This window comes from Oncorhynchus kisutch, linkage group LG15 (assembly GCF_002021735.2).
Source record: "Oncorhynchus kisutch isolate 150728-3 linkage group LG15, Okis_V2, whole genome shotgun sequence".
NCBI classification, from domain to species: Eukaryota; Metazoa; Chordata; class Actinopteri; order Salmoniformes; family Salmonidae; genus Oncorhynchus; species Oncorhynchus kisutch.
In genome coordinates, this window is record NC_034188.2 from 10,627,911 (window position 1) to 10,699,999 (window position 72,089).

A 72,089-nucleotide genomic window follows, 5' to 3' on the forward strand; every position below is an offset into this window, starting at 1 on the left:
TATTGTGGCTAACATTGAGACACTGAAAACTACCCATACTTATTGTGGCTAACACTGAGACACTATGCAAACTACCCATACTTATTGTGGCTAACATTGAGACACTGAAAAACTACCCATACTTATTGTGGCTAACACTGAGACACTGAAACTACCCATACTTATTGTGGCTAACACTGAGACACTGAAAACTACCCATACTTATTGTGGCTAACATTGAGACACTGAAAACTACCCATACTTATTGTGGCTAACACTGAGACACTGAAAACTACCCATACTTATTGTGGCTAACACTGAGACACTATGAAACTAACCCATACTTATTGTGGCTAACATGAGACACTGAAAACTACCCATACTTATTGTGGCTTAACACTTGAGACACTGAAAAACTACCCATACTTATTGTGGCTAACACTGAGACACTGAAAACTACCCATACTTATTTGCTACATGAGACATTATGAATAATACCCATACTTATTGTGGCTAAACATTGACACACTGAAAACTACCCCTACCTATTGTGGCTAACATTGCAGACACTGAAACTACCCATACTTATTGTGGCTAACACTGATACACTGAAAACTACCCATACTTATTGTGGCTAACACTGAGACACTGAAAACTACCCATACTTATTGTGGCTAACATTGAGACACTGAAAACTACCATACTTATTGTGGCTAACATTGAGACACTGAAAACAAAACTACCCATACTTATTGTGGCTAACATTTGAGACACTGAAAACTACCCATACTTATTGTGGCTAACATTGAGACACTGAAAACTACCCATAACTTATTGTGGCTAACACTGAGACACTGAAAACTACCCATACTTATTGTGGCTAACACTGAGACACTGAAAACTACCCATACTTATTGTGGCTAACATTGAGACACTGTAAAACTACCCCATACTTATTGTGGCTACATGAACACTGAAAACTACCATACTTATTGTGGCTAACACTGAGACACTGAAAACTACCCATACTTATTGTGGCTAACATTGAGACACTGAAAAATACCCCATACTTATTGTGGCTAACGCTGAGACACTGAAAAACTACCCATACTTATTGTGGCTAACACTGAGACACTTGAAAACTACCCATACTTATTGTGGCTAACACTGAGACACTATGAAAACTACCCATACTTATTGTGGGCTAACACTGAGACACTGAAAACTACCCATACTTATTGTGGCTAACACTGAGACACTGAAAACTACCCATACTTATTGTGGCTAACACTGAGACACTGAAAACTACCCATACTTATTGTGGCTAACATTGAGACACTGAAAACTACCCATACTTATTGTGGGCTAACACTGAGACACTTGAAAACTACCCATACTTATTGTGGCTAACACTGAGACACTTGAAAACACCCATACTTATTGTGGCTAACATTGAGACACTGAAAACTACCCATACTTATTGTGGCTAACACTGAGACACTATGAAAACTACCCATACTTATTGTGGCTAACACTGAGACACTATGCAAACTACCCATACTTATTGTGGCTAACATTGAGACACTGAAAACTACCCATACTTATTGTGGCTAACACTTGAGACACTGAAAACTACCCATACTTATTGTGGCTAACACTGAGACACTGAAAACTACCCATACTTATTGTGGCTAACATTGAGACACTGAAAATACCCATACTTATTGTGGCTAACACTGAGACACTGAAAACTACCCATACTTATTGTGGCTAACACTGAGACACTGAAAACTACCCATACTTATTGTGGCTAACACTGAGACATTGAAATACTACCCATACTTATTGTGGCTAACACTGAGACACTGAAAACTACCCATACTTATTTTGGCTAACATTGAGACACTGAAAACTACCCATACTTATTGTGGCTAACATTGAGACACTGAAAACTGCCCATACTTATTGTGGCTAACACTGAGACACTGAAACTACCCATACTTATTGTGGCTAACACTTGAGACACTGAAACTACCCATACTTATGTGGCTAACACTGAGACACTGAAAACTACCCATACTTATTGTGGCTAACACTGAGACACTGAAAACTACCCATACTTATTGTGGCTAACATTGAGACACTGAAAACTCCCATACTTATTGTGGCTAACACTGAGACACTGAAAACTACCCATACTTATTGTGGCTAACACTGAGACACTGAAAACTACCCATACTTATTGTGGCTTAACACTGAGACACTGAAAACTACCCATACTTATTGTGGCTAACACTGAGACACTGAAAACTACCCATACTTTATTGTGGCTAACATTGAGACACTTGAAAATACCCATACTTATTGTGGCTAACATGAGACACTGAAAACTACCCCATACTTATTTGTGGCTAACACTGAGACACTGAAAACTACCCATACTTATTGTGGCTAACACTGAGACACTATGAAAACTACCCATACTTATTGTGGCTAACACTGAGACACTGAAAACTACCCATACTTATTGTGGCTAACATGAGACACTGAAAACTACCCATACTTATTGTGGCTAACACTGAGACACTGAAAACTACCCATACTTATTGTGGCTAACACTGAGACACTGAAAACTACCCATACTTATTGTGGCTAACACTGAGACACTGAAAACTACCCATACTTATTGTGGCTAACACTGAGACACTGAAAACTACCCATACTTATTGTGGCTAACACTGAGACACTGAAAACTACCCATACTTATTGTGGCTAACACTGAGACACTGAAAACTACCCATACTTATTGTGGCTAACACTGAGACACTGAAAACTACCCATACTTATTGTGGCTAACACTGAGACACTGAAAACTACCCATACTTATTGTGGCTAACACTGAGACACTGAAAACTACCCATACTTATTGTGGCTAACACTGAGACACTGAAAACTACCCATACTTATTGTGGCTAACACTGAGACACTGAAAACTACCCATACTTATTGTGGCTAACACTGAGACACTGAAAACTACCCATACTTATTGTGGCTAACATTGAGACACTTGAAAACTACCCATACTTATTGTGGCTAACACTGAGACACTGAAAACTACCCATACTTATTGTGGCTAACACTGAGACACTGAAAACTACCCATACTTATTGTGGCTAACACTGAGACACTGAAAACTACCCATACTTATTGTGGCTAACACTGAGACACTGAAAACTACCCATACTTATTGTGGCTAACACTGAGACACTGAAACTACCCATACTTATTGTGGCTAACACTGAGACACTGAAAACTACCCATACTTATTGTGGCTAAACTGAGACACTGAAAACTACCCATACTTATTGTGGCTAACATTGAGACACTGAAAACTACCCATATTATTGTGGCTAACACTGAGACACTGAAAACTACCCATACTTATTGTGGCTAACACTGAGACACTGAAAACTACCCATACTTATTGTGGCTAACACTGAGACACTGAAAACTACCCATACTTATTGTGGCTAACATTGAGACACTGAAAACTACCCATACTTATTGTGGCTAACACTGAGACACTGAAAACTACCCATACTTATTGTGGCTAACACTGAGACATTATGAAACTACCCATACTTATTGTGGCTAACATTGAGACACTTGAAAACTACCCATACTTATTGTGGCTAACATTGAGACACTGAAAACTGACCCATACTTATTGTGGCTAACACTGAGACACTGAAACTACCCATACTTATTGTGGCTAACATTGAGACACTGAAAACTACCCATACTTATTGTGGCTAACACTGAGACACTGAAAACTACCCATACTTATTGTGGCTAACACTGAGACACTGAAACTACCCATACTTATTGTGGCTAACATTGAGACACTGAAAACTACCCATACTTATTGTGGCTAACATTGAGACACTGAAAACTACCCATACTTATTGTGGCTAACACTGAGACACTGAAAACTACCCATACTTATTGTGGCTAACACTGAGACACTGAAAACTACCCATACTTATTGTGGCTAACATGAGACACTGAAAACTACCCATACTTATTGTGGCTAACACTGAGACACTGAAAACTACCCATACTTATTGTGGCTAACACTGAGACACTGAAAACTACCCATACTTATTGTGGCTAACACTGAGACACTGAAAACTACCCATACTTATTGTGGCTAACACTGAGACACTGAAAACTACCCATACTTATTGTGGCTAACACTGAGACACTGAAAACTACCCATACTTATTGTGGCTAACACTGAGACACTGAAAACTACCCATACTTATTGTGGCTAACACTGAGACACTGAAAACTACCCATACTTATTGTGGCTAACACTGAGACACTGAAAACTACCCATACTTATTGTGGCTAACACTGAGACACTGAAAACTACCCATACTTATTGTGGCTAACACTGAGACACTGAAAACTACCCATACTTATTGTGGCTAACACTGAGACACTGAAAACTACCCATACTTATTGTGGCTAACACTGAGACACTGAAAACTACCCATACTTATTGTGGCTAACACTGAGACACTGAAAACTACCCATACTTATTGTGGCTAACACTGAGACACTATGAAAACTACCCATACTTATTGTGGCTAACACTGAGACACTATGAAACTACCCATACTTATTGTGGCTAACACTGAGACACTGAAAACTACCCATACTTATTTGTGGCTAACACTGAGACACTGAAAACTACCCATACTTATTGTGGCTAACACTGAGACACTGAAAACTACCCATACTTATTGTGGCCTAACACTGAGACACTGAAAACTACCCATACTTATTGTGGCTAACATTGAGACACTGAAAACTACCCATACTTATTGTGGCTAACATGAGACACTGAAAACTACCATACTTATTGTGGCTAACACTGAGACACTGAAAACTACCCATACTTATTGTGGCTAACACTGAGACACTGAAAACTACCCATACTTATTGTGGCTAACACTGAGACACTGAAAACTACCCATACTTATTGTGGCTAACATTGAGACACTGAAAACTACCCATACTTATTGTGGCTTAACATTGAGACACTGAAAACTACCCATACTTATTGTGGCTAACATTGAGACACTGAAAACTACCCATACTTATTGTGGCTAACACTGAGACACTGAAACTACCATACTTATTGTGGCTAACACTGAGACACTGAAAACTACCCATACTTATTGTGGCTAACATTGAGACACTGAAAACTACCCATACTTATTGTGGCTAACATTGAGACACTGAAAAACTACCCATACTTTATTGTGGCTAACATTGAGACACTTGAAAACTACCCATACTTATTGTGGCTAACATTGAGACACTGAAAAATACCCATACTTCTTGTGGCTAACACTGAGACACTGAAAACTACCCATACTTATTGTGGCTAACACTGAGACACTGAAAACTACCCATACTTATTGTGGCTAACTCTGAGACATTATGAAATACTACCCATACTTATTGTGGCTAAACATGAGACACTGAAAACTTACCCATACTTATTTGTGGCTAACATTGAGGCACTGAAAACTACCCATACTTATTGTGGTAACATGAGACACTGAAAACTACCCATACTTATTGTGGCTAACATTGAGACACTACCCATACTTATTGTGGCTAACACTGAGACACTGAAAACTACCCATACTTATTGTGGCTAACACTGAGACACTGAAAACTACCCATACTTATTGTGGCTAACACTGAGACACTGAAAACTACCCATACTTATTGTGGCTAACACTGAGACACTGAAAACTACCCATACTTATTGTGGCTAACACTGAGACACTGAAAACTACCCATACTTATTGTGGCTAACACTGAGACACTGAAAACTACCCATACTTATTGTGGCTAACACTGAGACACTGAAAACTACCCATACTTATTGTGGCTAACACTGAGACACTGAAAACTACCCATACTTATTGTGGCTAACACTGAGACACTGAAAACTACCCATACTTATTGTGGCTAACACTGAGACACTGAAAACTACCCATACTTATTGTGGCTAACACTGAGACACTGAAAACTACCCATACTTATTGTGGCTAACACTGAGACACTGAAAACTACCCATACTTATTGTGGCTAACACTGAGACCTGAAAACTACCCATTACTTATTGTGGCTAACACTGAGACACTGAAACTACCCATACTTATTGTGGCCTAACATGAGACACTGAAAACTACCCATACTTATTGTGGCTAACACTGAGACACTGAAAACTACCCATACTTATTGTGGCTAACACTGAGACACTGAAACTACCCATACTTATTGTGGCTAACATTGAGACACTGAAAACTACCCATACTTATTGTGGCTAACACTGAGACACTGAAAATACCCATACTTATTTGTGGCTAACACTGAGACACTGAAAACTACCCATACTTATTGTGGCTAACACTGAGACACTGAAAAACTACCCATTACTTATTGTGGCTAACATTGAGACCACTGAAACTACCATATTATTGTGGCTAACATTGAGACACTGAAAACTACCCATACTTATTGTGGCTAACATTGAGACACTGAAAACATACCCATACTTATTGTGGCTAACACTGAGACACTGAAAACTACCCATACTTATTGTGGCTAACACTGAGACACTGAAAACTACCCATACTTATTGTGGCTAACACTGAGACACTGAAAACTACCCATACTTATTGTGGCTAACACTGAGACACTGAAAACTACCCATACTTATTGTGGCTAACACTGAGACACTGAAAACTGACCCATACTTTATTGTGGCTAACACTGAGACACTTGGTACTGAAACTACCCATACTATTGTGGCTAACACTGAGACACTGAAAACTACCCATACTTATTTTGGCTAACATTGGAGCACTGAAAACTACCCATACTTTTTGTGGCTAACACTGAGACACTGATAAACTACCCATACTTATTGTGGCTAACACTGAGACACTTGAAAACTACCCATACTTATTGTGGGCTAACACTGAGACACTGGAAACTACCCATACTTATTGTGGCTAACACTGAGACACTGAAAACTACCCATACTTATTGTGGCTAACATTGAGACACTGAAAACTACCCATACTTATTGTGGCTAACATTGAGACACTGAAAACTACCCATACTTATTGTGGCTAACATTGAGACACTGAAAACTACCCATACTTATTGTGGGCTAACACTGAGACACTGAAAACTACCCATACTTATTGTGGCTTAACACTGGACACTATGCAAAACCTACCCATACTTATTGTGGCTAACATGAGACACTGAAAACTACCCATACTTATTGTGGCTAACACTGAGACACTGAAAACTACCCATACTTATTTGGCTAACACTGAGACACTGAAACTACCATACTTATTGTGGCTAACATTGAGACACTGGAAAACTACCCATACTTATGTGGCTAACACTGAGACACTGAAAACTACCATACTTATTGTGGCTAACACTGAGACACTGAAAAACTACCCATACTTATTGTGGCTAACACTGAGACACTTGAAACTACCCATACTTATTGTGGCTAACACTGAGACACTGAAAACTACCCATACTTATTTGTGGCTAACATTGAGGCACTGAAAACTACCCATACTTATTGTGGCTAACACTGAGACAACTGAAAACATCCCATACTTATTGTGGCTAACATTGAGACACTGAAAACTACCCATACTTATTGTGGCTAACACTGAGACACTTGAAAACTACCCATACTTATTGTGGCTAACACTGAGACACTGAAAACTACCCATACCTTATTGTGGCTAACATTGAGACACTGAAAACTACCCATACTTATTGTGGCTAACACTGAGACACTGAAAACTACCCATACTTATTGTGGCTAACATTGAGACACTTGCAAACTACCCATACTTATTGTGGCTAACACTGAGACACTGAAAACTACCCATACTTATTGTGGGTAACACTGAGACACTGAAAACTACCCATACTTATTGTGGCTAACACTGAGACACTGAAAACTACCCATACTTATTGTGGCTAACACTGAGACACTGAAAACTACCCATACTTATTGTGGCTAACACTGAGACACTGAAAACTACCCATACTTATTGTGGCTAACACTGAGACACTGAAAACTACCCATACTTATTGTGGCTAACACTGAGACACTGAAAACTACCCATACTTATTGTGGCTAACACTGAGACACTGAAAACTACCCATACTTATTGTGGCTAACACTGAGACACTGAAAACTACCCATACTTATTGTGGCTAACACTGAGACACTGAAAACTACCCATACTTATTGTGGCTAACACTGAGACACTGAAAACTACCCATACTTATTGTGGCTAACACTGAGACACTGAAAACTACCCATACTTATTGTGGCTAACACTGAGACACTGAAAACTACCCATACTTATTGTGGCTAACACTGAGACACTGAAAACTACCCATACTTATTGTGGCTAACACTGAGACACTGAAAACTACCCATACTTATTGTGGCTAACACTGAGACACTGAAAACTACCCATACTTATTGTGGCTAACACTGAGACACTGAAAACTACCCATACTTATTGTGGCTAACACTGAGACACTGAAAACTACCCATACTTATTGTGGCTAACACTGAGACACTGAAAACTACCCATACTTATTGTGGCTAACACTGAGACACTGAAAACTACCCATACTTATTGTGGCTAACACTGAGACACTGAAAACTACCCATACTTATTGTGGCTAACACTGAGACACTGAAAACTACCCATACTTATTGTGGCTAACACTGAGACACTGAAAACTACCCATACTTATTGTGGCTAACACTGAGACACTGAAAACTACCCATACTTATTGTGGCTAACACTGAGACACTGAAAACTACCCATACTTATTGTGGCTAACACTGAGACACTGAAAACTACCCATACTTATTGTGGCTAACACTGAGACACTGAAAACTACCCATACTTATTGTGGCTAACACTGAGACACTGAAAACTACCCATACTTATTGTGGCTAACACTGAGACACTGAAAACTACCCATACTTATTGTGGCTAACACTGAGACACTGAAAACTACCCATACTTATTGTGGCTAACACTGAGACACTGAAAACTACCCATACTTATTGTGGCTAACACTGAGACACTGAAAACTACCCATACTTATTGTGGCTAACACTGAGACACTGAAAACTACCCATACTTATTGTGGCTAACACTGAGACACTGAAAACTACCCATACTTATTGTGGCTAACACTGAGACACTGAAAACTACCCATACTTATTGTGGCTAACACTGAGACACTGAAAACTACCCATACTTATTGTGGCTAACACTGAGACACTGAAAACTACCCATACTTATTGTGGCTAACACTGAGACACTGAAAACTACCCATACTTATTGTGGCTAACACTGAGACACTGAAAACTACCCATACTTATTGTGGCTAACACTGAGACACTGAAAACTACCCATACTTATTGTGGCTAACACTGAGACACTGAAAACTACCCATACTTATTGTGGCTAACACTGAGACACTGAAAACTACCCATACTTATTGTGGCTAACACTGAGACACTGAAAACTACCCATACTTATTGTGGCTAACACTGAGACACTGAAAACTACCCATACTTATTGTGGCTAACACTGAGACACTGAAAACTACCCATACTTATTGTGGCTAACACTGAGACACTGAAAACTACCCATACTTATTGTGGCTAACACTGAGACACTGAAAACTACCCATACTTATTGTGGCTAACACTGAGACACTGAAAACTACCCATACTTATTGTGGCTAACACTGAGACACTGAAAACTACCCATACTTATTGTGGCTAACACTGAGACACTGAAAACTACCCATACTTATTGTGGCTAACACTGAGACACTGAAAACTACCCATACTTATTGTGGCTAACATTGAGACACTGAAAACTACCCATACTTATTGTGGCTAACACTGAGACACTGAAAACTACCCATACTTATTGTGGCTAACACTGAGACACTGAAAACTACCCATACTTATTGTGGCTAACACTGAGACACTGAAAACTACCCATACTTATTGTGGCTAACACTGAGACACTGAAAACTACCCATACTTATTGTGGCTAACACTGAGACACTGAAAACTACCCATACTTATTGTGGCTAACACTGAGACACTGAAAACTACCCATACTTATTGTGGCTAACACTGAGACACTGAAAACTACCCATACTTATTGTGGCTAACACTGAGACACTGAAAACTACCCATACTTATTGTGGCTAACACTGAGACACTGAAAACTACCCATACTTATTGTGGCTAACACTGAGACACTGAAAACTACCCATACTTATTGTGGCTAACACTGAGACACTGAAAACTACCCATACTTATTGTGGCTAACACTGAGACACTGAAAACTACCCATACTTATTGTGGCTAACACTGAGACACTGAAAACTACCCATACTTATTGTGGCTAACACTGAGACACTGAAAACTACCCATACTTATTGTGGCTAACACTGAGACACTGAAAACTACCCATACTTATTGTGGCTAACACTGAGACACTGAAAACTACCCATACTTATTGTGGCTAACACTGAGACACTGAAAACTACCCATACTTATTGTGGCTAACACTGAGACACTGAAAACTACCCATACTTATTGTGGCTAACACTGAGACACTGAAAACTACCCATACTTATTGTGGCTAACACTGAGACACTGAAAACTACCCATACTTATTGTGGCTAACACTGAGACACTGAAAACTACCCATACTTATTGTGGCTAACACTGAGACACTGAAAACTACCCATACTTATTGTGGCTAACACTGAGACACTGAAAACTACCCATACTTATTGTGGCTAACACTGAGACACTGAAAACTACCCATACTTATTGTGGCTAACACTGAGACACTGAAAACTACCCATACTTATTGTGGCTAACACTGAGACACTGAAAACTACCCATACTTATTGTGGCTAACACTGAGACACTGAAAACTACCCATACTTATTGTGGCTAACACTGAGACACTGAAAACTACCCATACTTATTGTGGCTAACACTGAGACACTGAAAACTACCCATACTTATTGTGGCTAACACTGAGACACTGAAAACTACCCATACTTATTGTGGCTAACACTGAGACACTGAAAACTACCCATACTTATTGTGGCTAACACTGAGACACTGAAAACTACCCATACTTATTGTGGCTAACACTGAGACACTGAAAACTACCCATACTTATTGTGGCTAACACTGAGACACTGAAAACTACCCATACTTATTGTGGCTAACACTGAGACACTGAAAACTACCCATACTTATTGTGGCTAACACTGAGACACTGAAAACTACCCATACTTATTGTGGCTAACACTGAGACACTGAAAACTACCCATACTTATTGTGGCTAACACTGAGACACTGAAAACTACCCATACTTATTGTGGCTAACACTGAGACACTGAAAACTACCCATACTTATTGTGGCTAACACTGAGACACTGAAAACTACCCATACTTATTGTGGCTAACACTGAGACACTGAAAACTACCCATACTTATTGTGGCTAACACTGAGACACTGAAAACTACCCATACTTATTGTGGCTAACACTGAGACACTGAAAACTACCCATACTTATTGTGGCTAACACTGAGACACTGAAAACTACCCATACTTATTGTGGCTAACACTGAGACACTGAAAACTACCCATACTTATTGTGGCTAACACTGAGACACTGAAAACTACCCATACTTATTGTGGCTAACACTGAGACACTGAAAACTACCCATACTTATTGTGGCTAACACTGAGACACTGAAAACTACCCATACTTATTGTGGCTAACACTGAGACACTGAAAACTACCCATACTTATTGTGGCTAACACTGAGACACTGAAAACTACCCATACTTATTGTGGCTAACACTGAGACACTGAAAACTACCCATACTTATTGTGGCTAACACTGAGACACTGAAAACTACCCATACTTATTGTGGCTAACACTGAGACACTGAAAACTACCCATACTTATTGTGGCTAACACTGAGACACTGAAAACTACCCATACTTATTGTGGCTAACACTGAGACACTGAAAACTACCCATACTTATTGTGGCTAACACTGAGACACTGAAAACTACCCATACTTATTGTGGCTAACACTGAGACACTGAAAACTACCCATACTTATTGTGGCTAACACTGAGACACTGAAAACTACCCATACTTATTGTGGCTAACACTGAGACACTGAAAACTACCCATACTTATTGTGGCTAACACTGAGACACTGAAAACTACCCATACTTATTGTGGCTAACACTGAGACACTGAAAACTACCCATACTTATTGTGGCTAACACTGAGACACTGAAAACTACCCATACTTATTGTGGCTAACACTGAGACACTGAAAACTACCCATACTTATTGTGGCTAACACTGAGACACTGAAAACTACCCATACTTATTGTGGCTAACACTGAGACACTGAAAACTACCCATACTTATTGTGGCTAACACTGAGACACTGAAAACTACCCATACTTATTGTGGCTAACACTGAGACACTGAAAACTACCCATACTTATTGTGGCTAACACTGAGACACTGAAAACTACCCATACTTATTGTGGCTAACACTGAGACACTGAAAACTACCCATACTTATTGTGGCTAACACTGAGACACTGAAAACTACCCATACTTATTGTGGCTAACACTGAGACACTGAAAACTACCCATACTTATTGTGGCTAACACTGAGACACTGAAAACTACCCATACTTATTGTGGCTAACACTGAGACACTGAAAACTACCCATACTTATTGTGGCTAACACTGAGACACTGAAAACTACCCATACTTATTGTGGCTAACACTGAGACACTGAAAACTACCCATACTTATTGTGGCTAACACTGAGACACTGAAAACTACCCATACTTATTGTGGCTAACACTGAGACACTGAAAACTACCCATACTTATTGTGGCTAACACTGAGACACTGAAAACTACCCATACTTATTGTGGCTAACACTGAGACACTGAAAACTACCCATACTTATTGTGGCTAACACTGAGACACTGAAAACTACCCATACTTATTGTGGCTAACACTGAGACACTGAAAACTACCCATACTTATTGTGGCTAACACTGAGACACTGAAAACTACCCATACTTATTGTGGCTAACACTGAGACACTGAAAACTACCCATACTTATTGTGGCTAACACTGAGACACTGAAAACTACCCATACTTATTGTGGCTAACACTGAGACACTGAAAACTACCCATACTTATTGTGGCTAACACTGAGACACTGAAAACTACCCATACTTATTGTGGCTAACACTGAGACACTGAAAACTACCCATACTTATTGTGGCTAACACTGAGACACTGAAAACTACCCATACTTATTGTGGCTAACACTGAGACACTGAAAACTACCCATACTTATTGTGGCTAACACTGAGACACTGAAAACTACCCATACTTATTGTGGCTAACACTGAGACACTGAAAACTACCCATACTTATTGTGGCTAACACTGAGACACTGAAAACTACCCATACTTATTGTGGCTAACACTGAGACACTGAAAACTACCCATACTTATTGTGGCTAACACTGAGACACTGAAAACTACCCATACTTATTGTGGCTAACACTGAGACACTGAAAACTACCCATACTTATTGTGGCTAACACTGAGACACTGAAAACTACCCATACTTATTGTGGCTAACACTGAGACACTGAAAACTACCCATACTTATTGTGGCTAACACTGAGACACTGAAAACTACCCATACTTATTGTGGCTAACACTGAGACACTGAAAACTACCCATACTTATTGTGGCTAACACTGAGACACTGAAAACTACCCATACTTATTGTGGCTAACACTGAGACACTGAAAACTACCCATACTTATTGTGGCTAACACTGAGACACTGAAAACTACCCATACTTATTGTGGCTAACACTGAGACACTGAAAACTACCCATACTTATTGTGGCTAACACTGAGACACTGAAAACTACCCATACTTATTGTGGCTAACACTGAGACACTGAAAACTACCCATACTTATTGTGGCTAACACTGAGACACTGAAAACTACCCATACTTATTGTGGCTAACACTGAGACACTGAAAACTACCCATACTTATTGTGGCTAACACTGAGACACTGAAAACTACCCATACTTATTGTGGCTAACACTGAGACACTGAAAACTACCCATACTTATTGTGGCTAACACTGAGACACTGAAAACTACCCATACTTATTGTGGCTAACACTGAGACACTGAAAACTACCCATACTTATTGTGGCTAACACTGAGACACTGAAAACTACCCATACTTATTGTGGCTAACACTGAGACACTGAAAACTACCCATACTTATTGTGGCTAACACTGAGACACTGAAAACTACCCATACTTATTGTGGCTAACACTGAGACACTGAAAACTACCCATACTTATTGTGGCTAACACTGAGACACTGAAAACTACCCATACTTATTGTGGCTAACACTGAGACACTGAAAACTACCCATACTTATTGTGGCTAACACTGAGACACTGAAAACTACCCATACTTATTGTGGCTAACACTGAGACACTGAAAACTACCCATACTTATTGTGGCTAACACTGAGACACTGAAAACTACCCATACTTATTGTGGCTAACACTGAGACACTGAAAACTACCCATACTTATTGTGGCTAACACTGAGACACTGAAAACTACCCATACTTATTGTGGCTAACACTGAGACACTGAAAACTACCCATACTTATTGTGGCTAACACTGAGACACTGAAAACTACCCATACTTATTGTGGCTAACACTGAGACACTGAAAACTACCCATACTTATTGTGGCTAACACTGAGACACTGAAAACTACCCATACTTATTGTGGCTAACACTGAGACACTGAAAACTACCCATACTTATTGTGGCTAACACTGAGACACTGAAAACTACCCATACTTATTGTGGCTAACACTGAGACACTGAAAACTACCCATACTTATTGTGGCTAACACTGAGACACTGAAAACTACCCATACTTATTGTGGCTAACACTGAGACACTGAAAACTACCCATACTTATTGTGGCTAACACTGAGACACTGAAAACTACCCATACTTATTGTGGCTAACACTGAGACACTGAAAACTACCCATACTTATTGTGGCTAACACTGAGACACTGAAAACTACCCATACTTATTGTGGCTAACACTGAGACACTGAAAACTACCCATACTTATTGTGGCTAACACTGAGACACTGAAAACTACCCATACTTATTGTGGCTAACACTGAGACACTGAAAACTACCCATACTTATTGTGGCTAACACTGAGACACTGAAAACTACCCATACTTATTGTGGCTAACACTGAGACACTGAAAACTACCCATACTTATTGTGGCTAACACTGAGACACTGAAAACTACCCATACTTATTGTGGCTAACACTGAGACACTGAAAACTACCCATACTTATTGTGGCTAACACTGAGACACTGAAAACTACCCATACTTATTGTGGCTAACACTGAGACACTGAAAACTACCCATACTTATTGTGGCTAACACTGAGACACTGAAAACTACCCATACTTATTGTGGCTAACACTGAGACACTGAAAACTACCCATACTTATTGTGGCTAACACTGAGACACTGAAAACTACCCATACTTATTGTGGCTAACACTGAGACACTGAAAACTACCCATACTTATTGTGGCTAACACTGAGACACTGAAAACTACCCATACTTATTGTGGCTAACACTGAGACACTGAAAACTACCCATACTTATTGTGGCTAACACTGAGACACTGAAAACTACCCATACTTATTGTGGCTAACACTGAGACACTGAAAACTACCCATACTTATTGTGGCTAACACTGAGACACTGAAAACTACCCATACTTATTGTGGCTAACACTGAGACACTGAAAACTACCCATACTTATTGTGGCTAACACTGAGACACTGAAAACTACCCATACTTATTGTGGCTAACACTGAGACACTGAAAACTACCCATACTTATTGTGGCTAACACTGAGACACTGAAAACTACCCATACTTATTGTGGCTAACACTGAGACACTGAAAACTACCCATACTTATTGTGGCTAACACTGAGACACTGAAAACTACCCATACTTATTGTGGCTAACACTGAGACACTGAAAACTACCCATACTTATTGTGGCTAACACTGAGACACTGAAAACTACCCATACTTATTGTGGCTAACACTGAGACACTGAAAACTACCCATACTTATTGTGGCTAACACTGAGACACTGAAAACTACCCATACTTATTGTGGCTAACACTGAGACACTGAAAACTACCCATACTTATTGTGGCTAACACTGAGACACTGAAAACTACCCATACTTATTGTGGCTAACACTGAGACACTGAAAACTACCCATACTTATTGTGGCTAACACTGAGACACTGAAAACTACCCATACTTATTGTGGCTAACACTGAGACACTGAAAACTACCCATACTTATTGTGGCTAACACTGAGACACTGAAAACTACCCATACTTATTGTGGCTAACACTGAGACACTGAAAACTACCCATACTTATTGTGGCTAACACTGAGACACTGAAAACTACCCATACTTATTGTGGCTAACACTGAGACACTGAAAACTACCCATACTTATTGTGGCTAACACTGAGACACTGAAAACTACCCATACTTATTGTGGCTAACACTGAGACACTGAAAACTACCCATACTTATTGTGGCTAACACTGAGACACTGAAAACTACCCATACTTATTGTGGCTAACACTGAGACACTGAAAACTACCCATACTTATTGTGGCTAACACTGAGACACTGAAAACTACCCATACTTATTGTGGCTAACACTGAGACACTGAAAACTACCCATACTTATTGTGGCTAACACTGAGACACTGAAAACTACCCATACTTATTGTGGCTAACACTGAGACACTGAAAACTACCCATACTTATTGTGGCTAACACTGAGACACTGAAAACTACCCATACTTATTGTGGCTAACACTGAGACACTGAAAACTACCCATACTTATTGTGGCTAACACTGAGACACTGAAAACTACCCATACTTATTGTGGCTAACACTGAGACACTGAAAACTACCCATACTTATTGTGGCTAACACTGAGACACTGAAAACTACCCATACTTATTGTGGCTAACACTGAGACACTGAAAACTACCCATACTTATTGTGGCTAACACTGAGACACTGAAAACTACCCATACTTATTGTGGCTAACACTGAGACACTGAAAACTACCCATACTTATTGTGGCTAACACTGAGACACTGAAAACTACCCATACTTATTGTGGCTAACACTGAGACACTGAAAACTACCCATACTTATTGTGGCTAACACTGAGACACTGAAAACTACCCATACTTATTGTGGCTAACACTGAGACACTGAAAACTACCCATACTTATTGTGGCTAACACTGAGACACTGAAAACTACCCATACTTATTGTGGCTAACACTGAGACACTGAAAACTACCCATACTTATTGTGGCTAACACTGAGACACTGAAAACTACCCATACTTATTGTGGCTAACACTGAGACACTGAAAACTACCCATACTTATTGTGGCTAACACTGAGACACTGAAAACTACCCATACTTATTGTGGCTAACACTGAGACACTGAAAACTACCCATACTTATTGTGGCTAACACTGAGACACTGAAAACTACCCATACTTATTGTGGCTAACACTGAGACACTGAAAACTACCCATACTTATTGTGGCTAACACTGAGACACTGAAAACTACCCATACTTATTGTGGCTAACACTGAGACACTGAAAACTACCCATACTTATTGTGGCTAACACTGAGACACTGAAAACTACCCATACTTATTGTGGCTAACACTGAGACACTGAAAACTACCCATACTTATTGTGGCTAACACTGAGACACTGAAAACTACCCATACTTATTGTGGCTAACACTGAGACACTGAAAACTACCCATACTTATTGTGGCTAACACTGAGACACTGAAAACTACCCATACTTATTGTGGCTAACACTGAGACACTGAAAACTACCCATACTTATTGTGGCTAACACTGAGACACTGAAAACTACCCATACTTATTGTGGCTAACACTGAGACACTGAAAACTACCCATACTTATTGTGGCTAACACTGAGACACTGAAAACTACCCATACTTATTGTGGCTAACACTGAGACACTGAAAACTACCCATACTTATTGTGGCTAACACTGAGACACTGAAAACTACCCATACTTATTGTGGCTAACATTGAGACACTGAAAACTACCCATACTTATTGTGGCTAACACTGAGACACTGAAAACTACCCATACTTATTGTGGCTAACACTGAGACACTGAAAACTACCCATACTTATTGTGGCTAACACTGAGACACTGAAAACTACCCATACTTATTGTGGCTAACACTGAGACACTGAAAACTACCCATACTTATTGTGGCTAACACTGAGACACTGAAAACTACCCATACTTATTGTGGCTAACACTGAGACACTGAAAACTACCCATACTTATTGTGGCTAACACTGAGACACTGAAAACTACCCATACTTATTGTGGCTAACACTGAGACACTGAAAACTACCCATACTTATTGTGGCTAACACTGAGACACTGAAAACTACCCATACTTATTGTGGCTAACACTGAGACACTGAAAACTACCCATACTTATTGTGGCTAACACTGAGACACTGAAAACTACCCATACTTATTGTGGCTAACACTGAGACACTGAAAACTACCCATACTTATTGTGGCTAACACTGAGACACTGAAAACTACCCATACTTATTGTGGCTAACACTGAGACACTGAAAACTACCCATACTTATTGTGGCTAACACTGAGACACTGAAAACTACCCATACTTATTGTGGCTAACATTGAGACACTGAAAACTACCCATACTTATTGTGGCTAACACTGAGACACTGAAAACTACCCATACTTATTGTGGCTAACACTGAGACACTGAAAACTACCCATACTTATTGTGGCTAACACTGAGACACTGAAAACTACCCATACTTATTGTGGCTAACACTGAGACACTGAAAACTACCCATACTTATTGTGGCTAACACTGAGACACTGAAAACTACCCATACTTATTGTGGCTAACACTGAGACACTGAAAACTACCCATACTTATTGTGGCTAACACTGAGACACTGAAAACTACCCATACTTATTGTGGCTAACACTGAGACACTGAAAACTACCCATACTTATTGTGGCTAACACTGAGACACTGAAAACTACCCATACTTATTGTGGCTAACACTGAGACACTGAAAACTACCCATACTTATTGTGGCTAACACTGAGACACTGAAAACTACCCATACTTATTGTGGCTAACACTGAGACACTGAAAACTACCCATACTTATTGTGGCTAACACTGAGACACTGAAAACTACCCATACTTATTGTGGCTAACACTGAGACACTGAAAACTACCCATACTTATTGTGGCTAACACTGAGACACTGAAAACTACCCATACTTATTGTGGCTAACACTGAGACACTGAAAACTACCCATACTTATTGTGGCTAACACTGAGACACTGAAAACTACCCATACTTATTGTGGCTAACACTGAGACACTGAAAACTACCCATACTTATTGTGGCTAACACTGAGACACTGAAAACTACCCATACTTATTGTGGCTAACACTGAGACACTGAAAACTACCCATACTTATTGTGGCTAACACTGAGACACTGAAAACTACCCATACTTATTGTGGCTAACACTGAGACACTGAAAACTACCCATACTTATTGTGGCTAACACTGAGACACTGAAAACTACCCATACTTATTGTGGCTAACACTGAGACACTGAAAACTACCCATACTTATTGTGGCTAACACTGAGACACTGAAAACTACCCATACTTATTGTGGCTAACACTGAGACACTGAAAACTACCCATACTTATTGTGGCTAACACTGAGACACTGAAAACTACCCATACTTATTGTGGCTAACACTGAGACACTGAAAACTACCCATACTTATTGTGGCTAACACTGAGACACTGAAAACTACCCATACTTATTGTGGCTAACACTGAGACACTGAAAACTACCCATACTTATTGTGGCTAACACTGAGACACTGAAAACTACCCATACTTATTGTGGCTAACACTGAGACACTGAAAACTACCCATACTTATTGTGGCTAACACTGAGACACTGAAAACTACCCATACTTATTGTGGCTAACACTGAGACACTGAAAACTACCCATACTTATTGTGGCTAACACTGAGACACTGAAAACTACCCATACTTATTGTGGCTAACACTGAGACACTGAAAACTACCCATACTTATTGTGGCTAACACTGAGACACTGAAAACTACCCATACTTATTGTGGCTAACACTGAGACACTGAAAACTACCCATACTTATTGTGGCTAACACTGAGACACTGAAAACTACCCATACTTATTGTGGCTAACACTGAGACACTGAAAACTACCCATACTTATTGTGGCTAACACTGAGACACTGAAAACTACCCATACTTATTGTGGCTAACACTGAGACACTGAAAACTACCCATACTTATTGTGGCTAACACTGAGACACTGAAAACTACCCATACTTATTGTGGCTAACACTGAGACACTGAAAACTACCCATACTTATTGTGGCTAACACTGAGACACTGAAAACTACCCATACTTATTGTGGCTAACACTGAGACACTGAAAACTACCCATACTTATTGTGGCTAACACTGAGACACTGAAAACTACCCATACTTATTGTGGCTAACACTGAGACACTGAAAACTACCCATACTTATTGTGGCTAACATTGAGACACTGAAAACTACCCATACTTATTGTGGCTAACACTGAGACACTGAAAACTACCCATACTTATTGTGGCTAACACTGAGACACTGAAAACTACCCATACTTATTGTGGCTAACACTGAGACACTGAAAACTACCCATACTTATTGTGGCTAACACTGAGACACTGAAAACTACCCATACTTATTGTGGCTAACACTGAGACACTGAAAACTAACCCATACTTATTGTGGCTAACATGAGACACTGAAAACTACCCATACTTATTGTGGCTAACACTGAGACACTTATGAAACTACCCTACTTATTGTGGCTAACACTGAGACACTGAAAACTACCCATACTTATTGTGGGCTAACATTGAGACACTGAAAACTACCCATACTTATTGTGGCTACATTGAGACACTGAAAACTACCCATACTTATTGTGGCTAGACACTGAGACACTGAAAACTACCCGATACTTATTGTGGCTACAGCATTGAGACACTGCAAAACTAGCCCATACTTTAGTTTGGCTAACACTGAGACACTGAAAACTACCCATACTTATTGTGGCTAACACTGAGACACTGAAACTACCCATACTTATTGTGGCTAAACACTGAGACACATGAAAACTACCCATACTTATTGTGGCTAACACTGAGACACTATGACAAAACTACCCATACTTATTGTGGCTAACATTGAGACACTGAAAACTACCCATACTTATTGTGGCTAACACTGAGACACTGAAAACTACCCATACTTATTGTGGCTAACACTGAGACACTGAAAACTACCCATACTTATTGTGGCTAACACTGAGACACTGAAAACTACCCATACTTATTGTGGCTAACACTGAGACACTGAAAACTACCCATACTTATTGTGGCTAACACTGAGACACTGAAAACTACCCATACTTATTGTGGCTAACACTGAGACACTGAAAACTACCCATACTTATTGTGGCTAACACTGAGACACTGAAAACTACCCATACTTATTGTGGCTAACATTGAGACACTGAAAACTACCCATACTTATTGTGGCTAACATTGAGACACTGAAAACTACCCATACTTATTGTGGCTAACACTGAGACACTGAAAACTACCCATACTTATTGTGGCTAACACTGAGACACTGAAAACTACCCATACTTATTGTGGCTAACATTGAGACACTGAAAACTACCCATACTTATTGTGGCTAACACTGAGACACTGAAAACTACCCATACTTATTGTGGCTAACACTGAGACACTGAAAACTACCCATACTTATTGTGGCTAACACTGAGACACTGAAAACTACCCATACTTATTGTGGCTAACACTGAGACACTGAAAACTACCCATACTTATTGTGGCTAACACTGAGACACTGAAAACTACCCATACTTATTGTGGCTAACACTGAGACACTGAAAACTACCCATACTTATTGTGGCTAACATTGAGACACTGAAAACTACCCATACTTATTGTGGCTAACATTGAGACACTGAAAACTACCCATACTTATTGTGGCTAACACTGAGACACTGAAAACTACCCATACTTATTGTGGCTAACACTGAGACACTGAAAACTACCCATACTTATTGTGGCTAACATTGAGACACTGAAAACTACCCATACTTATTGTGGCTAACATTGAGACACTGAAAACTACCCATACTTATTGTGGCTAACACTGAGACACTGAAAACTACCCATACTTATTGTGGCTAACATTGAGACACTGAAAACTACCCATACTTATTGTGGCTAACACTGAGACACTGAAAACTACCCATACTTATTGTGGCTAACACTGAGACACTGAAAACTACCCATACTTATTGTGGCTAACACTGAGACACTGAAAACTACCCATACTTATTGTGGCTAACACTGAGACACTGAAAACTACCCATACTTATTGTGGCTAACACTGAGACACTGAAAACTACCCATACTTATTGTGGCTAACACTGAGACACTGAAAACTACCCATACTTATTGTGGCTAACATTGAGACACTGAAAACTACCCATACTTATTGTGGCTAACACTGAGACACTGAAAACTACCCATACTTATTGTTGGCTAACACTGAGACACTGAAAACATACCCATACTTATTGTAGCTAACACTGAGACATTATGAATAATACCCATACTTATTGTGGCTAACACTGAGACACTATGCAACTACCCATACTTATTTTGGGCTAACACTGAGACACTGAAACTACCCATACTTATTGTGGTAACACTGAGACACTGAAAACTACCCATACTTATTGGGGCTAAACATTGAGACACTGAAAACTACCCATACTTATTGTGGCTAACACTGAGACACTATGAAAACTACCCATACTTATTGTGGCTAACACTGAGACACTATGAAAACTACCCATACTTATTGTGGCTAACACTGAGACACTGAAAACTACCCATACTTATGTGGCTAACACTGAGACACTGAAAACTACCCATACTTATTGTGGCTAACACTGAGACACTGAAAACTACCCATACTTATTGTGGGCTAACACTGAGACATTATGAATAATACCCATACTTATTGTGGCTAACATTGAGACACTGAAAACTACCCATACTTATTGTGGCTAACATTGAGACACTGAAAACTACCCATACTTATTGTGGCTAACACTGAGACACTGAAAACTACCCATACTTATTGTGGCTAACACTGAGACACTGAAAACTACCCATACTTATTGTGGCTAACACTGAGACACTATGAAAACTACCCATACTTATTGTGGCTAACACTGAGACACTATGAAAACTACCCATACTTATTGTGGCTAACACTTGAGACACTGAAAACTACCCATACTTATTGTGGCTAACACTGAGACACTGGAAAACTACCATCCTTATTGTGGCTAACACTGAGACACTGAAAACTACCCATACTATTGTGGCTACCATTGAGACATGAAAACTACCCGTACTTATTGTGGCTAACACTGAGACACTGAAACTACCCATACTTATTGTGTCTAACACTGAGACACTGAAAACTACCCATACATATTGTGCTAACATTGAGACACTGGAAAACTTACCCATACTTATGTGGCTAACATTGAGACACTGAAAACTACCCATACTTATTGTGGCTAACACTGAGACACTGAAAACTACCCATACTTATTGTGGCTAACATTGAGACACTGAAAACTGCCCATACTTATTGTGGCTAACACTGAGACACTGAAAACTACCCATACTTATTGTGGCTAACACTGAGACACTGAAAACTACCCATACTTATTGTGGCTAACACTGAGACATTATGAATACTACCCATACTTATTGTGGCTAACACTGAGACACTATGAAAACTACCCATAGTTATTGTGGCTAACATTGAGACACTGAAAACTACCCCATACTTATTTTGGGCTAACATTGAGACACTGGAAAACTACCCATACTTATTGTGGCTAACATTGAGACACTGAAAACTGCCCATACTTATTGGTGGCTAACACTGAGACACTGAAAACTACCCATACTTATTGTGGCTAACACTGAGACACTGAAAACTACCCATACTTATTGTAGCTAACACTGAGACATTATGAATAATACCCATACTTATTGTGGCTAACACTGAGACACTATGAAAACGACCCATACTTATTGTGGCTAACACCTGAGACACTGAAAACTACCCATACTTATTGTGGCTAACATTGAGACACTGAAAACTACCCATACTTATTTTGGCTAACATTGAGACACTGAAAACTACCCATACTTATTGTGGCTAACACTGAGACACTGAAAACTACCCATACTTATTGTGGCTAACACTGAGACACTGAAAACTACCCATACTTATTGTGGCTAACATTGAGACACTGAAAACTACCCATACGTATTGTGGTTAACATTGAGACACTGAAAACTACCCATACTTATTGTGGCTAACACTGAGACACTATGAAAACTACCCATACTTATTGTGGCTAACACTGAGACACTATGCAAACTACCCATACTTATTGTGGCTAACATTGAGACACTGAAAACTACCCATACTTATTGTGGCTAACACTGAGACACTGAAAACTACCCATACTTATTGTGGCTAACACTGAGACACTGAAAACTACCCATACTTATTGTGGCTAACATTGAGACACTGTAAACTACCCATACTTATTGTGGCTAACATTGAGACACTGAAAACTACCCATACTTATTGTGGCTAACACTGAGACACTGAAAACTACCCATACTTATTGTGGCTAACATTGAGACACTGAAAACTACCCATACTTATTGTGGCTAACATTGAGACACTGAAAACTACCCATACTTATTGTGGCTAACATTGAGACACTGAAAACTACCCATACGTATTGTGGCTAACACTGAGACACTGAAAACTACCCATACTTATTGTGGCTAACATTGAGACACTGAAAACTGCCCTTACTTATTGTGGCTAACACTGAGACACTGAAAACTACCCATACTTATTGTGGCTAACACTGAGACACTGAAAACTACCCATACTTATTGTGGCTAACACTGAGACATTATGAATACTACCCATACTTATTGTGGCTAACACTGAGACACTATGAAAACTACCCATAGTTATTGTGGCTAACATTGAGACACTGAAAACTACCCATACTTATTTTGGCTAACATTGAGACACTGAAAACTACCCATACTTATTGTGGCTAACATTGAGACACTGAAAACTGCCCATACTTATTGTGGCTAACACTGAGACACTGAAAACTACCCATACTTATTGTGGCTAACACTGAGACACTGAAAACTACCCATACTTATTGTAGCTAACACTGAGACATTATGAATAATACCCATACTTATTGTGGCTAACACTGAGACACTATGAAAACGACCCATACTTATTGTGGCTAACACTGAGACACTGAAAACTACCCATACTTCTTGTGGCTAACATTGAGACACTGAAAACTACCCATACTTATTTTGGCTAACATTGAGACACTGAAAACTACCCATACTTATTGTGGCTAACACTGAGACACTGAAAACTACCCATACTTATTGTGGCTAACACTGAGACACTGAAAACTACCCATACTTATTGTGGCTAACATTGAGACACTGAAAACTACCCATACTTATTGTGGCTAACATTGAGACACTGAAAACTACCCATACTTATTGTGGCTAACACTGAGACACTGAAAACTACCCATACTTATTGTGGCTAACATTGAGACACTGAAAACTGCCCATACTTATTGTGGCTAACACTGAGACACTGAAAACTACCCATACTTATTGTGGCTAACACTGAGACACTGAAAACTACCCATACGTATTGTGGTTAACATTGAGACACTGAAAACTACCCATACTTATTGTGGCTAACACTGAGACACTATGAAAACTACCCATACTTATTGTGGCTAACACTGAGACACTATGCAAACTACCCATACTTATTGTGGCTAACATTGAGACACTGAAAACTACCCATACTTATTGTGGCTAACACTGAGACACTGAAAACTACCCATACTTATTGTGGCTAACACTGAGACACTGAAAACTACCCATACTTATTGTGGCTAACATTGAGACACTGAAAACTACCCATACTTATTGTGGCTAACATTGAGACACTGAAAACTACCCATACTTATTGTGGCTAACACTGAGACACTGAAAACTACCCATACTTATTGTGGCTAACATTGAGACACTGAAAACTGCCCATACTTATTGTGGCTAACACTGAGACACTGAAAACTACCCATACGTATTGTGGCTAACACTGAGACACTGAAAACTACCCATACTTATTGTGGCTAACACTGAGACATTATGAATACTACCCATACTTATTGTGGCTAACACTGAGACACTATGAAAACTACCCATAGTTATTGTGGCTAACATTGAGACACTGAAAACTACCCATACTTATTTTGGCTAACATTGAGACACTGCAAACTACCCATACTTATTGTGGCTAACATTGAGACACTGAAAACTGCCCATACTTATTGTGGCTAACACTGAGACACTATGCAAACTACCCATACTTATTGTGGCTAACACTGAGACACTGAAAACTACCCATACTTATTGTGGCTAACATTGAGACACTGAAAACTACCCATACTTATTGTGGCTAACACTGAGACATTATGAATAATACCCATACTTATTGTGGCTAACACTGAGACTGTATGAAAACTATCCATATTTATTGTGGCTAACACTGAGACACTATGCAAACTACCCATACTTATTGTGGCTAACACTGAGACACTATGAAAACTACCCATACTTACTGTGCTTAACTGTCTGAGTATTCTGGATTTCCTTGTCTCTCTCTCTACCTCTTTCTCTCTCAATTATTTTACATTTCTATTGAAGGGCTCTATTGGCATGGCAATCATATTTTTGACATTGCCAAAGTAAGTGAAATAAACTATACAAATTAATAGTAAGCATTACACTCACAGAAGTTCAAAAGAATAAAGACATTTCAAATGTCATATTATGTGCAAATAGTTACAGTCGAAAAGGGTATTTACAATGGTGATTGCTGCTGTGATTGCACACTTTGGTATTTATTTTTATTTAACGAGGCAAGTCAGTCAAGAACAAATTCTTATTTACAATGACGTCCTACACCGGCCAAACCTGGAGAAAGCTGGGCCAATTTTGCCCCACCCTGTGGGACTCCCAATCAAGGCCGGTTGTGATACAGCCTGGAATCAAACCAGGGTGTCTGTAGTGATGCCTCAAGCATTGAGATGCAGTGCCTTAGACCACTACGCCACTCGGGAGCCTTTCTCTGTCTTCGGTGGCCTTTCTCAATAGCAAGGCTATGCTCACTGAGTCTGTACATAGTCAAAGCTTTCCTTAAGTTTGGGTCAGTCACAGTGGTCAGGTATTCTGCCACTATGTACTCTCTGTTTAGGGCCAAATAACATTCTAGTTTGCTCTGTTGTTTTGTTAATGCTTTCCCATGTGTAAAGTAATTATCTTTTTGTTTTCTCATGATTTGGTTGGGTCTAATTGTGCTGTCCTGGGGTTCTGTTGGATGTGTTTGTGTTTGTGAACAGAAGCCCAGGACCATCTTGTTTAGGGGACTTTTCTCCAGGTTCATCTCTCTGTAGGTCATGGCTTTGCTATGGAAGGTTTGGCAATCGCTTATGTTTTAGGTGGTTGTAGAAATGAACAGCTCTTTTCTGGATTTTGATAATTAGCGGGTATTGGCCTAATTCCGCTCTGCATGCATTATTTGGTGTGTTATGTTGTACACTGAGAATATTTTTTGCAGAATTCTGCATGCAGAGTCTCAATTTATGAATTCCTCACAACCATAAAGGGCAATGGGTTCTGTAACTGATTCAAGTATTTTTAGCCAGATCCTAATTGGTATGTTGAATTATATGTTCCTTTTGATGGCATAGAAGGCCCTTCTTGCCTTGTCTCTCAGCTCATTCACAGCTTTGTGGAAGTTAACTGTGGTGCTGATGTTTAGGGCGAGGTATGTATAGTTTTTTGTGTGCTCTCGGGCAACGGTGTCTAGATGGAATTTGTATTTGTGATCCTGGAGACTGGACCTTTTTTGGACCACCAGTATCTCTCTTTCTCTCCCCTCTCTCTCTGTCCCCCTCTTTCTCTTTCTCTTTTCTCCTCTCTCTATCTCCCCCCTCTCTCTCTCTCTCTTTCTCCCCCCCTCTCTCTGTCCCCTCTTTCTCTTTTCTCCTCTCTCTATCTCCCCCTCTCTCTTTCTCCCCCTCTCTCTCTCCCCCTCTCTCTCTTCCCCTCTCTCTCTCTGTCTCCCACTTTCTCTCTCGCTCGCTCTCTCTCCCCTACCCTCCCCCCCTCTGTCTCTGTCTCTGTCTCTCTGTCTGTACAAGGACATTCATGCCTGCTATCTCTGCCAGGCTAGCTAGCTCATACCCCTGCAAGGATGCTCTGGCCTAATTTGTGACTTAACAAGCACATAAACAAGGCATGTCCTAAGGCGGTGACAGGGACCGAGTCAGATGGGGGAATTCACTGGAGACAGAGGGAGTCAGTTGGAGGAACTCACTGGAGACGGAGGAATTCAGTTGGAGGAGGAACTCACTGGAGACAGAGGGAGTCAGTTGGAGGAGGAACTCACTGGAGACAGAGGGAGTCAGTTGGAGGAGGAACTCACTGGAGACAGAGGGAGTCAGTTGGAGGAACTCACTGGAGACAGAGGGAGTCAGTCGGAGGAACTCACTGGAGACAGAGGGAGTCAGTCGGAGGAGGAACTCACTGGAGACAGAGGGAGTCAGTCGGAGGAACTCACTGGAGACAGAGGGAGTCAGTCAGAGGAGGAACTCACTGGAGACAGAGGGAGTCAGTTGGAGGAGGAACTCACTGGAGACAGAGGGAGTCAGTTGGAGGAGGAACTCACTGGAGACAGAGGGTGTCAGTCGGAAGAGGAACTCACTGGAGACAGAGGGAGTCAGTTGGATGAGGAACTCACTGGAGACAGAGGGAGTCAGTTGGAAGAGGAACTCACTGGAGGCAGAGGAAGTCAGTCGGAGGAACTCACTGGAGACAGAGGGAGTCAGTCGGAGGAGGAACTCACTGGAGACAGGGGAGTATGTCAGGCGAGGAACTCACTGGAGACAGAGGGGTCAGTCAGAGGAGGAACTCACTGGAGACAGAGGGAGTCAGTCGGAGGAGGAACTCACTGGAGACAGAGGGAGTCAGTTGGAGGAGGAACTCACTGGAGACAGAGGGAGTCAGTTGGAGGAGGAACTCACTGGAGACAGAGGGAGTCAGTTGGAGGAACTCACTGGAGACAGAGGGAGTCAGTCGGAGGAACTCACTGGAGACAGAGGGAGTCAGTCGGAGGAGGAACTCACTGGAGACAGAGGGAGTCAGTCGGAGGAACTCACTGGAGACAGAGGGAGTCAGTCAGAGGAGGAACTTACTGGAGACAGAGGGAGTCAGTTGGAGGAGGAACTCACTGGAGACAGAGGGAGTCAGTTGGAGGAGGAACTCACTGGAGACAGAGGGTGTCAGTCGGAAGAGGAACTCACTGGAGACAGAGGGAGTCAGTTGGATGAGGAACTCACTGGAGACAGAGGGAGTCAGTCGGAAGAGGAACTCACTGGAGGCAGAGGAAGTCAGTCGGAGGAACTCACTGGAGACAGAGGGAGTCTGTCGGAGGAGGAACTCACTGGAGACAGAGGGAGTCTGTCGGAGGAGGAACTCACTTGAGACAGAGGGAGTCTGTTGGAGGAGGAACTCACTGGAGATAGAGGGAGTCAGTCGGAGGTACTCACTGGAGAAAGACGGAGTCAGTTGGAGGAAACCACTGGAGACAGAAGCAGTCAGTTGGATGAGGAACTCACTGGAGACAGAGGGAGTCAGTCGGAGGAACTCACTGGAGACAGAGGGAGTCAGTTGGATGAGGAACTCACTGGAGACAGAGGGAGTCAGTTGGAGGAGGAACTCACTGGAGACAGAGGGAGTCAGTTGGAGGAGGAACTCACTGGAGACAGAGGGAGTCAGTTGGATGAGGAACTCACTGGAGACAGAGGGAGTCAGTCGGAGGAGGAGGAACTCACTGGAGGAGGAGGAAGTCAGTCGGAGGAACTCACTGGAGACAGAGGGAGTCAGTCGGAGGAGGAACTCACTGGAGACAGGGGAGTGTGTCGGGCGAGGAACTCACTGGAGACAGAGGGGTCAGTCAGAGGAGGAACTCACTGGAGACAGAGGGAGTCAGTCGGAGGAGGAACTCACTGGAGACAGAGGGAGTCAGTTGGAGGAAACCACTGGAGACAGAGGGAGTCAGTTGGTGGAACTCACTGGAGACAGAGGGAGTCAGTCAGAGGAACTCACTGGAGACAGAGGAAGTCAGTCAGAGGAGGAACTCACTGGAGACAGAGGGAGTCAGTCAGAGGAGGAACTCACTGGAGACAGAGGGAGTCTGTCGGAGGAGGAACTCACTGGAGACAGAGGGAGTCTGTTGGAGGAGGAGCTCACTGGAGACAGAGGGAGTCAGTCGGAGGAACTCACTGGAGAAAGACGGAGTCAGTTGGAGGAAACCACTGGAGAAAGACGGAGTCAGTTGGAGGAAACCACTGGAGACAGACGCAGTCAGTTGGATGAGGAACTCACTGGAGACAGAGGGAGTCAGTCGGAGGAACTCACTGGAGAAAGACGGAGTCAGTTGGAGGAAACCACTGGAGACAGAGGCAATCAGTTGGATGAGGAACTCACTGGAGACAGAGGGAGTCAGTCGGAGGAACTCACTGGAGACAGAGGGAGTCAGTTGGATGAGGAACTCACTGGAGACAGAGGGAGTCAGTTGGAGGAGGAACTCACTGGAGACAGAGGGAGTCAGTTGGATGAGGAACTCACTGGAGACAGAGGGAGTCAGTCGGAGGAGGAACTCACTGGAGGCAGAGGAAGTCAGTCGGAGGAACTCACTGGAGACAGAGGGAGTCAGTCGGAGGAGGAACTCACTGGAGACAGGGGAGTCTGTCGGGCGAGGAACTCACTCGAGACAGAGGGGTCAGTCAGAGGAGGAACTCACTGGAGACAGAGGGAGTCAGTCGGAGGAGGAACTCACTGGCGACAGAGGGAGTCAGTTGGATGAGGAACTCACTGGAGACAGAGGGAGTCAGTCGGAGGAGGAACTCACTGGAGACAGAGGGAGTCAGTTGGAGGCAACCACTGGAGACAGAGGGAGTCAGTTGGTGGAACTCACTGGAGACAGAGGGAGTCAGTCTGAGGAACTCACTGGAGACAGAGGAAGTCAGTCAGAGGAGGAACTCACTGGAGACAGAGGGAGTCTGTCGGAGGAGGAACTCACTGGAGACAGAGGGAGTCTGTCGGAGGAGGAACTCACTGGAGACAGAGGGAGTCTGTCGGAGGAGGAACTCACTTGAGACAGAGGGAGTCTGTTGGAGGAGGAACTCACTTGAGATAGAGGGAGTCAGTCGGAGGAACTCACTGGAGAAAGACGGAGTCAGTTGGAGGAAACCACTGGAGACAGAAGCAGTCAGTTGGATGAGGAACTCACTGGAGACAGAGGGAGTCAGTCGGAGGAACTCACTGGAGACAGAGGGAGTCAGTCGGAGGAGGAGGAACTCACTGGAGGCAGAGGGAGTCAGTCGGAGGAGGAACTCACTGGAGACAGGGGAGTCTGTCGGGCGAGGAACTCACTGGAGACAGAGGGGTCAGTCAGAGGAGGAACTTACTGGAGACAGAGGGAGTCAGTTGGAGGAGGAACTCACTGGAGACAGAGGGAGTCAGTTGGAGGAGGAACTCACTGGAGACAGAGGGTGTCAGTCGGAAGAGGAACTCACTGGAGACAGAGGGAGTCAGTTGGAGGAAACCACTGGAGACAGAGGGAGTCAGTTGGTGGAACTCACTGGAGACAGAGGGAGTCAGTCAGAGGAACTCACTGGAGACAGAGGAAGTCAGTCAGAGGAGGAACTCACTGGAGACAGAGGGAGTCAGTCAGAGGAGGAACTCACTGGAGACAGAGGGAGTCAGTTGGAGGAGGAACTCACTGGAGACAGAGGGAGTCAGTCGGAGGAGGAACTCACTGGAGACAGAGGGAGTCAGTTGGAGGATGAACTCACTGGAGACAGAGGGAGTCAGTTGGAGGAGGAACTCACTGGAGACAGAGGGAGTCAGTTGGAGGAACTCACTGGAGACAGAGGGAGTCAGTCGGAGGAACTCACTGGAGACAGAGGGAGTCAGTCGGAGGAGGAACTCACTGGAGACAGAGGGAGTCAGTCGGAGGAACTCACTGGAGACAGAGGGAGTCAGTCAGAGGAGGAACTTACTGGAGACAGAGGGAGTCAGTTGGAGGAGGAACTCACTGGAGACAGAGGGTGTCAGTCGGAAGAGGAACTCACTGGAGACAGAGGGTGTCAGTCGGAAGAGGAACTCACTGGAGACAGAGGGAGTCAGTTGGATGAGGAACTCACTGGAGACAGAGGGAGTCAGTCGGAAGAGGAACTCACTGGAGGCAGAGGAAGTCAGTCGGAGGAACTCACTGGAGACAGAGGGAGTCTGTCGGAGGAGGAACTCACTGGAGACAGAGGGAGTCTGTCGGAGGAGGAACTCACTTGAGACAGAGGGAGTCTGTTGGAGGAGGAACTCACTGGAGATAGAGGGAGTCAGTCGGAGGAACTCACTGGAGAAAGACGGAGTCAGTTGGAGGAAACCACTGGAGACAGAAGCAGTCAGTTGGATGAGGAACTCACTGGAGACAGAGGGAGTCAGTCGGAGGAACTCACTGGAGACAGAGGGAGTAAGTTGGATGAGGAACTCACTGGAGACAGAGGGAGTCAGTTGGAGGAGGAACTCACTGGAGACAGAGGGAGTCAGTTGGAGGAGGAACTCACTGGAGACAGAGGGAGTCAGTTGGATGAGGAACTCACTGGAGACAGAGGGAGTCAGTCGGAGGAGGAGGAACTCACTGGAGGCTGAGGAAGTCAGTCGGAGGAACTCACTGGAGACAGAGGGAGTCAGTCGGAGGAGGAACTCACTGGAGACAGGGGAGTGTGTCGGGCGAGGAACTCACTGGAGACAGAGGGGTCAGTCAGAGGAGGAACTCACTGGAGACAGAGGGAGTCAGTCAGAGGAACTCACTGGAGACAGAGGAAGTCAGTCAGAGGAGGAACTCACTGGAGACAGAGGGAGTCAGTCAGAGGAGGAACTCACTGGAGACAGAGGGAGTCAGTTGGAGGAGGAACTCACTGGAGACAGAGGGAGTCTGTCGGAGGAGGAACTCACTGGAGACAGAGGGAGTCTGTCGGAGGAACTCACTGGAGACAGAGGAAGTCAGTCAGAGGAGGAACTCACTGGAGACAGAGGGAGTCAGTCAGAGGAGGAACTCACTGGAGACAGAGGGAGTCAGTTGGAGGAGGAACTCACTGGAGACAGAGGGAGTCTGTCGGAGGAGGAACTCACTGGAGACAGAGGGAGTCTGTCGGAGGAGGAACTCACTGGAGACAGAGGGAGTCTGTTGGAGGAGGAACTCACTGGAGACAGAGGGAGTCAGTCGGAGGAACTCACTGGAGAAAGACGGAGTCAGTTGGAGGAAACCACTGGAGAAAGACGGAGTCAGTTGGAGGAAACCACTGGAGACAGACGCAGTCAGTTGGATGAGGAACTCACTGGAGACAGAGGGAGTCAGTCGGAGGAACTCACTGGAGAAAGACGGAGTCAGTTGGAGGAAACCACTGGAGACAGAGGCAATCAGTTGGATGAGGAACTCACTGGAGACAGAGGGAGTCAGTCGGAGGAACTCACTGGAGACAGAGGGAGTCAGTTGGATGAGGAACTCACTGGAGACAGAGGGAGTCAGTTGGAGGAGGAACTCACTGGAGACAGAGGGAGTCAGTTGGAGGAGGAACTCACTGGAGACAGAGGGAGTCAGTTGGATGAGGAACTCACTGGAGACAGAGGGAGTCAGTCGGAGGAGGAACTCACTGGAGGCAGAGGAAGTCAGTCGGAGGAACTCACTGGAGACAGAGGGAGTCAGTCGGAGGAGGAACTCACTGGAGACAGGGGAGTCTGTCGGGCGAGGAACTCACTGGAGACAGAGGGGTCAGTCAGAGGAGGAACTCACTGGAGACAGAGGGAGTCAGTCGGAGGAGGAACTCACTGGCGACAGAGGGAGTCAGTTGGAGGAGGAACTCACTGGAGACAGAGGGAGTCAGTCGGAGGAGGAACTCACTGGAGACAGAGGGAGTCAGTTGGAGGCAACCACTGGAGACAGAGGGAGTCAGTCGGAGGAGGAACTCACTGGAGACAGAGGGAGTCAGTCTGAGGAACTCACTGGAGACAGAGGAAGTCAGTCAGAGGAGGAACTCACTGGAGACAGAGGGAGTCTGTCAGAGGAGGAACTCACTGGAGACAGAGGGAGTCTGTCGGAGGAGGAACTCACTGGAGACAGAGGGAGTCTGTCGGAGGAGGAACTCACTTGAGACAGAGGGAGTCTGTTGGAGGAGGAACTCACTGGAGACAGAGGGAGTCAGTCGGAGGAACTCACTGGAGAAAGACGGAGTCAGTTGGAGGAAACCACTGGAGACAGAAGCAGTCAGTTGGATGAGGAACTCACTGGAGACAGAGGGAGTCAGTCGGAGGAACTCACTGGAGACAGAGGGAGTCAGTTGGATGAGGAACTCACTGGAGACAGAGGGAGTCAGTTGGAGGAGGAACTCACTGGAGACAGAGGGAGTCAGTTGGAGGAGGAACTCACTGGAGACAGAGGGAGTCAGTTGGATGAGGAACTCACTGGAGACAGAGGGAGTCAGTTGGAGGAGGAACTCACTGGAGACAGAGGGAGTCAGTTGGAGGAGGAACTCACTGGAGACAGAGGGAGTCAGTTGGATGAGGAACTCACTGGAGACAGAGGGAGTCAGTCGGAGGAGGAGGAACTCACTGGAGGCAGAGGGAGTCAGTCGGAGGAGGAACTCACTGGAGACAGGGGAGTCTGTCGGGCGAGGAACTCACTGGAGACAGAGGGGTCAGTCAGAGGAGGAACTCACTGGAGACAGAGGGAGTCAGTCGGAGGAGGAACTCACTGGAGACAGAGGGAGTCAGTTGGAGGAAACCACTGGAGACAGAGGGAGTCAGTTGGTGGAACTCACTGGAGACAGAGGGAGTCAGTCAGAGGAACTCACTGGAGACAGAGGAAGTCAGTCAGAGGAGGAACTCACTGGAGACAGAGGGAGTCAGTCAGAGGAGGAACTCACTGGAGACAGAGGGAGTCAGTTGGAGGAGGAACTCACTGGAGACAGAGGGAGTCTGTCGGAGGAGGAACTCACTGGAGACAGATGGAGTCTGTCGGAGGAGGAACTCACTGGAGACAGAGGGAGTCTGTTGGAGGAGGAACTCACTGGAGACAGAGGGAGTCAGTCGGAGGAACTCACTGGAGAAAGACGGAGTCAGTTGGAGGAAACCACTGGAGAAAGACGGAGTCAGTTGGAGGAAACCACTGGAGACAGAGGGAGTCAGTTGGATGAGGAACTCACTGGAGACAGGGGAGTCTGTCGGGCGAGGAACTCACTGGAGACAGAGGGAGTCAGTCGGAGGAGGAACTCACTGGAGACAGGGGAGTATGTCAGGCGAGGAACTCACTGGAGACAGAGGGGTCAGTCAGAGGAGGAACTCACTGGAGACAGAGGGAGTCAGTCGGAGGAGGAACTCACTGGAGACAGAGGGAGTCAGTTGGAGGAGGAACTCACTGGAGACAGAGGGAGTCAGTTGGAGGAGGAACTCACTGGAGACAGAGGGAGTCAGTCGGAGGAACTCACTGGAGACAGAGGGAGTCAGTCAGAGGAGGAACTCACTGGAGACAGAGGGAGTCAGTTGGAGGAGGAACTCACTGGAGACAGAGGGAGTCAGTTGGAGGAGGAACTCACTGGAGACAGAGGGTGTCAGTCGGAAGAGGAACTCACTGGAGACAGAGGGAGTCAGTTGGATGAGGAACTCACTGGAGACAGAGGGAGTCAGTCGGAAGAGGAACTCACTGGAGGCAGAGGAAGTCAGTCGGAGGAACTCACTGGAGACAGAGGGAGTCAGTCCGAGGAGGAACTCACTGGAGACAGGGGAGTATGTCAGGCGAGGAACTCACTGGAGACAGAGGGGTCAGTCAGAGGAGGAACTCACTGGAGACAGAGGGAGTCAGTCGGAGGAGGAACTCACTGGAGACAGAGGGAGTCAGTTGGAGGAGGAACTCACTGGAGACAGAGGCAGTCAGTCGTAGGAACTCACTGGAGACAGAGGGAGTCAGTTGGAGGCAACCACTGGAGACAGAGGGAGTCAGTTGGTGGAACTCACTGGAGACAGAGGGAGTCAGTCTGAGGAACTCACTGGAGACAGAGGAAGTCAGTCAGAGGAGGAACTCACTGGAGACAGAGGGAGTCTGTCGGAGGAGGAACTCACTGGAGACAGAGGGAGTCTGTCGGAGGAGGAACTCACTGGAGACAGAGGGAGTCTGTCGGAGGAGGAACTCACTTGAGACAGAGGGAGTCTGTTGGAGGAGGAACTCACTGGAGACAGAGGGAGTCAGTTGGATGAGGAACTCACTGGAGACAGAGGGAGTCAGTTGGAGGAGGAACTCACTGGAGACAGAGGGAGTCAGTTGGAGGAGGAACTCACTGGAGACAGAGGGAGTCAGTTGGATGAGGAACTCACTGGAGACAGAGGGAGTCAGTCGGAATAGGAGGAACTCACTGGAGTCAGAGGAAGTCAGTCGGAGGAACTCACTGGAGACAGAGGGAGTCAGTCGGAGGAGGAACTCACTGGAGACAGGGGAGTGTGTCGGGCGAGGAACTCACTGGAGACAGAGGGGTCAGTCAGAGGAGGAACTCACTGGAGACAGAGGGAGTCAGTCGGAGGAGGAACTCACTGGAGACAGAGGGAGTCAGTTGGAGGAAACCACTGGAGACAGAGGGAGTCAGTTGGTGGAACTCACTGGAGACAGAGGGAGTCAGTCAGAGGAACTCACTGGAGACAGAGGAAGTCAGTCAGAGGAGGAACTCACTGGAGACAGAGGGAGTCAGTCAGAGGAGGAACTCACTGGAGACAGAGGGGTCAGTCAGAGGAGGAACTCACTGGAGACAGGGGAGTCTGTCGGGCGAGGAACTCACTGGAGACAGAGGGGTCAGTCAGAGGAGGAACTCACTGGAGACAGAGGGAGTCAGTCGGAGGAGGAACTCACTGGCGACAGAGGGAGTCAGTTGGAGGAGGAACTCACTGGAGACAGAGGGAGTCAGTCGGAGGAGGAACTCACTGGAGACAGAGGGAGTCAGTTGGAGGCAACCACTGGAGACAGAGGGAGTCAGTCGGAGGAGGAACTCACTGGAGACAGAGGGAGTCAGTCTGAGGAACTCACTGGAGACAGAGGAAGTCAGTCAGAGGAGGAACTCACTGGAGACAGAGGGAGTCTGTCGGAGGAGGAACTCACTGGAGACAGAGGGAGTCTGTCGGAGGAGGAACTCACTGGAGACAGAGGGAGTCTGTCGGAGGAGGAACTCACTTGAGACAGAGGGAGTCTGTTGGAGGAGGAACTCACTGGAGACAGAGGGAGTCAGTCGGAGGAACTCACTGGAGAAAGACGGAGTCAGTTGGAGGAAACCACTGGAGACAGAAGCAGTCAGTTGGATGAGGAACTCACTGGAGACAGAGGGAGTCAGTCGGAGGAACTCACTGGAGACAGAGGGAGTCAGTTGGATGAGGAACTCACTGGAGACAGAGGGAGTCAGTTGGAGGAGGAACTCACTGGAGACAGAGGGAGTCAGTTGGAGGAGGAACTCACTGGAGACAGAGGGAGTCAGTTGGATGAGGAACTCACTGGAGACAGAGGGAGTCAGTTGGAGGAGGAACTCACTGGAGACAGAGGGAGTCAGTTGGAGGAGGAACTCACTGGAGACAGAGGGAGTCAGTTGGATGAGGAACTCACTGGAGACAGAGGGAGTCAGTCGGAGGAGGAGGAACTCACTGGAGGCAGAGAGAGTCAGTCGGAGGAGGAACTCACTGGAGACAGGGGAGTCTGTCGGGCGAGGAACTCACTGGAGACAGAGGGGTCAGTCAGAGGAGGAACTCACTGGAGACAGAGGGAGTCAGTCGGAGGAGGAACTCACTGGAGACAGAGGGAGTCAGTTGGAGGAAACCACTGGAGACAGAGGGAGTCAGTTGGTGGAACTCACTGGAGACAGAGGGAGTCAGTCAGAGGAACTCACTGGAGACAGAGGAAGTCAGTCAGAGGAGGAACTCACTGGAGACAGAGGGAGTCAGTCAGAGGAGGAACTCACTGGAGACAGAGGGAGTCAGTTGGAGGAGGAACTCACTGGAGACAGAGGGAGTCTGTCGGAGGAGGAACTCACTGGAGACAGATGGAGTCTGTCGGAGGAGGAACTCACTGGAGACAGAGGGAGTCTGTTGGAGGAGGAACTCACTGGAGACAGAGGGAGTCAGTCGGAGGAACTCACTGGAGAAAGACGGAGTCAGTTGGAGGAAACCACTGGAGAAAGACGGAGTCAGTTGGAGGAAACCACTGGAGACAGAGGGAGTCAGTTGGATGAGGAACTCACTGGAGACAGGGGAGTCTGTCGGGCGAGGAACTCACTGGAGACAGAGGGAGTCAGTCGGAGGAGGAACTCACTGGAGACAGGGGAGTATGTCAGGCGAGGAACTCACTGGAGACAGAGGGGTCAGTCAGAGGAGGAACTCACTGGAGACAGAGGGAGTCAGTCGGAGGAGGAACTCACTGGAGACAGAGGGAGTCAGTTGGAGGAGGAACTCACTGGAGACAGAGGGAGTCTGTCGGAGGAGGAACTCACTTGAGACAGAGGGAGTCTGTTGGAGGAGTAACTCACTGGAGACAGAGGGAGTCAGTCGGAGGAACTCACTGGAGAAAGACGGAGTCAGTTGGAGGAAACCACTGGAGACAGAAGCAGTCAGTTGGATGAGGAACTCACTGGAGACAGAGGGAGTCAGTCGGAGGAACTCACTGGAGACAGAGGGAGTCAGTTGGATGAGGAACTCACTGGAGACAGAGGGAGTCAGTTGGAGGAGGAACTCACTGGAGACAGAGGGAGTCAGTTGGAGGAGGAACTCACTGGAGACAGAGGGAGTCAGTTGGATGAGGAACTCACTGGAGACAGAGGGAGTCAGTTGGAGGAGGAACTCACTGGAGACAGAGGGAGTCAGTTGGAGGAGGAACTCACTGGAGACAGAGGGAGTCAGTTGGATGAGGAACTCACTGGAGACAGAGGGAGTCAGTCGGAGGAGGAGGAACTCACTGGAGGCAGAGGGAGTCAGTCGGAGGAGGAACTCACTGGAGACAGGGGAGTCTGTCGGGCGAGGAACTCACTGGAGACAGAGGGGTCAGTCAGAGGAGGAACTCACTGGAGACAGAGGGAGTCAGTCGGAGGAGGAACTCACTGGAGACAGAGGGAGTCAGTTGGAGGAAACCACTGGAGACAGAGGGAGTCAGTTGGTGGAACTCACTGGAGACAGAGGGAGTCAGTCAGAGGAACTCACTGGAGACAGAGGAAGTCAGTCAGAGGAGGAACTCACTGGAGACAGAGGGAGTCAGTCAGAGGAGGAACTCACTGGAGACAGAGGGAGTCAGTTGGAGGAGGAACTCACTGGAGACAGAGGGAGTCTGTCGGAGGAGGAACTCACTGGAGACAGATGGAGTCTGTCGGAGGAGGAACTCACTGGAGACAGAGGGAGTCTGTTGGAGGAGGAACTCACTGGAGACAGAGGGAGTCAGTCGGAGGAACTCACTGGAGAAAGACGGAGTCAGTTGGAGGAAACCACTGGAGAAAGACGGAGTCAGTTGGAGGAAACCACTGGAGACAGAGGGAGTCAGTTGGATGAGGAACTCACTGGAGACAGAGGGAGTCTGTCGGAGGAGGAACTCACTGGAGACAGAGGAAGTCAGTCGGAGGAGGAACTCACTGGAGACAGAGGGAGTCAGTCGGAGGAGGAACTCACTGGAGACAGAGGGAGTCTGTCGGAGGAGGAACTCACTGGAGACAGAGGGAATCTGTCGGAGGAGGAACTCACTGGAGACAGAGGGAGTCTGTCGGAGGAGGAACTCACTGGAGACAGAGGGAGTCAGTCGGAGGAACTCACTGGAGAAAGACGGAGTCAGTCGGAGGAACTCACTGGAGAAAGACGGAGTCAGTTGGAGGAAACCACTGGAGACAGAGGGAGTCAGTCGGAGGAAACCACTGGAGACAGAGGGAGTCAGTTGGAGGAAACCACTGGAGACAGAGGGAGTCAGTTGGAAGTAGGGGGACAGAATATCTAATGTGTGTTAGAAAGAGTGTGTGGTGTGTTAGAAAGAGTGTGTGGTGTATTAGAAAGAGTGTGTGGTGTGTTAGAAAGAGAGAGAGAGAGAGAGGTTGGTTTGGAGATGATGTCAGAACAGATGGGGTACTTCATGAAGAAATAGAGAAGTTTACTGCACCAGGCAGCACCAAGACAATCAGCCTTATTCTAGATTATTCAGATTTATTCAGACTTATTCACACCCCTCAGCTATGTGTGTGGTTCTGGGTGAGTCTTTCTGCGTAGGGCTCTCTGGGTGAGTCTACCTGGGTGTGTCTGACTGTGTCAGGGGTGGAATAGCAGATTACATGTTTCACAAAAATTCTATCTCGCTAATGTAGAGGAAGAGACAAAATATTGTGGTCGTCTAGGAACAAGGTGTGGTCGTCTAGGAACAAGGCCTTGTCGTCTAGGAACAAGTCCTGGTCGTCTAGGAACAAGGCGTGGTCATCTAGGAACAAGGCCTGGTCGTCTAGGAACAAGTCCTGGTCGTCTAGGAACAAGGCGTGGTCGTCATGGAACAAGGCGTGGTAGTCTAGGAACAAGTCCTGGTCGTCTAGGAACAAGGCGTGGTCGTCTAGGAACAAGGCCTGGTCTTCTAGGAACAAGGCCTGGTCGTCTAGGAATAAGGCCTGGTCGTCTACGAACACGGCGTGGTCGTCTAGGAACAAGGCCTGGTCTTCTAGGAACAAGGCGTGGTTGTCTAGGAACAAGACGTGGTCGTCTAGGAACAAGGCCTGGTCTTCTAGGAACAAGGCGTGGTTGTCTAGGAACAAGACGTGGTCGTCTAGGAACAAGGCCTGGTCGTCTAGGAACAAGGCCTGGTCGTCTAGGTACAAGGCGTGGTCGTCTAGGAACAAGGCCAGAAACCAGATAATAGCATCATACACATTTCAGGGCCGTTACATGGAAATTAATTGTGATGTTGCTATTGGCTGAGCAGAGAAGTTGACTGAGGAGGTGTGTTATGGGATTTTTGTGAAACATCATGAATGGAGTTTTGTAAACGATATAAAGAATTCTGATGCTTTACATTTTCCGAAGTCAACACAACTAACAACTCCATGTATCTTCTAGGATAAATCTATGTAGCCTCACATATATCATATTCCAGCACCATTAGAGAGGCTGCATGTGTGGGGCTCTTCTGCAGAGCAGAGCTACCTCGCTGACTTACTGACTGTGTGTGAGCAATCTCATCAATAACAGAGGGGAGAGGTAGAGGAGAGGTGAGGAGGGGAGAGGTAGAGGAGGGGAGTTGAGTAGAGAGGAGAGAGGAGGAGGGGAGGGGTAGAGGAGAGGAGTGCAGAGGAGTGGAGAGGTGAGGAGGGGAGGGGTAGAGGAAGAGGAGGGAAGAGGAGAGGAGTGGAGATGAGTGGAGAGGAGATGTGGCGAGGGGAGAGGTAGAGGAGAGGAAGAGGAGGGGAGAGGAGGGCAGAGGAGAGGAGGGCAGAGGAGAGGAGGGGAGAGGAGTGGAGAGGGAGAGGAGGGCAGGGCAGGGCAGGGCAGAGGAGAGGAGAGCAGGGCAGAGGAAAGGAGGGGAGAGGTAGAGGAGTGGAGAGGATGGGAGAGGTAGAGAAGAGGTAGAGGAGAGGAGGGCAGAGGAGAGGTGGGGAGAGGAGAGGAGGGGAGAGGTAGAGGAGAGGAGGGCAAAGGAGGGGAGAGGTAGAGAAGAGGTAGAGGAGAGGAGGGCAGTGGAGAGGATGGGAGAGGTAGAGGAGAGGAGAGGATGGGAGAGGTAGAGAAGAGGTAGAGGAGAGGAGGGCAGAGGAGAGGAGGGGAGAGGTAGAGGAGGGGTGAGGTAGAGGAGTGGAAAGGCGGGGAGAGGTACAGGAGAGGAGAGTTCTGTACTGTGAAAGAATATAGCCTGGAATGTCACAAGGACATTCACCACCCCCTCTATCTCTCTATCTCTCTATCTCTCAATCTCTCTATCTCTCTCTCTCTCCCAGAAACCCATAATAGCATCATAGACATTTCAGGGTAGTTACGTGTTTTTTTCTGTGCTGTTGAAGGTTTATTTTCTATACAGAAAATTCACGATGGAAACAAACCTTTAACACTACAGAAAAAACCCACGTCATTTCAGGAACAGGATTCTCTCTCTACTCCCCGTTCTCCCCGCTCTCTCCAGTAAAACGTCCATCATGCCTGGATGTTGGTGGGCACAGCCCCCCGATGCAGTCTGATTCTCTTTCTGAGGAGGTGGTCTGATTTGCCTCTTTCCTCACAGACCCCGTCCCAAATTGCACCCTATTCCCTATTATAGTGCAGGACTCATAGGGCTCTGGCCAAAAGTAGTGCACTATATAGGAAATAGGGTGCCATTTGGGACTCTACCATGGGTTAGTCATTAAAAAAGCTGTTAGCCACTGTCTCGCTCTCTCTCCGCTATCAGACTAATGCAATCACATCAACATGCAGAGATAAGGCTGTAATTACAGTGAAAAGCTGAGAGGCTCAAATCCCGGTTGAACTAAGCTCCCTGCTCCATATCAATTGGTGTACACACTGTCCACGTCCCAAATGGCACCCTATTCCATACATAGTGCACTACGTTTCATCAGAGGTCCTATGGGCCCTGGTCAAAAGTAGTGCACTGTGTTGGGAATAGGGTGCCATTTGGGATGTAGACACTGTATATGCATGTGCTCTCTGCAGGTAATGGCCCAATGATTGCTCTTAGTGAGACCGTTATTGCTGTTGAGACTAGAGCCTTATATTGGGAAAACAATTACATGTAGGATGTTTTTGTCCATTTAGACTGTCTATGCGTGAGTAGTTTGATTATTGTTTAATGTAGTTTTATTCGTGTAAGCCACGGAGAGCAGAGAGAAGTCCGTGTGGATGTCTTCCCAGTCAGGATATAGGAAATTGAAAAACAGAATTTGGAAAGTTGAAATGGAAAGTGTTTCTTCAGGGGAGATACAAGGTCCTCGAAGACATGAGTGAATATAAAACAAATATGAAAATAAACCGTCCCAGCTGTAGTCTTCTGTTCTCCTCCTAACCGTCCCAGCTGTAGTCTTCTGTTCTCCTCCTAACCGTCCCAGCTGTAGTCTTCTGTTCTCCTCCTAACCGTCCCAGCTGTAGTCTTCTGTTCTCCTCCTAACCGTCCCAGCTGTAGTCTTCTGTTCTCCTCCTAACCGTCCCAGCTGTAGTCTTCTGTTCTCCCTCCTAACCGTCCCAGCTGTAGTCTTCTGTTCTCCTCCTAACCGTCCCAGCTGTAGTCTTCTGTTCTCCTCCTAACCGTCCCAGCTGTAGTCTTCTGTTCTCCTCCTAACCGTCCCAGCTGTAGTCTTCTGTTCTCCTCCTAACCGTCCCAGCTGTAGTCTTCTGTTCTCCTCCTAACCGTCCCAGCTGTAGTCTTCTGTTCTCCTCCTAACCGTCCCAGCTGTAGTCTCTGTCTCCTCCTAACGTCCCAGCTGTAGTTTCTGTTCTCCTCCTAACCGTCCCAGCTGTAGTCTTCTGTTCTCCTCCTAACCGTCCCAGCTGTAGTCTTCTGTTCTCCTCCTAACCGTCCCAGCTGTAGTCTTCTGTTCTCCTCCTAACCGTCCCAGCTGTAGTCTTCTGTTCTCCTCCTAACCGTCCCAGCTGTAGTCTTCTGTTCTCCTCTAACCGTCCCAGCTGTAGTCTTCTGTTCTCCTCCTAACCGTCCCCAGCTGTAGTCTTCTGTTCTCCTCCTAACCGTCCCAGCTGTAGTCTTCTGTTCTCCTCCTAACCGTCCCAGCTGTAGTCTTCTGTTCTCCTCCTAACCGTCCCAGCTGTAGTCTTCTGTTCTCCTCCTAACCGTCCCAGCTGTAGTCTTCTGTTTCTCCTCCTAACCCGTCCCAGCTGTAAGTCTCCTGTTCTCCTCCTAACCGTCCCAGCTGTAGTCTATCTGTTCTCCTCCAACCGTCCCAGCTGTAGTCTTCTGTTCTCCTCCTAACCGTTCCCAGCTGTAGTCTTCTGTTCTCCTCCAACCGTCCCAGCTGTTAGTCTTCTGTTCTCCTCCTAAACCGTACCACAAGCTGTAGTCCTCTGTTCTCCTCCTACCGTCCCAGGCTGTAGTCCTTCCGTTCTCCTCCTACCGGTCCCAGGCTGGTAGTCTTCTTGTTCTCCTCCCTAACCGTCCCAGATGTAGTCTTTCTGTTCTCCTCCTAACCTTCCCAGCTTGTAGGTCCTTCTTGTTTCCTCCTAAACCTTCCCAGCTGTAGTCCTTCTGTTCTCCTCCTAACCGTCCCCCAGCTGTGTCTTCTGTTCTCCTCCTAACCGTCCCAGCTGTAGTCTTCTGTTCTCCTCCTAACCGTCCCAGCTGTAGTCTTCTGTTCTCCTCCTAACCTTCCCAGCTGTAGTCTTCTGTTCTCCTCCTAACCGTCCCAGCTGTAGTCTCCTGTTCTCCTCCTAACCGTCCCAGCTGTAGTCTTCTGTTCTCCTCCTAACCGTCCCAGCTGTAGTCTTCTGTTCTCCTCCTAACCGTCCCAGCTGTAGTCTTCTGTTCTCCTCCTAACCGTCCCAGCTGTAGTCTTCTGTTCTCCTCCTAACCGTCCCAGCTGTAGTCTTCTGTTCTCCTCCTAACCGTCCAGCTGTAGTCTTCTGTTCTCCTCCTAACCGTCCCAGCTGTAGTCTTCTGTTCTCCTCCTAACCGTCCCAGCTGTAGTCTTCTGTTCTCCTCCTAACCGTCCCAGCTGTAGTCTTCTGTTCTCCTCCTAACCGTCCCAGCTGTAGTCTTCTGTTCTCCTAACCGTCCCAGCTGTAGTCTTCTGTTCTCCTCCTAACCGTCCCAGCTGTAGTCTTCTGTTCTCCTCCTAACCGTCCCAGCTGTAGTCTCTGTTCTCCTCCTAACCGTCCCAGCTGTAGTCTTCTGTTCTCCTCCTAACCGTCCCAGCTGTAGTCTTCTGTTCTCCTCCTAACCGTCCCAGCTGTAGTCTTCTGTTCTCCTCCTAACCGTCCCAGCTGTAGTCCTTCTGTTCTCCTCCTAACCGTCCCAGCTGTAGTCTTCTGTTCTCCTCCTAACCGTCCCAGCTGTAGTCTTCTGTTCTCCTCCTAACCGTCCCAGCTGTAGTCTTCTGTTCTCCTCCTAACCGTCCCAGCTGTAGTCTTCTGTTCTCCTCCTAACCGTCCCAGCTGTAGTCTTCTGTTCTCCTCCTAACCGTCCCAGCTGTAGTCTTCTGTTCTCCTCCTAACCGTCCCAGCTGTAGTCTTCTGTTCTCCTCCTAACCGTCCCAGCTGTAGTCTTCTGTTCTCCTCCTAACCGTCCAGCTGTAGTCTTCTGTTCTCCTCCTAACCGTCCCAGCTGTAGTCTTCTGTTCTCCTCCTAACCGTCCCAGCTGTAGTCTTCTGTTCTCCTCCTAACCGTCCCAGCTGTAGTCTTCTGTTCTCCTCCTAACCGTCCCAGCTGTAGTCTTCTGTTCTCCTCCTAACCGTCCCAGCTGTAGTCTTCTGTTCTCCTCGCTGAACCGTCCCCCCGTCCAGCTGTAGTCTTCTGTTCTCCTCCTAACCGTCCCAGCTGTAGTCTTCTGTTCTCCTCCTAACCGTCCCAGCTGTAGTCTTCTGTTCTCCTCCTAAACGTCCCAGCTGTAGTCTTCTGTCTCTCCTAACCGTCCCAGCTGTAGTCTTCTGTTCTCCTCCTAACCGTCCCAGCTGTAGTCTTCTGTTCTCCTCCTAACCGTCCCAGCTGTAGTCTTCTGTTCTCCTCCTAACCGTCCCAGCTGTAGTCTTCTGTTCTCCTCCTAACCGTCCCAGCTGTAGTCTTCTGTTCTCCTCCTAACCGTCCCAGCTGTAGTCTTCTGTTCTCCTCCTAACCGTCCCAGCTGTAGTCTTCTGTTCTCCTCCTAACCGTCCCAGCTGTAGTCTTCTGTTCTCCTCCTAACCGTCCAGCTGTAGTCTTCTGTTCTCCTCCTAACCGTCCCAGCTGTAGTCTTCTGTTCTCCTCCTAACCGTCCCAGCTGTAGTCTTCTGTTCTCCTCCTAACCGTCCCAGCTGTAGTCTTCTGTTCTCCTCCTAACCGCCCAGCTGTAGTCTTCTGTTCTCCTCCTAACCGTCCCAGCTGTAGTCTTCTGTTCTCCTCCTAACCGTCCCAGCTGTAGTCTTCTGTTCTCCTCCTAACCGTCCCAGCTGTAGTCTTCTGTTCTCCTCCTAACCGTCCCAGCTGTAGTCTTCTGTTCTCCTCCTAACCTTCCCAGCTGTAGTCTCTGTTCCTCCTAACCTTCCCAGCTGTAGTCTTCTGTTCTCCTCCTAACCGTCCCAGCTGTAGTCTTCTGTTCTCCCTCCTAACCGTCCCAGCTGTAGTCTTCTGTTCTCCTCCTAACCGTCCCAGCTGTAGTCTTCTGTTCTCCTCCTAACCGTCCCAGCTGTAGTCTTCTGTTCTCCTCCTAACCCGTCCCAGCTGTAGTCTTCTGTTCTCCTCCTAACCGTCCCAGCTGTAGTCTTCTGTTCTCCTCTAACCGTCCCAGCTGTAGTCTTCTGTTCTCCTCCTAACCGTCCAGCTGTAGTCTTCTGTTCTCCTCCTAACCGTCCCAGCTGTAGTCTTCTGTTCTCCTCCTAACCGTCCCAGCTGTAGTCTTCTGTTCTCCCTCCTAACCGTCCCAGCTGTAGTCTTCTGTTCTCCTCCTAACCGTCCCAGCTGTAGTCTTCTGTTCTCACTCCTAACCGTCCCAGCTGTAAGTCTTCTGTTCTCCTCCTAACCGTCCCAGCTGTAGTCTTCTGTTCTCCTACCGTCCCAGCTGTAGTCTTCTGTTCTCCTCCTAACCGTCCCAGATGTAGTCTTCTGTTCTCCTCCTAAACCGTCCAGCTGTAGTCTTCTGTTCTCCTCCTAACCGTCCCAGCTGTAGTCTTCTGTTTCTCCTCCTAACCCGTCCCAGCTGTAGTCTTCTGTTCTCCTCCTAACCGTCCCAGCTGTAGTCTTCTGTTCTCCTCCTACCGTCCCAGCTGTAGTCTTCTGTTCTCCCTCCTAACCGTCCCAGCTGTAGTCTTCTGTTCTCCTCCTAACCGTCCCAGCTGTGTCTTCTGTTCTCCTCCTAACCTTCCAGCTGTAGTCTTCTGTTCTCCCCTAACCTTCCCAGCTGTAGTCTTCTGTTCTCCTCCTACCGTCAGCTGTAGTCGTCTGTTCTCCTCCTAACCTTCCCAGCTGTAGTCTTCTGTTCTCCTCCTAACCGTCCCAGCTGTTAGTCTTCTGTTCTCCTCCCTAACCTTCCAGTCGTATTCTTCTGTTCTCCTCCTAACCTTCCCAGCTGTAGTCTTCTGTTCTCCTCCTAACCGTCCCAGCTGTATCTTTCTGTTCTCCTCCTAACCGTCCCAGCTGTAGTCTCTGTCTCCTCCTAACCGTCCCAGCTGTAGTCTTCTGTTCTCCTCCTAACCGTCCCAGCTGTAGTCTTCTGTTCTCCTCCTAACCGTCCCAGCTGTAGTCTTCTGTTCTCCTCCTAACCGTCCAGACTGTAGTCTTCTGTTCTCCTCCTAACCGTCCCAGCTGTAGTCTTCTGTTCTCCTCCTAACCGTCCCAGCTTTAGTCTTCTGTTCTCTCCTCCTAACCGTCCCAGCTGTATTCTTCTGTTCTCCTCCTAACCGTCCCACTGTAGTCTTCTGTTCTCCTCCTAACCGTCCCAGCTGTAGTCCTTCCTCCTGCCCCAGCTGTTTCCCCTAACCGTCCCAGCTGTAGTCTTCTGTTTCTCCTCCTAACCGTCCCAGCTGTAGTCTTCTGTTCTCCTCCTACCGTCCCAGCTGTAGTCTTCTGTTCTCCTCCTAACCGTCCCAGCTGTAGTCTTCTGTTCTCCTCCTAACCGTCCCAGCTTGTAGTCTTCTGTTCTCCTCCTAACCTTCCCAGCTGTAGTCTTCTGTTCTCCTCCTAACCTTCCCAGCTGTAGTCTTCTGTTCTCCTCCTAACCGTCCCAGCTGTAGTCTTCTGTCTCCTCCTAACCGTCCCAGCTGTAGTCTTCTTTCTCCTCCTAACCGTCCCAGCTGTAGTCTTCTGTTCTCCTCCTAACCGTCCCAGCTGTAGTCTTCTGTTCTCCTCCTAACCGTCCCAGCTGTAGTCTTCTGTTCTCCTCCTAACCTTCCCAGCTGTAGTCTTCTGTTCTTCTGTTCTCCTCCTAACCTTCCCAGCTGTAGTCTTCTGTTCTCCTCCTAACCTTCCAGCTGTAGTCTTCTGTTCTCCTCCTAACCGTCCCAGCTGTAGTCTTCTGTTCTCCTCCCTAACCTTCCCAGCTGTAGTCTTCTGTTCTCTCCTCCTAACCGTCCCAGCTGTATCTTCTGTTTCTCCTCCTAACCGTCCCAGCGTAGTCCTTCTGTTCTCCTCCTAACCTTCCCAGCTGTAGTCTTCTGTTCTCCTCCTAAACCGTCCCAGCTGTAGTCTTCTGTTCTCCTCCTAACCGTCCCAGCTGTAGTCTTCTGTTCCCTCCTAACCGTCCCAGCTGTAGTCTTCTGTTCTCCTCCTAACCGTCCCAGCTGTAGTCTTCTGGTTCTCCTCCTAACCGTCCCAGCGGTAGTCTTCTGTTCTCCTCCTAACCTTCCCAGCTGTAGTCTTCTTCTGTTCTCCTCCTAACCGTCCCAGCTGTAGTCTTCTGTTCTCCTCCTAACCGTCCCAGCTGTAGTCTTCTGTTCTCCTCCTAACCGTCCCAGCTGTAGTCTTCCTGTTCTCCTCCCTAAGAGCCGTCCAGGCGTAGTCTTCTGTTCTCCTCCTAACCTTCCCAGCTGTAGTCTTCTGTTCTCCTCCTAACACGTCCAGCTGTAGTCTTCTGTTCTCCTCCTAACCTCCCAGCTGTAGTCTTCTGTTCTCCTCCTAACCTTCCCAGCTGTAGTCTTCTGTTCTCCTCCTAACCTTCCCAGCTGTATTCTTCTGTTCTCCTCCTAACCTTCCCAGCTGTAGTCTTCTGTTCTCCTCCTAACCTTCCAGCTGTAGTCTTCTGTTCTCCTCCGAACCGTCCCAGCTGTAGTCTTCTGTTCTCCTCCTAACCTTCCCAGCGGTAGTCTTCTGTTTCTCCTCCTAACCGTCCCAGCTGTAGTCTTCTGTTCTCCTCCTAACCGTCCAGCTGTAGTCTTCTGTTCTCCTCCTAACCGTCCAGCTGTAGTCTTCTGTTCTCCTCCTAACCGTCCCAGCTGTAGTCTTCTGTTCTCCTCCTAACCGTCCCAGCTGTAGTCTTTCTGTTCTCCTCCTAACCGTCCCAGCTGTAGTCTTCTGTTTCTCCTCCTAACCTTCCCAGTCGTAGTCTTCTGTGTTCCTCCTAACGCTTCCCAGTCGTAGTCTTCTGTTCTCCTCCTAACCTTCCCAGTCGTAGTCTTCTGTGTTCCTCCTAACCTTCCCAGTCGTAGTCTTCTGTGTTCCTCCTAACCTACCCAGTCGTAGTCTTCTGTTCTCCTCCTAACCGTCCCAGCTGTAGTCTTCTGTTCTCCTCCTAACCTTCCCAGTCGTAGTCTTCTGTGTTCCTCCTAACCTTCCCAGTCGTAGTCTTCTGTTCTCCTCCTAATCTTCCCAGTCGTAGTCTTCTGTGTTCCTCCTAACCTTCCCAGTCGTAGTCTTCTGTTCTCCTCCTAACCGTCCCAGCTGTAGTCTTCTGTTCTCCTCCTAACCGTCCCAGCTGTAGTCTTCTGTTCTCCTCCTAACCGTCCCAGCTGTAGTCTTCTGTTCTCCTCCTAACCTTCCCAGCTGTATTCTTCTGTTCTCCTCCTAACCGTCCCAGCTGTAGTCTTCTGTTCTCCTCCTAAACCTTCCCAGTCGTAGTCTTCTGTTCTCCTCCTAACCTTCCAGCTGTAGTCTTCTGTTCTCCTCCTAACCGTCCCAGCTGTAGTCTTCTGTTCTCCTCCTAACCGTCCCAGCTGTAGTCTTCTGTTCTCCTCCTAACCGTCCCAGCTGTAGTCTTCTGTTCTCCTCCTAACCGTCCCAGCTGTAGTCTTCTGTTCTCCTCCTAACCGTCCCAGCTGTAGTCTTCTGTTCTCCTCCTAACCTTCCCAGCTGTAGTCTTCTGTTCTCCTCCTAACCTTCCCAGTCGTAGTCTTCTGTGTTCCGCCTAACCTTCCCAGCTGTAGTCTTCTGTTCTCCTCCTAACCGTCCCAGCTGTAGTCTTCTGTTCTCCTCCTAACCTTCCCAGCTGTAGTCTTCTGTTCTCCTCCTAACCTTCCCAGCTGTAGTCTTCTGTTCTCCTCCTAACCTTCCCAGCTGTAGTCTTCTGTTCTCCTCCTAACCGTCCCAGCTGTAGTCTTCTGTTCTCCTCCTAACCTTCCCAGCTGTAGTCTTCTGTTCTCCTCCTAACCGTCCCAGCTGTAGTCTTCTGTTCTCCTCCTAACCGTCCCAGCTGTAGTCTTCTGTTCTCCTCCTAACCGTCCCAGCTGTAGTCTTATGTTCTCCTCCTAACCGTCCCAGCTGTAGTCTTCTGTTCTCCTCCTAACCGTCCCAGCTGTAGTCTTCTGTTCTCCTCCTAACCGTCCCAGCTGTAGTCTTCTGTTCTCCTCCTAACCTTCCCAGCTGTAGTCTTCTGTTCTCCTCCTAACCTTCCCAGTCGTAGTCTTCTGTGTTCCTCCTAACCTTCCCAGCTGTAGTCTTCTGTTCTCCTCCTAACCGTCCCAGCTGTAGTCTTCTGTTCTCCTCCTAACCTTCCCAGCTGTAGTCTTCTGTTCTCCTCCTAACCTTCCCAGCTGTAGTCTTCTGTTCTCCTCCTAACCTTCCCAGCTGTAGTCTTCTGTTCTCCTCCTAACCGTCCAGCTGTAGTCTTCTGTTCTCCTCCTAACCTTCCCGCTGTAGTCTTCTGTTCTCCTCCTAACCGTCCCAGCTGTAGTCTTCTGTTCTCCTCCTAACCGTCCCAGCTGTAGTCTTCTGTTCTCCTCCTAACCGTCCCAGCTGTAGTCTTCTGTTCTCCTCCTAACCGTCCCAGCTGTAGTCTTCTGTTCTCCTCCTAACCGTCCCAGCTGTAGTCTTCTGTTCTCCTCCTAACCGTCCCAGCTGTAGTCTTCTGTTCTCCTCCTAACCGTCCCAGCTGGTAGTCTTCTGTTCTCCTCCTAACCTTCCCAGTCGTAGTCTTCTGTGTTCCTCCTAACCTTCCCAGTCGTAGTCTTCTGTTCTCCTCCTAACCTTCCCAGTCGTAGTCTTCTGTGTTCCTCCTAACCTTCCCAGTCCGTAGTCTTCTGTGTTCCTCCTAACCTACCCAGTCGTAGTCTTCTGTTCTCCTCCTAAACCGTCCCAGCTGTAGTCTTCTGTTCTCCTCCTAACCTTCCCAGTCGTAGTCTTCTGTGTTCCTCCTAACCTTCCCAGTCGTAGTCTTCTGTTCTCCTCCTAATCTTCCCAGTCGTAGTCTTCTGTGTTCCTCCTAACCTTCCCAGTCGTAGTCTTCTGTTCTCCTCCTAACCGTCCCAGCTGTAGTCTTCTGTTCTCCTCCTAACCGTCCCAGCTGTAGTCTTCTGTTCTCCTCCTAACCGTCCCAGCTGTAGTCTTCTGTTCTCCTCCTAACCTTCCCAGCTGTATTCTTCTGTTCTCCTCCTAACCGTCCCAGCTGTAGTCTTCTGTTCTCCTCCTAACCTTCCCAGTCGTAGTCTTCTGTTCTCCTCCTAACCTTCCCAGCTGTAGTCTTCTGTTCTCCTCCTAACCGTCCCAGCTGTAGTCTTCTGTTCTCCTCCTAACCGTCCCAGCTGTAGTCTTCTGTTCTCCTCCTAACCGTCCCAGCTGTAGTCTTCTGTTCTCCTCCTAACCGTCCCAGCTGTAGTCTTCTGTTCTCCTCCTAACCGTCCCAGCTGTAGTCTTCTGTTCTCCTCCTAACCTTCCCAGCTGTAGTCTTCTGTTCTCCTCCTAACCTTCCCAGTCGTAGTCTTCTGTGTTCCTCCTAACCTTCCCAGCTGTAGTCTTCTGTTCTCCTCCTAACCGTCCCAGCTGTAGTCTTCTGTTCTCCTCCTAACCTTCCCAGCTGTAGTCTTCTGTTCTCCTCCTAACCTTCCCAGCTGTAGTCTTCTGTTCTCCTCCTAACCTTCCCAGCTGTAGTCTTCTGTTCTCCTCCTAACCGTCCCAGCTGTAGTCTTCTGTTCTCCTCCTAACCTTCCCAGCTGTAGTCTTCTGTTCTCCTCCTAACCGTCCCAGCTGTAGTCTTCTGTTCTCCTCCTAACCGTCCCAGCTGTAGTCTTCTGTTCTCCTCCTAACCGTCCCAGCTGTAGTCTTATGTTCTCCTCCTAACCGTCCCAGCTGTAGTCTTCTGTTCTCCTCCTAACCGTCCCAGCTGTAGTCTTCTGTTCTCCTCCTAACCGTCCCAGCTGTAGTCTTCTGTTCTCCTCCTAACCTTCCCAGCTGTAGTCTTCTGTTCTCCTCCTAACCTTCCCAGTCGTAGTCTTCTGTGTTCCTCCTAACCTTCCCAGCTGTAGTCTTCTGTTCTCCTCCTAACCGTCCCAGCTGTAGTCTTCTGTTCTCCTCCTAACCTTCCCAGCTGTAGTCTTCTGTTCTCCTCCTAACCTTCCCAGCTGTAGTCTTCTGTTCTCCTCCTAACCTTCCCAGCTGTAGTCTTCTGTTCTCCTCCTAACCGTCCCAGCTGTAGTCTTCTGTTCTCCTCCTAACCTTCCCAGCTGTAGTCTTCTGTTCTCCTCCTAACCGTCCCAGCTGTAGTCTTCTGTTCTCCTCCTAACCGTCCCAGCTGTAGTCTTCTGTTCTCCTCCTAACAGTCCCAGCTGTAGTCTTCTGTTCTCCTCCTAACCGTCCCAGCTGTAGTCTTCTGTTCTCCTCCTAACCGTCCCAGCTGTAGTCTTCTGTTCTCCTCCTAACCGTCCCAGCTGTAGTCTTCTGTTCTCCTCCTAACCTTCCCAGTCGTAGTCTTCTGTGTTCCTCCTAACCTTCCCAGTCGTAGTCTTCTGTTCTCCTCCTAACCTTCCCAGTCGTAGTCTTCTGTGTTCCTCCTAACCTTCCCAGTCGTAGTCTTCTGTGTTCCTCCTAACCTACCCAGTCGTAGTCTTCTGTTCTCCTCCTAACCGTCCCAGCTGTAGTCTTCTGTTCTCCTCCTAACCTTCCCAGTCGTAGTCTTCTGTGTTCCTCCTAACCTTCCCAGTCGTAGTCTTCTGTTCTCCTCCTAATCTTCCCAGTCGTAGTCTTCTGTGTTCCTCCTAACCTTCCCAGTCGTAGTCTTCTGTGTTCCTCCTAACCTACCCAGTCGTAGTCTTCTGTTCTCCTCCTAACCTTCCCAGTCGTAGTCTTCTGTTCTCCTCCTAACCTTCCCAGTCGTAGTCTTCTGTTTTCCTCCTAACCTTCCCAGTCGTAGTCTTCTGTTCTCCTCCTAACCTTCCCAGTCGTAGTCTTCTGTGTTCCTCCTAACCTTCCCAGTCGTAGTCTTCTGTGTTCCTCCTAACCTACCCAGTCGTAGTCTTCTGTTCTCCTCCTAACCTTCCCAGTCGTAGTCTTCTGTTCTCCTCCTAACCTTCCCAGTCGTAGTCTTCTGTGTTCCTCCTAACCTTCCCAGTCGTAGTCTTCTGTGTTCCTCCTAACCTACCCAGTCGTAGTCTTCTGTGTTCCTCCTAACCTTCCCAGTCGTAGTCTTCTGTGTTCCTCCTAACCTTCCCAGTCGTAGTCTTCTGTGTTCCTCCTAACCTTCCCAGTCGTAGTCTTCTGTGTTCCTCCTAACCTTCCCAGCACCTTCGCCTTCTTTCATTAGCTGGTCAGGTTCAGAAGACAGTAACATTTTATCTTGGTAAGGCGTCTACTGAAAAACATCCTATTCAGAGCATATCCAGAGGCTGTGTGTGTGTCTGTGTATGAGTGTTTAAGTGTGTATGAGGGCATATCCACAGGCAGTTGAACCACTGTCAGTTTTACTGCTCGTATCAATCCTCACTGACAGCAGGTCAAAAAGACATTCTGACCCACACAATTCACTCCGCCTTCATCTCAGCAACCTCAATCTGCTCCTACTGCATGTGTAACACTCAAGATTAATGATGTTTTAAGTTTCGTCCCAAATGGCAACCCATACCCTTTAGATGGCCAAAAGTAGTGCACTATGTACACTCATAGAAAAAAGGGTTCCAAGGGGGTTCTTCGGCTGTCCCCATAGGATAACCCTTTTTGGTTCCAGGTGGAACCCTTTTTGGTTCCATGTGGAGAACCCTTTTTGATTCCAGGTAGATCCCTTTGTGGTTCCAGGTGTAGAACCCTTTTTGGTTCCAGGTGGAACCCTTTTTGATTCCAGGTAGAACCCTTTGTGGTTCCAGGTGTAGAACCCTTTTTGGTTCCAGGTGGAACCCTTTTTGATTCCAGGTAGAACCCTTTGTGGTTCCAGGTAGAACCCTTTGTGGTTCCAGGTAGAACCCTTTAGGGCTTGCAGATGATGTACGATGCCTCCTGGCGGCCATGTTGGAAGATCACCACGTTAATTCTTCTGACAACAACAACAACAAGTGCCTAAAATGAGTTGATTCATCACCACGGTCATTTTCTGTGGAGTATTTGGCTGCTCTAACAAGGCAGGAAAGACAACAGGAAAATATATGTTTACAGATTCCCCGCAATCATGAAACACCGTTGGTGACAGCAATAAGATAAGTTTCAAGAACTGTCAGAAAAGCCAAGAAACGGTCACAAGATGCATGTCTCCTTATTGTCCCTAGAATTTCTAAGCAAACAGCTGGAGGCAGGGCATTCTTCTATAGAGCTCCATTTTTATGGAATGGTATGCCTATCCAGTTGAGTCACTGACGTGATCTCCGGGTTGGCACCCCCCTCGGATTCGTGCCGTGGAAGAGATCTTTGTGGGCTATACTCTGCCTTGTATCAGGGTAGTAAGTTGGTGGTTTGAAGATATCCCTCTAGTGGTGTGGGGGCTGTGCTTTGGCAAAGTGGGTGGGATTATATCCTGCCTGGTTGGCCCTCTCCAGGGGTATTGTGGGACGGTGCCACAGTGTCTCCCGTCCCCTCCTGTCTCAGCCTCCAGTATTTATGCTGCAGTAGTTTATGTGTTGTGGGTCTAGGGTCAGTCTATTATATCTGGAGTATTTCTCCTGTCTTATCTGGTGTTCTGTGTGAATTTAAGTATGCTCCCTCTAATTCTCTCTTTCTTCTCAGAGGACCTGAGCCCTAGGACCATGCCTCAGGACTACCTGTCCTCCAGTTTCAACTGTTCTACCTGCGGCTATGGAAACCTGACCTGTTCACCGAACGTGCTACCTTGTCCCGGACCTGCTGTTTTCAACTCTCTCTCTCTACCACACCTGCTGTCTCTAACTCTGAATGATCGGCTATGAAAAGACAACTGACATTTACTCCTGAGGTGCTGACTTGTTGCACCCTCTACAACCATTGTGATTATTATTATTTGATCCTGCTGGTCATCTATGAACGTATGAACATCTTAGCCATGTACTGTTATAATATACACCCGGGCACAGCCAGAAGAGGACTAGCCACCCCTCAGAGCCTGGTTCCTCGCTAGGTTTCTTCCTAAGGTTCCTGAGTTTTTCCTAGCCAGCGTGCTTCTACCTCTGCATTGCTTGGTGTTTGGGGTTTTAGGCTGGGTTTCTGTGTAGCACTTTGTGACATCGGCTGATGTTAAAAGGGCTTTATAAATACATTTGATTGGTTGATGTTCGACAAGCAGGTGTCCAAATACTTTTAGTAATGTATAGTTCATCCATCAGACACACACACACACACACACACACACACACACACACACACACACACACACACACACACACACACACACACACACACACACACACACACACACACACACACACACACACACACACACACACACACACACTCAGAGGCTCAGTAATGAAAGGTCAGTGATGCTTCCTATTGAAGATGTCTTGATGACAGTGGGCTATGGTCATTTGTCAGGGTTTGTCTGTTCAGTAACTGGTCTGTTTGATTATACATCTGTCAGTGTAGGCCGAGAGCTCGTTAGCTAATAATGACGTATTGTGTGAGGATTCCCTCACATTTACTCACATCTATGATAATTGATGAATTTGATATGTGAGTCATTTGTGAACTATAGCCTGCAGTCTCTATCTTCTTTTGTCACTTCAGTTATGGAAATCAGGTGTCATTCAAGATGAAACTGTGTCTGTGTGTCTACACACATGTCTTCTCCAGGTGGCCCATCTAGGTGGTCCTCGTCCCACTGCGACTGCTGCTGCAAGAGCCACAGGAGCGAGCGTGAGGGAGAGAGCGGCACTTCTTTGAACGAGCTCTCTACTTCCTGTTCCGAGACCCAATCAGAAGCCAGCTCCCCTCAGGGCACTGTCATCTGTGGTTCCGTCAGCCGACAGCCTCACCCCATCGCCCAGACCCTGGAACGGCCACTGAAGAAAGGTGTGGGTGTACCTCTCCTCTTGTACCTCCTGTTTTACACCTTTCCCCTTGGGTGACCTTGGGTGACCTTGGGTGTTTTGAAAGGCATCTGTCAAATAAAATCTCTTGTTCTTCTTCTTCTCCTCCCCCCTCCTCAATAAAGGTCCCGTTCAGCTGCTCCAGCCGTCGGAGGTGAGGAGGAAGACGGACCTGCTCCGTGTGAGGACTATGGGGATCAGGGAGCACCGGGACGCTGCAGCCAAGAGGAAGGCCAACAAGGAGAAGTTAACACCGGAGCAGGAGCTGGAGAGGTGCATCCAGGACTTCCACAGGATCAGGATTCCTGAACGCTTCCCGGAGAGGAAGTACATGTGGCAACAAGAACTGCTGAGGAAGTACCGTCTCTAAGGGGAGGGAGGGAGGGAGGGAGGGAGGAGAGGGGGAAGGAGGGAGGAGGGTAAGGAGGGGACGGGGGGGAGGAGGGAGGGAGGGAGGGGGGTAAGGAGGGGAGGGAGGGAGGGAGGAGGGGAAGGATGGGGAGGGAGGGAGGGAGGGAGGAGGGGAAGGATGGGGAGGGAGGGAGGGAGGGAGGGAGGGAGGGAGGGAGGGAGGGAGGGAGGGAGGGAGGGAGGGAGGGAGGGAGGGAGGGAGGGAGGGAGGGAGGGAGGGAGGGAGGGAGGGAAGGAGGGGGAGGGAGGGTGGGTGGGTGGGTGGGTGGGTGGGTGGATGGGTAGGTGGGTGTGAGGGAGGGAGGGAGGGAGGGAGGGAGGGAGGGAGGGAGGGAGGGAGGGAGGGAGGGAGGGAGGGAGGGAGGGAGGGAGGGAGGGAGGGAGGGAGGGAGGGAGGGAGGGAGGGAGGGAAAGGGAAGGAGAGGGAGGGAGGGAGGGAGGAGGGGAAGGAGGGGGAGGGAGGGTGGGTGGGTGGGAGGGAGGGAGGGAGGGAAAGGGAAGGAGGGGGAGGGAGGGAGGAGGGGAAGAAGGGGAGGGGGAAGGAGGGAGGCAGGGAGTTAGGGAAGGAGGGAGGGAGGGATAGAGCCCATTCCCAACAGTGCAGAGTTAAAAAGTAAGACAAATATTTGCACAAAAAAGGAATAACGAGGCGATAAACAAGGAGTACTGAGTCACTGTCCAGGGGTACGAGGTAGTTGAGGCTATAAACAAGGAGTACTGAGTCACTGTCCAGGGGTACGAGGTAGTTGAGGCTATAAACAAGGAGTACCAGTACTGAGTCACTGTCCAGGGGTACGAGGTAGTCGAGGCTATAAACAAGGAGTACCAGTACTGAGTCACTGTCCAGGGGTACGAGGTAGTTGAGGCTATAAACAAGGAGTACCAGTACTGAGTCACTGTCCAGGGGTACGAGGTAGTTGAGGCTATAAACAAGGAGTACCAGTACTGAGTCACTGTCCAGGGGTACGAGGTAGTTGAGGCTATAAACAAGGAGTACCAGTACTGAGTCACTGTCCAGGGGTACGAGGTAGTTGAGGTAATAACTACACTACACTACCATTCAGAAGTTTGGGGTCACTTAGAAATGTCCTTGTTTTTTTTAAGAAAAGCACATTTTTTGTCCATTAAAATAACATAAAATTGATCAGAAATAATGTTGGCATTGTTAATGTTGTAAATGACTATTGTAGCTGGAAACGGCAGATTTTTTATGGAACATCTACATACGCGTACGGAGGTCCTTTATCAGCAACCATCACTCCTGTGTTCCAATGGAACGTTGTGTTAGCTAATCCAAGTTTATCATTTTAAAAGGCTAATTGATCATTAGAAAACCATTTTGCAATTATGTTAGCACAGCTGAAAACTGTTGTACTGATTAAAGAAGCAATAAAACTGGCCTTCTTTAGACTAGTTGAGTATCTGGAGCATCAGCATTCGTGGGTTCGATTACAGGCTCAAAATGGCCAGAAACAAAGAACTTTCTTCTGAAACTCGTCAGTCTATTCTTGTTCTGAGAAATGAAGGCTATTCCATGCGAGAAATTGCCAAGAAACTGAAGATCTCGTACAACGATGTGTACTACTCCCTTCACAGAACAGCGCAAACTGGCACTAACCAGAATATAAAGAGGAGTGGGAGGCCCCGGTGCACAACTGAGCAAGAGGACAAGTACGTTAGAGTGTTTAGTTTGAAAAACATACGCCTCACAAGTCCTCAACTGGCAGCTTCATTAAATAGCACCCACAAAACACCAGTCTCAATGTCAACAGTGAAGAGGCGACTCCGGGACGCTGGTCTTCTAGGCAGAGTTGCAAAGAAAAAGCCATATCTCAGACTGGCCAATTAAAAGAAAATATTAAGACGGGCAAAATAACACAGACACTGGACAGAAGAACTCTTTCAAAAACATCTGACCCCAAACTTTTGAACGGTAGTGTATATACAATGAGTACCAGTATTGAGTCAATGCCCAGGGGTATGAGGTCATTGAGGTAATTACTAGACTATATACAACGAGTACCAGTACTGAGTCAATATCCAAGGGTATGAGGTAGTTGAGGTAATTGAGGTAATACAGTATGTACATGTGGGTAAGGGTTAAAGTGACTAGGCAATCAAACAAAAAGTAACACAGGAAATAGTAACACGATTAAAACAACGAGGCTATAAACAAAGTTACAGGAAGAGAGAATGAAAGAGGGAGGGATGGATGGAGGGTTTGAGGTAGTTGAGGGAGGGATGGATGGAGGGTATGAGGTAGTTGAGGGAGGGATGGATGGAGGGTATGAGGTAGTTGAGGGAGGGATGGATGGAGGGCATGAGGTAGTTGAGGGAGGGATGGGATGGAGGGTATGAGGTAGTTGAGGGAGGGATGGATGGAGGGTATGAGGTAGTTGAGGGAGGGATGGATGGAGGGTATGAGGTAGTTGAGGGAGGGATGGATGGAGGGCATGAGGTAGTTGAGGGAGGGATGGATGGAGGGTATGAGGTAGTTGAGGGAGGGATGGAGGGTATGAGGTAGTTGAGGGAGGGATGGAGGGTATGAGGTAGTTGAGGGAGGGATGGATGGAGGGCATGAGGTAGTTGAGGGAGGGATGGATGGAGGGTATGAGGTAGTTGAGGGAGGGATGGATGGAGGGCATGAGGTAGTTGAGGGAGGGATGGATGGAGGGTATGAGGTAGTTGAGGAGGGATGGATGGAGGGCATGAGGTAGTTGAGGGAGGGATGGATGGAGGGTATGAGGTAGTTGAGGGAGGGATGGATGGAGGGTATGAGGTAGTTGAGGGAGGGATGGATGGAGGGCATGAGGTAGTTGAGGGAGGGATGGATGGAGGGTATGAGGTAGTTGAGGGAGGGATGGATGGAGGGTATGAGGTAGTTGAGGGAGGGATGGATGGAGGGTATGAGGTAGTTGAGGGAGGGATGGATGGAGGGCATGAGGTAGTTGAGGGAGGGATGGATGGAGGGTATGAGGTAGTTGAGGGAGGGATGGAGGGTATGAGGTAGTTGAGGGAGGGATGGATGGGGTATGAGGTAGTTGAGGGAGGGATGGATGGAGGGTATGAGGTAGTTGAGGGAGGGATGGATGGAGGGTATGAGGTAGTTGAGGGAGGGATGGATGGAGGGTATGAGGTAGTTGAGGGAGGGATGGATGGAGGGTATGAGGTAGTTGAGGGAGGTATGGATGGAGGGTATGAGGTAGTTGAGGGAGGGATGGATGGAGGGTATGAGGTAGTTGAGGGAGGATGGATGGAGGGTATGAGGTAGTTGAGGGAGGGATGGATGGAGGGTATGAGGTAGTGGAGGGAGGGATGGATGGAGGGTATGAGGTAGTTGAGGGAGGGATGGATGGAGGGTATGAGGTAGTTGAGGGAGGGATGGATGGAGGGTATGAGGTAGTTGAGGGAGGGATGGATGGAGGGTATGAGGTAGTTGAGGGAGGGATGGATGGAGGGTATGAGGTAGTTGAGGGAGGGATGGATGGAGGGTATGAGGTAGTTGAGGGAGGGATGGAGGGCATGAGGTAGTTGAGGGAGGGATGGATGGAGGGTATGAGGTAGTTGAGGGAGGGATGGATGGATGGAGGGTATGAGGTAGTTGAGGGAGGGATGGATGGATGGAGGGTATGAGGTAGTTGAGGGAGGGATGGATGGAGGGCATGAGGTAGTTGAGGGAGGGATGGATGGAGGGTATGAGGTAGTTGAGGGAGGGATGGATGGAGGGTATGAGGTAGTTGAGGGAGGGATGGATGGAGGGCATGAGGTAGTTGAGGGAGGGATGGATGGAGGGTATGAGGTAGTTGAGGGAGGGATGCATGGAGGGTATGAGGTAGTTGAGGGAGGGATGGATGGAGGGTATGAGGTAGTTGAGGGAGGGATAGATGGAGGGTATGAGGTAGTTGAGGGAGGGATGGATGGAGGGTATGAGGTAGTTGAGGGAGGGATGGATGGAGGGTATGAGGTAGTTGAGGGAGGGATGGATGGAGGGTATGAGGTAGTTGAGGGAGGGATGGATGGAGGGTATGAGGTAGTTGAGGGCTGGAGGGCTCAATTTCCTTGCAGGGTATTCGCTAAAGACTAATAGACTGCAACACTCTCAAAGACAATCATGTACTATTTTAGAGAAATGGAAGAAATCAAGGACACTGTATTGCCAGCATGCATAGCAGAGCACAGTGAATCTAGCACAAAACGAGGCCACATTTGTCAAGGGTTTGTGATGTGTGCACAGTGTCTTTTGTGATAGGCACATGTGTTAACCAGGTCACTCCAGTTGCTGTTCAAATCCCAAATCACTGCAAGGGACACTATAGCCACACTCCCTGTGGAGAAAGTCATGATTAGCCTGTTGAGCTAAAGGCTACTTCACCTGTTCAAGCCAAGAACCAACCTCAGGGGCAATGGGATACACCGTAATCAGCTCAAAGATCCATCCTCATCACAAGCTCCATCCCACACGTCCAGTTACAGCTAGCTAGTGCTTGATAGGGAACGAGTTAGTAGCCACATTGCTGTGTTTTCTATGGATGTGTCAGTTTGTATGGGGTTCTGTACAGAAGGAAAGCACTATGTCTGTGGATGTATCAGAATGGTTCTGGGTCAGGCAGAACCATCACAGAAGATGTCACATCTCTTTATTGTACTACAACAACACAACTGCATGTCATTAGACTATAGTGTCAGTAATATGGTCTGAGACTCATATCATTAGACTATAATGTCAGTAATATGGTCTGAGACTCATATCATTAGACTATAGTGTCAGTAATATGGTCTGAGACTCATATCATTAGACTATAGTGTCAGTAATATGGTCTGAGACTCATATCATTAGACTATAGTGTCAGTAATATGGTCTGAGACTCACATCATTAGACTATAGTGTCAGTAATATGGTCTGAGACTCATATCATTAGACTATAGTGTCAGTAATATGGTCTGAGACTCACATCATTAGACTATAGTGTCAGTAATATGGTCTGAGACTCATATCATTAGACTATAGTGTCAGTAATATGGTCTGACACTCACATCATTAGACTATAGTGTCAGTAATATGGTCTGAGACTCACATCATTAGACTATAGTGTCAGTAATATGGTCTGAGACTCATATCATTAGACTATAGTGTCAGTAATATGGTCTGAGACTCACATCATTAGACTATAGTGTCAGTAATATGGTCTGAGACTCATATCATTAGACTATAGTGTCAGTAATATGGTCTGAGACTCACATCATTAGACTATAGTGTCAGTAATATGGTCTGAGACTCATATCATTAGATGCTGTTAATTTATTAGGTGTGGTGTATAAATCCAAGGGTGCATCCGAAGTAACATTATATTCCCTATATAGTGCACTACTTTTCAAAAGTAGTGCACTATATATAGGGAATATGGCGCCATTTGGGGACACACTCAATACTCTATGTCGAGTGAGGCCAACTACGTCTATGAGAGCACTGCCTAGATTTTCCATTTGCTATTGTAAACATCCTTTTCTGAATTTGTCAATATGTCATGTGTGTGTAGCATAGGAAAATATGTAGGTAGGCTGCAGAACGTAATGCTGATGGGTATTCAAAGACCCCCCCCCCCCTTATTGTAAATGTGCTAAAAAAATCTATTAAATGAGTTGATAAAAGCAATGACTTGTGGGACTCTACTGACTCTTTGACAGCGTTGCTGACGGAATTGAACGGTTGACTGTGCAGTTGTGTTTCCAGGATCAAAAAATGAAATAAGTGCAGGGTTTGGTCTGAAATGGAACCCTATTCCCTCTGTAGGGCACTATGGCACCCTGTTCCCTCTGTAGGGCACTATGATACCCTGTTCCCTCTATAGGGCACTATGACACCCTAGTCCCTCTATAGGACACTATTGCACCCTATTCCCCCTATAGGACACTATGACACCCTATTCCCTCTGTAGGGCACTATGATACCCTGTTCCCTCTATAGGGCACTATGACACCCTGTTCCCTCTGTAGGGCACTATGATACCCTGTTCCCTCTATAGGGCACTATGACACCCTATTCCCTCTATAGGGCACTATGACACCCTATTCCCTCTATAGGGCACTATGGCACCCTAGTCCCTCTATAGGGCACTATGGCACCCTGTTCCCTCTATAGGACACTATGGCACCCTGTTCCCTCTGTAGGGCACTATGGCACCCTGTTCCCTCTATAGGACACTATGGCACCCTGTTCCCTCTGTAGGGCACTATGATACCCTGTTCCCTCTATAGGGCACTATGACACCCTATTCCCCCTATAGGACACTATGGCACCCTGTTCCCTCTATAGGGCACTATGGCACCCTGTTCCCTCTGTAGGGCACTATGGCACCCTGTTCCCTCTGTAGGGCACTATGGCACCCTATTCCCTCTATAGGGCACTATGGCACCCTATTCCCTCTGTAGGGCACTATGGCACCCTGTTCCCTCTGTAGGGCACTATGGCACCCTGTTCCCTCTGTAGGGCACTATGGCACCCTATTCCCTCTATAGGGCACTATGGCACCCTATTCCCTCTGTAGGGCACTATGGCACCCTATTCCCTCTATAGGACACTATGACACCCTATTCCCTCTATAGGGCACTATGATACCCTGTTCCCTCTATAGGGCACTATGACACCCTGTTCCCTCTATAGGGCACTATGACACCCTATTCCCTCTATAGGGCACTATGACACCCTATTCCCTCTGTAGGGCACTATGACACCCTATTCCCCCTATAGGGCACTATGACACCCTATTCCCTCTATAGGGTGCTATGGCACCCTATTCCATTTATAGTGCACTATGACACCCTATTCCCTCTATAGGGTGCTATGGCACCCTATTCCATTTATAGTGCACTATGACACCCTATTCCCCCTATAGGGTGCTATGGCACCCTATTCCATTTATAGTGCACTATGGCACCCTATTCCCTCTATAGGGCACTATGACACCCTATTCCGTTTATAGTGCACTATGGCACCCTATTCCCTCTATAGGGCACTATGACACCCTATTCCCTCTATAGTGCACTATGGCACCCTATTCCCTCTATAGGACACTATGACACCCTGTTCCCTCTATAGGACACTATGACACCCTGTTCCCTCTATAGGGCACTATGACACCCTATTCCCTCTATAGGGCACTATGGCACCCTGTTCCCTCTATAGGGCACTATGACACCCTGTTCCCTCTATAGGGCACTATGACACCCTATTCCCTCTCTAGGGCATTATGACAACCTATTCCCTCTATAGGGCACTATGACACCCTATTCCCCCTATAGGGTGCTATGGCACCCTATTCCGTTTATAGTGCACTATGGCACCCTATTCCCTCTATAGGGTGCTATGGCACCCTATTCCATTTATAGTGCACTATGGCACCCTATTCCCTCTATAGTGCACTATGGCACCCTGTTCCCTCTATAGGGCACTATGACACCCTATTCCCCCATAGGGAAACAGCAGAGGGAACACCCCCCTATCCACATCGACGGGAAAGTAGTGGAGAGGGTAGTAAGTTTCAAGTTCCTCGGCGTACACATCACGGACAAACTGAATTGGTCCACCCACACAGACAGCGTTGTGAAGAACCTCAGGAGGCTGAAGAAATTTGGCATGTCACCAAAAGCACTCACAAACTTCTACAGATGCACAATCGAGAGCATCCTGTCGGGCTGCTGTACGGCAACTGCTCCGCCCACAACCGTAAGGCTCTCCAGAGGGTAGTGAGGTCTGCACAACGCATCACCGGGGGCAAACTATCTGCCGTCCAGGACACCTACACCACCCGATGTCACAGGAAGGTCATAAAGATCATCAAGGACAACAACCACCCAAGCCACTGCCTGTTCACCCCGCTATCATCCAGAAGGCGAGGTCAGTACAGGTGCATCAAAGCAGGGACCGAGAGACTGAAAAACAGTTTCTATCTCAAGGCCATCAGACTGTTAAACAACCACCACTACCACCACTAACATTGAGTGGCTGATGCCAACATACTGACTCAACTCCAGCCACTTTAATAATGGGAATTGATGGGAATTGATGTAAAAGATGTATCACTAGCCACTTTAAACAATGCCACTTAATATAATGTTTACATACCCTACATTACTAATCTCATATGTATATGTATATACTGTACTCTATACCATCTACTGCATCTTGCCTATGCCGTTCTGTACCATCACTCATTCATATATCTTGATGTACATATTCTTTATCCCTTTACACTTGTGTGATTATAAGGTAGAAGTTGTGGAATTGTTAGGTTAGATTACTCATTGGTTATTACTGAATTGTCGTAACTAGAAGCACAAGCATTTCGCTACACTCGCATTAACATCTGCTAACCATGTGTATGTGACAAATAAAATTTGATTTGATTTGGTTTATGACACCCTATTCCCTCTATAGGGCACTATTGCACCCTATTCCCTCTATAGGGCACTATTGCACCCTATTCCCTCTATAGGGCACTATTGCACCCTATTCCCTCTATAGGGCACTATTGCACCCTATTCCCCCTATAGGACACTATGACACCCTATTCCCTCTATAGGGCACTATGACACCCTATTCCCCCTATAGGGCACTATGACACCCTATTCCCCCTATAGAGCACTATGCCACCCTATTCCCTATGTAGTGCACTATGACACCCTATTCCCCCTATAGGGCACTATGACACCCTATTCCCCCTATAGGGCACTATGCCACCCTATTCCCTATAGGGCACTATGACACCCTATTCCCCCTATAGGGCACTATGACACCCTATTCCCCCTATAGGGCACTATGACACCCTATTCCCCCTATAGGGCACTATGACACCCTATTCCCCCTATAGGGCACTATGACACCCTATTCCCTCTATAGGGCACTATGACACCCTATTCCCTCTATAGGACACTATGACACCCTATTCTCCCTATAGGGCACTATGACACCCTATTCCCCCTATAGGGCACTATGACACCCTATTCCCCCTATAGGGCACTATGACACCCTATTCCCTCTATAGGGCACTATGACACCCTATTCCCTCTATAGGACACTATGACACCCTATTCCGCCTATAGGGCACTATGACACCCTATTCCCTCTATAGGGCACTATGACACCCTATTCCCTCTATAGGGCACTATGACACCCTATTCCCTCTATAGGGCACTATGACACCCTATTCCCTCTATAGGGCACTATGGCACCCTATTCCCCCTATAGGGCACTATGACACCCTATTCCCCCTATAGGGCACTATGACACCCTATTCCCCCTATAGGGCACTATGACACCCTATTCCCCCTATAGGGCACTATGACACCCTATTCCCCCTATAGGGCACTATGACACCCTATTCCCTCTATAGGGCACTATGACACCCTATTCCCTCTATAGGACACTATGACACCCTATTCCCCCTATAGGGCACTATGACACCCTATTCCCCCTATAGGGCACTATGACACCCTATTCCCCCTATAGGGCACTATGACACCCTATTCCCTCTATAGGGCACTATGGCACCCTATTCCCTCTGTAGTGCACTATTGTTGACTAGTCTTATCTAAAGTATTGTATTGTGGAATAGGGTGTCTTTTCCCAGCACAGGTCTAATTTATTTCAGAAGTTATTTTCAGAGTTATATTCCCTCTGATCCTCATGCTACCCCTCTCACTGAGTTGAGTTGACAGAATTAAATATTATTAGCTTGGGATGATATGAAATTATCCAAAGAGGATTCAGTAGGCTTCTTCCCTGACAATGAGGCAGAGTTTGGAGAGTTTATGCCTAATTTCTCGGGATGTCGCTCCATTGGATTCCCGTCAAAAATCAAATCAAATCAAATCAAATTTATTTATATAGCCCTTCGTACATCAGCTGATATCTCAAAGTGCTGTACAGAAACCCAGCCTAAAACCCCAAACAGCAAGCAATGCAGGTGTAGAAGCACGGTGGCTAGGAAAAACTCCCTAGAAAGGCCAAAACCTAGGAAGAAACCTAGAGAGGAACCAGGCTATGTGGGGTGGCCAGTCCTCTTCTGGCTGTGCCGGGTGGAGATTATAACAGAACATGGCCAAGATGTTCAAATGTTCATAAATGACCAGCATGGTCGAATAATAATAAGGCAGAACAGTTGAAACTGGAGCAGCAGCACGGTCAGGTGGACTGGGGACAGCAAGGAGTCATCATGTCAGGTAGTCCTGGGGCAAGTTCCTAGGGCTCAGGTCCTCCGAGAGAGAGAAAGAAAGAAAGAGAGAATTAGAGAGAGCATATGTGGGGTGGCCAGTCCTCTTCTGGCTGTGCCGGGTGGAGATTATAACAGAACATGGCCAAGATGTTCAAATGTTCATAAATGACCAGCATGGTCGAATAATAATAAGGCAGAACAGTTGAAACTGGAGCAGCAGCACGGCCAGGTGGACTGAGGACAGCAAGGAGTCATCATGTCAGGTAGTCCTGGGGCATGGTCCTAGGGCTCAGGTCCTCCGAGAGAGAGAAAGAAAGAGAGAAGGAGAGAATTAGAGAACGCACACTTAGATTCACACAGGACACCAAATAGGACAGGAGAAGTACTCCAGATATAACAAACTGACCCTAGCCCCCCGACACATAAACTACTGCAGCATAAATACTGGAGGCTGAGACAGGAGGGGTCAGGAGACACTGTGGCCCCATCCGAGGACACCCCCGGACAGGGCCAAACAGGAAGGATATAACCCCACCCACTTTGCCAAAGCACAGCCCCCACACCACTAGAGGGATATCTTCAACCACCAACTTACCATCCTGAGACAAGGCTGAGTATAGCCCACAAAGATCTCCGCCATGGCACAACCCAAGGGGGGGCGCCAACCCAGACAAGATGACCACATCAGTGAATCAACCCACGCAGGTGACGCACCCCTTCCAGGGACGGCATGAGAGAGCCCCAGTAAGCCAGTGACTCAGCCCCTGTAATAGGGTTAGAGGCAGAGAATCCCAGTGGAAAGAGGGGAACCGGCCAGGCAGAGACAGCAAGGGCGGTTCGTTGCTCCAGAGCCTTTCCGTTCACCCTCCCACTCCTGGGCCAGACTACACTCAATCATATGACCCACTGAAGAGATAAGTCTTCAGTAAAGACTTAAAGGTTGAGACCGAGTTTGCGTCTCTGACATGGGTAGGCAGACCGTTCCATAAAAATGGAGCTCTATAGGAGAAAGCCCTGCCTCCAGCTGTTTGCTTAGAAATTCTAGGGACAATTAGGAGGCCTGCGTCTTGTGACCGTAGTGTACGTGTAGGTATGTACGGCAGGACCAAATCAGAGAGATAGGTAGGAGCAAGCCCATGTAATGCTTTGTAGGTTAGCAGTAAAACCTTGAAATCAGCCCTTGCTTTGACAGGAAGCCAGTGTAGAGAGGCTAGCACTGGAGTAATATGATCAAATCTTTTGGTTCTAGTCAGGATTCTAGCAGCCGTATTTAGCACTAACTGAAGTTTATTTAGTGCTTTATCCGGGTAGCCGGAAAGTAGAGCATTGCAGTAGTCTAACCTAGATGTGACAAAAGCATGGATGAATTTTTCTGAATCATTTTTGGACAGAAAGTTTCAGATTTTTGCAATGTTACATAGATGGAAAAAAGCTGTCCTTGAAATTATCTTGATATGTTCTTCAAAAGAGAGATCAGGGTCCAGAGTAACGCCGAGGTCCTTCACAGTTTTATTTGAGACGACTGTACAACCATTAAGATTAATTGTCAGATTCAACAGAAGATCTCTTTGTTTCTTGGGACCTAGAACAAGCATCTCTGTTTTGTCCGAGTTTAATAGTAGAAAGTTTGCAGCCATCCACTTCCTTATGTCTGAAACACATGCTTCTAGCAAGGGCAATTTTGGGGCTTCACCATGTTTCATTGAAATGTACAGCTGTGTGTCATCCGCATAGCAGTGAAAGTTAACATTATGTTTTCGAATAACATCCCCAAGAGGTAAAATATATAGTGAAAACAATAGTAGTCCTAAAACGGAACCTTGAGGAACACCGAAATTTACAGTTGATTTGTCAGAGGACAAACCATTCACAGAGACAAACTGATATCTTTCCGACAGATAAGATCTAAACCAGGCCAGAACTTGTCCGTGTAGACCAATTTGGGTTTCCAATCTCTCCAAAAGAATGTGGTGATCGATGGTATCAAAAGCAGCACTAAAAATCCTCCCTTTCTCGTCTTATACACATGCCATGTATATAGTGCACTACTTTGGACCAAAGTCCTATTGATCCTCATCAAAAGTAGTGCACAGTAGTGAATCAGGGACCTTTTCAGACACGACCACTACTTTCGTCCTCCCACACTCCCTAGTCTTGCACTCTTGCCAAACATTTTTGAGTTTAGAAGAAGTGAAAAGAGTCCTGACGTCTTAATGTATCGATATCTTCCTGTTGAGAGGTTCTCAGAGAAACGTGAAGAAGAAGCTGATGTCTTAATGTACCGATCTCTTCCTGTTGAGAGGTTCTCAGAGAAACATGAAGAAGAAGCTGATGTCTTAATGTACCGATCTCTTCCTGTTGAGAGGTTCTCAGAGAAACGTGAAGAAGCTGCTGATGTCTTAATGTATCGATCTCTTCCTGTTGAGAGGTTCTCAGAGAAACATGAAGAAGAAGCTGATGTCTTAATGTACCGATCTCTTCCTGTTGAGAGGTTCTCAGAGAAACTTGAAGAAGAAATGTAGGCTTCTTTTTTTCCCAGCAGAATCTATTTCTAGCTGAAAATAGTTCTGTCCTATAACTGGGGCTTGTGAAGCATAGCTATGACTACATCCCCAATGATACCCAATTACCTTCATAGTACACTACTTTTAACTAGAGAGAAGGTAGTTCACTATATAGGTAATAGGGTGCCATTTGGGATGTAGTCATAGCTATGCTTCACAAGCCCCAGTTATAGGACAGAACAGCTAGAAATAGATTCTGCAGTGTCACCACATTGCATCCGCTTAGGAAGATGCTCAGGGACCACAGAACCACAACCCCAAAAACAGAGAGTGTGTGATGGATGGAGCGTGTGTGTGTTTGTGTGTGTGTGTGTGTGCGTGTGTGTGTGATGGATGAAGAGCTGTCTCTCTCTTGGGGGAACGATGACGATGTTTGTCTTCCAACACAAGTTCACTGGAAAAAGCTATTTGTTTTGTAGCTACTAAAGGACACACAATACTGGGTAAAGTATTGGCCAACAGTACAGAAAAACTGTGTTTCCAATACTGGGTAATGTATAGGCCTATAGTACAGAATAACAGTGTTTCCATAGTCTTATGAACTGAAGGTATACTGCTGGGTCTTGATAGTTCAAGTTTTGTTGCTAGCCTACTAACGGGCAAACAAGCTAGACTGTGTGGTATCCAAGCTGAACTGTGTAGTATACAAGTTAGACTGTGTAGTATACAAGTTAGACTGCGTAGTATACAAGTTAGACTGTGTAGTATACAAGTTAGACTGTGTAGTATACAAGTTAGACTGCGTAGTATACAAGTTAGACTGCGTAGTATACAAGTTAGACTGTGTAGTATACAAGCTGGACTGTGTAGTATACAAGCTAGACTGCGTAGTATACAAGCTGGACTGCATAGTATACAAGCTAGACTGCGTAGTATACAAGCTAGACTGCATAGTATACAAGTTAGACTGTGTAGTATACAAGCTAGACTGCATAGTATACAAGCTAGACGGTGTAGTATACAAGCTGGACTGCGTAGTATAAAAGCTAGACTGTGTAGTATACAAGCTGGACTGCGTAGTATACAAGCTGGACTGACCTTTATTTCCTTTGTTTTGTATTTATTTAGTATGGTCAGGGTGTGAGTTGGGGTGGGCAGTCTATGTTTGTTTTTCTATGATTTGGGGATTTGTATGTTTCGGCCTAGTATGGTTCTCAATCAGAGGCAGGTGTCATTAGTTGTCTCTGATTGAGAATCATACTTAGGTAGCCTGGGTTTCACTGTTTGTTTGTGGGTGATTGTCTATGTTGATTGCTTGTGTCAGCACAGTTCTCATTAGCTTCACAGTCGTTATTTCGTTTATTGTTTTTGTTTTTGTATAGTGTTTCAGTGTTCAGTGTTTTCTTTATTAAAATTCATGATGAACACATACCACGCCACATTTTGGTCCTCCGATCCTTCTCGCCTCTCCTCTTCAGATGAAGAGCAGAACGACCGTGACAACTTGAGTAAAAGTCTAAAAGTATTTGGTTCTAAATATACTTAAGGTTGAAGTCTGAAGTTTACATACACTTACGTTGGAGTCATTAAAACTGGTTTTTCAACAACTCCACACATTTCTTGTTTAACAAACTATAGATTTTGCAAGTCGGTTAGGACATTTACTTTGTGACTGACACAAGTAATCTTTCTAACAATTGTTTACA